The sequence below is a fragment of the Xenopus laevis genome, chromosome 2L, assembly GCF_017654675.1.
Source record: "Xenopus laevis strain J_2021 chromosome 2L, Xenopus_laevis_v10.1, whole genome shotgun sequence".
Taxonomy (NCBI): Eukaryota; Metazoa; Chordata; class Amphibia; order Anura; family Pipidae; genus Xenopus; species Xenopus laevis.
The window spans coordinates 85,891,775-85,963,863 of NC_054373.1; the positions used below are offsets into that span (position 1 = coordinate 85,891,775).

General features: G+C 37.8%; 1 protein-coding gene across 1 annotated transcript; it reads left to right on the top strand.

Annotated features, from left to right (window-relative positions):
• The first annotated feature begins 9,434 nt into the window (after positions 1-9,434).
• sdc3.L (syndecan 3 L homeolog) lies at positions 9,435-53,757 on the top strand. Its single transcript, NM_001085802.1, is given in 5 exon segments — positions 9,435-9,644; positions 45,998-46,118; positions 47,430-47,953; positions 48,848-49,142; positions 53,456-53,757. Coding segments are annotated over 5 exon segments (1,173 nt in total). The 5' UTR covers positions 9,435-9,578; the 3' UTR covers positions 53,623-53,757.
• Positions 53,758-72,089: the final 18,332 nt, after the last annotated feature.

Below are 72,089 nucleotides of genomic sequence, written 5' to 3' on the forward strand. Positions count from 1 at the left end.
GACGTAGGGGAGGATAGGAGAATACCTGAAAGAGAGATAAGCAATTAAAATTAAGAATACCAAACTGAATCCTCAAAGTCAATCTGTTTAGCAGTGTAATTTGTAGACAGACTGTACAGAATGGTATGCAGATCAAAAACATATAAAATATAAAATGAACTCTAAATGAAAACTTGGTTAGAATCAGTGGCATGCCTAGATGTTACTGGGCCCCACAGCTAATTTAATGTAGGGTCCCAAAATATTGGACTGTTTACTTTTGTACCATGTTTACATCTGTAAGTTATATTGAAATTGATCATTAGTGATGGCCTCACTGGGTCCTCTACACTTATGGCCCCCCTGCAACCAGGGTCTGCTTCTGTGTAGTATATAGAGGGGAAAAAAGCAGTAGAAAGCTTGGGAAAAATTGCTGAAGATAAAGGAGAAAGGAGATGGACAAAGCAGAAGAGAAGCACAAAAGACTAGAGCTACGTTAAGAAAATGGGCACAATAGAGAAATGAAAAACAAAACTCATACAAAAAATGAAAAATTGCATAAATAAAAAGAAAAAACAGATATGTAGAAAACAGATGCATAATTTACTTATAATAATAGGCTGCTCCAGTCTTATGTTCCCTGTATCTTAAAGGAGTGGTTCACCTTTAAGTTAACTTTCAATATGTCATAGAATGGTTATTCTAACCAACTTTTCAATTGGTCTATTTTATTTTATTTTTTAATTTTTTAAATGATTTGCCTTTTTTTTCCAGCTTTCAAATAGGGGTCACTGACCCCAACTAAAAAATAATTTTGGCAAAAAGTTTTAAATGTTATAAAGATAGTCACAGAAATAATGGTTAAAGAATTAGATTCACTTTTAGTTTTGCTGAATATTATACTAGAGAAGAAATAGTCTACATACTTACCTTACAATTGCTTATTGCAGCAAAAACTTTGATTCCAAGGAATTGGAAAAAAAAACACTGCCTCCAACACATAATGATTGGCTGACCCTGGTTGAGGAGAATAGGAAGTTAGACGAGATCCCTCATATAATGCATAATACAAGTGATAGATATCTGGGGACCATGGAAATCTTACTTAAATTGGGTTACCCACATTGAGAGGTGTTATAAAGTGTTTGGTTAACAAATAGTAGCTTTGGTAGCAGGTATCTATGTGATATGATATAAAACCTTCTTAATATATAGTATTAATGTTGGGGCTTGATACTTAAGATACGAAATTATTATCCTGATGTGCTATAACACTCTATATGTTGAAATAATAGAACCTGTGTACATTGTCATACCTACTGTATATACATATTTATATATGAGTATTTTTTTTGTTACAATTATCTAAGTAGATTCCCTAGCCCTAACCCTCTTGTCTTGTTGTTCTGTAATTAATTATCCTGAATAAAAAATAATGAAAAAAAATTACCTGTAAGGCTATACATTTAGGGGCCGATTCATCAAGAGTCGAATATCGAGGGTTAATTAACCCTCGATATTCGACTAGGAACTAAAATCGTTCGACTTCGAATATCGAAGTCGAACGATTTAGCGCAAATCCTACGATCGAACGATCGAAGGATTATTCGTTCGATCGAACGATTAAATCCTTCGAATCGAACGATTCGAAGGATTTTACTCCAACGATCAAAGGAATATCCTTCGATCAAAAAAACTCAGGCAAGCCTATGGGGACCTTCCCCATAGGCTAACATTGAGTTCGGTAGCTTTTAGCTGCCGAACTAGGGGGTCGAAGTTTTTCTTAAAGAGACAGTACTTCGACTATCGAATGGTCGAATAGTCGAACGATTTTTAGTTCGAATCGTTCGATTCGTAGTCGAAGTCGTAGTCGAAGGTCGAAGTAGCCCATTCGATGGTCGAAGTAGCCCAAAAAACACTTTGAAATTCGAAGTTTTTTTAATTCGAATCCTTCACTCGAGCTTTGTAAATGTGCCCCTTATTGTTATTGCTACTTTCTTTTACTCATATTTCTATTCAGGCCCTCTCCTATTTATAGTCCAGTTTTTTATTCAAATCAATGCCTGGTTGCTAGGGTCATTTGGGCCTTAGCAACTAGATTGCTGATGATTTTTGACAACCCCTAAGCTTAGCTTCTCAAAGCACACTGAGCATGTGCGTGTTGCAGGCACTCCTAACATAATAAAATATGGGAAACTCCTGTGACAAATTTAATGGCCTTGATCATTACTACTATAGAGATGCTAAACCTTTAGGCTGGTTCAATAAGTTCAGTACATAAAATATGGCATTTCTAGCCATATTCATTTTTAGAGTTTAGTTCTCCTTTAAAGGAATGGGACTTGAAACACAATGCTCTCAGTGCCACCAAGTGTTCCAATTTTATATTGCAGCAAGTTGAGAGTTAAGTCCAGAAGATCATAATAAGCAAAGAAGCAGAGGAAATTGCCACTGCTGAGAATATGTAGGAGGGGAAGGCAGATTATTAGCCCTGCTGCCAAATTGCACACAAAAATGCACTTTCTCTAGACACAGGTGAGCCAAAAAAAAATAACATGATTTTATAAAGAGAAGTTATGATACTTGAATTCCCACCTGCACCATATAGACTGCAGGGTGTTCCTGACAAACAGGATGCCTACATGAGACTCTACAACACCATAGTGCATTAAATATTTTCTACCACACGGTAACACTCAACTATCAGTTCCTTACACCCTTTATTTACTAGAGGGTTCTGAAGCAGGCTTCACATTCAGGTAGGGATGTCTCTTTAACTACACTTATATATGTGTTTTATTATAATGAAGTGTGCCCATTTTAATCTGTTTACAGAGAACCCCAAAAGATCTGGTATCTTATTAGAGGGCAAAACTGTAAGGGTTCTGCCACTAGGGCATCCAAGGAAGCACCCACTTATGGTGAGAGAGATGGTATCGGGATGGTTTCCAGGAACTGGGAAGTTGGTTTTAATGGTATAGTCTATAGAATTGCAGAGTGTTTATACAGATTGTGTGCACCTATATTTGTTGGTGAGGGCTGACTTCTTTTCACCTATAGAGTCTACTTTGACGTGGTGGCAGGTAAACTGCATTACCTCCAGTAAAAAACAGCAAAAATTTGGCAGAATGCAAAAAAGTCTATGGGGCAAATTCACTAAGCGACGAAACGCCGAACGCTAGCGTTAATTCGCTAGCGTTTGGCATTTTCGTTACTGCACAAATTCACTAACGAACGCTGGCGTAGTTTCGCTAGTGTTACTTCGCACCCTTACGCCTGGCGAATTTTCGCTAGCGACGTAACTACGCAAATTCACTAACTTGCGCAGTGTACTGAACGCTACCTTTTACGCTAGACTTCCTTCGCCACCTCAGTCCTGGCGAAGTGCAATAGAGTAGATAGGGATTGTTTGAAAAAAAGTCAAAATTTTTTCTAAGTCCCAAAAAACGCTGGCGTGTTTTCTACATTATGGGTGATAGGCTGAAAAAGATCGAAATTTTTTTTGGGGCTCCCCTCCTTCCCCCCTACATTTCCTGACTCATGGCAACTTACCTAGACAGTGGGCACATGTGAAATTTTTATTTGCTGATTTGAAGGTTTTCTAGGCATTTGTAGTGCTGATACATATTCCTCCATTGAAATTTGAATTTCGCGCCGTATGCAAATTAGCCTTCGCTAGCGTAACTTCACTTTACATAGCGAATCAACGCTAGCGCAACTTCACAACCTTACGCTACCCCTGAGTGCAACTTCGGATTTTAGTGAATTTGCGGAGCGCTGGCGAAACTACGCCTGGCGAAGTGCGGCGAAGCGCGGCGAAGCGCAGCGAAGTTGCGCCTGGCGAATCTACGAATGTTAGTGAATTTGCCCCTATGAGCGGCAACATTTTTTTTGACAAGCAACAATTAATTTTTATTGACGAGCGACAATTTTTTCACCCATTGGAGTCTATGGGCATAATTTTTGCACGAAACATGGCAAAATTAGAGTAAGTAATTAGAGAAGAGTTAGTGGTAAGACCACCCAACCCATGGTGATTATCAGGCCTGGACTGGTATTCAATATAGGCTTAGGCATTTCATGTACACAGAGGTCCAAACAGCCTCTCATCAGCCCACTAAATAGTGACTATCTGTGGCATTTGGCAGCAGCCCCTCTGGCATTTGCCAGAACCCATAGATTGCCAGCCTTGGCCTGGTCATTATAGTGCAAAAATATTTTGCCCAACAAGAGTCTCTTGCAGGATAAAAACAGTAGAGGTCTTCTCATAAGATTTGAATTAAATGTCCTCATATTACAGGAATGTATAGAAATAGCCCAGTTTGTAGCATGTAAGGCTGATTGTGAATGCTCATTCCATTTAGCAGAAAGAATGATATTTGTAGATATTCCTTATCTGCTCTCCTAGCTATCCCTGGTTGCTCAACCTGCAGTTGAGGTGAGCACTTCATTTTTGCTCTTTGGTTTTTGGTAATATAGTAGGATGGCTGATACAGCAATGTTTCCCTGTATGTGTAGCCTTGTTATTAGCAAATTAATCCACTTGATAAGCACATTTCAGACATGTAGCTAAAGTCTGAAGGGGTGCCCATCTTCTTCCCTGCCTGGCCAAAATTTCTACCTGCATGACCTACCCCTAAATCCCTCTATGTAGCAATGCCAAACTCTAGCTCCTTAGTACATTACAACTGTACCTGCTGTACTCTGCACAGTTACCTAACTGTCCTTTAGTCAAAACAATGTTACAGTAGGATCATTTTTAAGGTAGGGAACCAAGGAGACTGGTTCTGCATTACTGAATCTGGGATCACTAAGAAAGGGTTCTGACAGACTGCTCTGTACCACTTGCAGATTTGCTGCTATACACACAAATATACTTTCTTTAAATAGGCCTGTAAAATAACTTTTGTCTATAACTCTTCACGTGAAGATACATTGAATACTGTATAGCAGCTGATTAACTGACAGTTACAATATGTGAGTTTTATTCAATTCTTTACAGCAATTGTTATGCCATGGTAAATATATCCAAATTTTACAGGAAGAGGAGGAGAACTCTAGGCAATCAAATCCAGAAATAGGACATGTAAGCAAAAATACCACAGCTGAAATTGGGAAGGTTCAGAATTGCAATATTAAAAAAAGACAAAGAAAAGGAAACGGATATTTTCCTCTCAGGGGACTGGACATAATAGAAAACAGAAAGAAGCAACAGAAAATGTTTGAGAAAATGTCTATTAGGTTATCAGTTATGAAATTAAAATAATTATTACAGTGGAACTAGACTCCTGTACAAGCTCTTCTTTCTTGAAAATACTGTTACTGACATGACAGATTTTTTAAATTTCATAGTAATGGTTGTTGCTGTGGGATTATTATCCTTCATAGTCTGGGGATTACTTTAAAACCTATTTTCCAGAAAACTCCAGAATAAGGCAATGCCATTTCCTACTAAATCAAATTTGACTGATGTGATTTTTTTCTTTTCTCTGTCAATACCTTGTTTTCCACAATAACCAAAAATCATCAATCCATGTACAAAACAATGCCATTGATTTGTTTTTATTTTCAAATGTTGCAAATGTTTTTTTTAGTAGCCATAAGGCACAGTGCTCTAATTATAGACCCCTTATCCTGAAACTAAAACGGAAAAGGTCTCTCATTGTTTTTGCAAGTAAATTATGTTTCTTTGTCTTTAAGAACACACTTCATGGGCTGTAAAGAGACATTAATTCCCACAGGCATTATTTCACAGAGAAAGTACAATCTTACACTATGATGGATCAGTTAAATAGGCAGTATACTTCTTGTTCAACGTGAGGGCAATGAATAGGACTTCTGCCAAAGATACTTTTTTACTTACTGTTTTTTTCACAAAAAATCTCTTACTAGTGCACAGATACTGTAGTTCCTGCTCATACTTGTGCTAAGAAAGCAGTCACAATAAAGGATTTAGGGACAGGGTTGTATACTGAGAATTATTGCCTTCCAGGCATAGTGGAATATGGTACACACCATAAATTCCAACGTCTTGTAAACAAACCTACACCCGACTATGCACATCCTTAAAGGTCAAGTCAACCCCAAAATAAAAATTTGCCTAATAAAAGAAAACATAATTCTAAGCAACTTTCCTATATACATTTATTATAAATTGTCAGTGATTTTAAAGTTATTTGCAAAAACAATTGCTACTGAAAGCAGTATTTGTTTAACTCCTGGTTGTTACTTTTTAAACAATGTTGCAAAAGTCTTAGTTCCCCAGCAAAAACAGGTCTGTTAATCAGCTGCCTTGCCTTATACATTGCCTTGCCTTATATATTGTACCAACAGCCTGAGACACTGGGACAGGGAAGACAACCACTGCTTTTAATAGCAATACAAATAACAGCACCATAGACAATTTGTAATGAATGTACAGTATAATACACAAAAGCCATGAATATCTTGTAAATTATATCCTTATAAACGGTGAGTTCTGATGTCATCAGTTATAAACGGTGAGTTCTGATGTCATTTCTGTCACATGACTTACTGAAACTTGTGTATTATAATAAATAAAGTACCCCCAGTTGCAAAATATGAGGATATTAGAAGTTACCTCGGAGTTCCATGACCTGTATAAAAACACGAGGCCGAAGGCCGAGTGTTTTTATACAGGTCATGAAAACTCCTCGGTAACTTATAATATCCTTATATTTTACAAGAGGGGGTACTTTATTCACTATATATTGCAAAGTTGCTTTGACTTATATTTTCTTTTATAAGGCAAAACATTTTTTTTTGAGTTGACATTTCCTTTAACTACCAAACTGGCTTTTCCAGATAAAAGTTATTTATTGGTAGTCAAGTTTTAGCATTGCAGTTATTATTTTAGACTGGCCACCACACTTTCGAGAGCAGGAAATTGGACTGACAGTATTTTCTGTAGCAGGGGCCAGTGCACAACAGTACTTACTGTCCTGCCTTTCCCCAGCTTATTATGCTATTTTGAATGCTCAGTTAAGGAAGATACTGGGAGGAGATGAGCTGGACACGGGAACTGTGCATCCTCGGAGTGTGGTTTGGATACGCCACACAAAATATAGGAGAGATTAATGGATTAAGAGATTGATTCATTAAATATTCTACATAACAAACAAATAAATTGAGTTGACACCTCCATTTGTGATGTAATATTATAAAGGAAACCTTCCCCATTCCCTAGGCAAAAAACATGCATTCCCTTGCATTCTAATTGGCCTTCAGGTTGGCTTTTTCTTTTACCACTTTCCTAAAGGGACAGCCATCCCCAGGGTTCAGGTATTCCATCTCACCATCAATTGCTTCCACTAGTCTAACAGCATTGTGTATCACAGTGTTAACAATTACTGGGAATTGCAGGGGGATTACAGATACCATGTCCTTAAAGGGATTGTTCACCTTTACACTAACTTTCAGTATGATGCACATAGAGATATTCTGAGACAATTTGCAATTGGTTTTAAGTTTTTATTATTTGTGGGTTTTGAATTATTTAGCTTTGTATTCGGCAGCTCTGCAGTTTGCAAGCAATCTGGTTGCAAGGACCTAATTACCCTAGCACCCATGCACTGACTTGAATAAAAGACTGGAACATGAATAGGAAAGGGCCTAGATAGAAAGAAGAGTAATAAAAAGTAGCAATAACTATACATTTGTAGCCTTACAGTGAATTTGTTTTTAGGTGGGGTCAATGACCCCCATTTGAAAGGTCGAAAGAGTCAGAAGAAGAAGGCAAATAATTTAAATACTATAAAAAATATATAATGAAGACCAGTTGAAAAGTTGCCTAGAATTGACCATTCTATAACATACTAAAAGTTTACTTAAAGGCCCCTTAAGGGACCTAGGTTTTTTTGAATGGGTCACTGGTGTGGGGAGAATATCCAAAAATGGGGGATGTGGGTGGAAATGTGTATTTTTCCTAAACAGATAAGATAAAGAAAACGGGGACAGCACTCACTTTCAAAGCCCTCATACCACCAGGTCAAAGCATGCCCAGATTTATGGAAAGGCCCAGGCCTAGGGCAGCAGAATTTTAGTGGGCGGAATGGTGCCCAACCATACCCGCATTGGTTCAGAAGCACTGGTGATTCGCACGAGATACAATAGTTTTTAACATTTCCAGTGCACCAATCCCCATTACTCTGGACCCGTTGCTGAAAAGTTGTGCATGTGCACAAAGGAAGGGGTATAGTTATTGCTACTTTTTATTACTCTTCTTTCTATCTAGGCCCTCTCCTATTCATGTTCCAGTCTTTTATTCGAGTCAGTACATGGGTGCTTGGGTAATTAGGCCCTAGCAACCAGATTGCGGGCCTATGAGTGCCTGCTATGTAAATCCGGCCCTGGGTTAAAGTAATGTTTCATCAAGGATTTTAAGATATGACTCCAATGCAAACAACAAATTGGGTAGAACTTAGAAAGTAGTGCATACACACATAAATGGATACTGGCTAGGGAACCCACTGCTCTGTGCACACAGATTTTATAAAACTTGAACAAAAGGTTTCTTTTTTTAGTGGGAGGGAGCATTGCTTTTAAAGGAAATGTAAAGGGATGGAAGCATTTCTCTGCATATTTGTATTCTTTATATTGGAGTCACAGATAACATACTGGCCATGTGACCCTTGCATCATCACTGAAATAAAACTGGATAGGACGCAGGGCAAACTGTGCATGATTCATTTCAATGGCCAAGGGTTGGTGGGAAGATGTGGTACCTCTGAATGAAAGGAGAATGCAAAGAACTAAATATGCCAGTGCAGCTGCATGGATTTATATTGGCCTTTCAAATGGTCACATTATATTTGACTTTTCATTGTAGTATAATTGCAAAGGCAAATCCTCTTTTAAAATGTATTGACCGAAATATCTATTAATGTAGAAACTATATACATACTCAAAAGCTTGCTGTTTGTATATGCTCAGTTGTAAGTGAACTGAACTTCTCATGGCCCATTGAACATGAACTAGCTCATTATCTTGGTTACCCAGAGGGATAAAAATTCCTTTATAGCCAGAGGATGAGGTCAACCCGTATTGGACAGGTATTGTATCATGATGAATAATGGGCCAGTAGGCAGTACTGCAATAACAGAACATTCCACAAGATGGAGCCAATGTTAAACTCCCCCTCCCTTCTTTCCATTGATTGCTAGGGAAAGAGGGAGGGAAGGCATTTCCTGCAGAGAGGGATAGAGGGGAGAATATAGGGTGTAAAATGGGAGAAGAGGAGAAACGCTAGAAAGAGGAGGGGAGCAGAGAAATCGGGAGAGAGTAAGGCTGTAGTTTGGGAAGAGGCTGGAGGTTAGTCTCCTCGCTGAGAGCTGAGGGAGGGAGGGAGAGAGTGGTACAGGGTGACAGGGGAGAGATTACTTGGCAAGGGGTGGGAGAAGAGAGAGGAGGGATAGAGAGGAGGGAAGGTGGGAGGGGATGACAGGGAGAGAAAGGATTTGCCATAACAGGGAAGGCTGCCTGCCTCTATGGAGGAATAAGAAGGATTTGGGGTGAAGAGAAGCAGAAAGGAGGGACACACAATAGGATCGCTGCTAGGGACATCGGAAGCCAAAGGGAGGATGCATTTGGCCTTTGGGATTATACACGGGGCTGGGCTGCTCTTCATCATCACACAATCTGCCCTGGTGAGTGAGAACCTCTAAATCCCCATTTATCAGTAATATCCACTCCCCTGCCTTTACCATTAACCACTTCACTGCCGGGAGGGGCCCGAATCTAATGTAAAGGGCACAGGGCGGTGCTGCGCTACATACTTGATACTAATTGCCCTTACTCTGATTTTCATTGCCGTTATTTTATGCTATGCTGCTCTCATTGTTCTTCCCAAACGGGAGGGGGTGTATAGGCACGGATACTCATAGCTTGCTCCTTACCTTGTCACATCCCAAACTGCTCTGTATCATATTAGTAAGTATCTGGGAGCATTTCAGTACGTACATGTTAAAGGCATAGAATGATTTAAATAATTGCAATGATTTGCATTTCTTATGCCTAGGAAAAATCATTCTAAAATAATGATGTCATAGATGTTACTTTGAACTCTTAAAGTGTTGGCATGACATCACTCCCAGCAATAGAAGCCATGGCTCTTTTGAGAATTTTAAATAAAGTGATGGCATGGATTTCTGCCTGATGTCTCAGATCTGGTTTCTGAAGCTTTTTGACAGCAGCAGAATTCTATATATTGACAGAAGCTATTCCTCCATTCTATTGACTGACACCAGCTATGTTATCCCAGAATTCCATTTAGTCTCAGCAGCTCTATTATATCACGCCATTCTATCACACCATCACACTATCACACCATTCTATATATATGGGCAGCAAGTATACTAGCATTGTATGTAATTACTGACAACATATGCATTGTATGTACAGCTATCATCATACCAGCATTGTATTGCAGAAGCTACACCAGCACTGCATGTAATGTATAGCTATAGACATAGCAGCATTGTTTAGGGAGACAGAAGCTATAGCAGCATCCTGTATTCTATTTTGTCTAATAGGACTATAGCACTGGACCGATATCAAAGCACTTCTTATAGTAAACTGTTAAATTGGCTTAATGAAATTGACTAAAATGAATGACAAATATCATACAATTGCACAATATTGAATTACTTCAGTTATGCTTGTAACAAACTTATTTGCCATACGAATCTCTTGTCTACATTTATCATTAGAAGTTCCATTTATACCTTGTTGGTAATCCCTCCTCCTGTTCTTCTTAATCTTTGTTACTGTGCATTTACATTATCCAGAATGCTTGGGACCTGGGATATTTTGAATAAGGGATCATTCTGTAATTGGATCTCTATATCTTAAGTCTGCTAAAAATCAGTAGGATTATTTTGCCACCAGTATGGATTCATGCAGCTTAGTTTGGATGAAGCACAAGGTACTGTTTCATTTTTGACAGGAAAAAAATAAATCACTTTTAAAAATTAAAATGATTTGCTTAAAATGGAGGCTTATGGGAGATGGCTTTTGTGTAATTTGGAGCTTTCTAGGTAAAAGGTTTATGAATAGCAAATACTATACCTGTATTTCTATTTTTTGCAGTACAGCGTTCCCCCTGTTTGTACTATTATGGTATTGTAAATATGTACAGGTATAGGACCTGTTATCCAGAATGCTCATTTGAAGCCGTGGAAAGACCCGAAGTCACGAAAAGAGCCAAACTTGAAGTCGTGAAGCCACGAGTTCAGTTCTACTGAACACCAATGTGTGTTTTTTATTTTTTTTAAAGCCCTAGCCACCAAAGTATTATGTTTATACTCTACAGGCCCCTGCCACCAATGTTTTTTTTTTAAATATTCTCTGGGGCCACAATTTTTTTTAACTTGTAAGGGGGGCCCTGACCACCAATGATTTTAAAAAACTTTTATGGGTTGGCCCTGTCGCACAGTTTTTTTTCTTATAGGGGGGACCTGACCATCAATGGCTTTTTATAACGTGTGGTGTGGGGTGTGTCTGATCTGGGGTAGGTCTTGGGGGCTGGGGTGGGCGGCGTGATTTCTAATGGCGGCCCTGACTATGCATACTGTAGTGATTATAATAATAAACATGCAGATGAAACAGTAGGTTGTATGGCTCATTTACAAAGGTCTAGGTGCAAGTAATATTTTAGTATCTACCCCTAGCACAATCAACACCAAGCAAATTGCTCAGTAATGCAAGAAAGCCCTTGACTGAACACCTGCCTTGACTATGTATTAAATACAGGATTTCAGATGCACAGTGTCCCTGCAGGTGCTCCTACTTACATTACATTAATGATGCACAAGTAAGGATATTTCATGCGTATGACTTCTGATCATGTAAAGGTTCCAAAGGATCATTAGTGCTCCTCTTCACCAGTTTATTAGTATCTTTTATATAAAGTGGCAGCCACATCTGTGAAGCTGTCATGTGTAACAGACATGTGCTGCTATTTAGGCACCTTCAACTTTAGGTGTTCTTTACTATTGCTTTCTCTTAGTGGGGCTCATTTAATTACACACAATTTCCCCCATTCAAAAGACATTTGTCAGTACATACTTTTTTGTACTTACAGCTTGCACCAAAACACAGGGTTTGTTTGCTTTGCTGCATAAGGTACAAGGTGGACAATACAAGGTTTAACACATTGCTTTGGTTTTGCAAAATAGTCCAAATTTGCCTTAGGAGGAAACTTCTGGATACCTTGCAAAACTGAAGTGACACATGTTTTCCCACCAGTGATTAACTGCTGGTGTGAAAACATTTTTTAGGTGATTAGTTGCCTGTGGTAGAGCAGATTTATCACAGGGTTGACTAATCTCCACATGTGCCATAACCATAATAAAAGAAAACTTCTATCTAAAATAGAAATACCAAATAAAATGTGCTAATTTTAAACCATAGGCTGTGGACCCAGCCGAAACATTAGTCACCCAAATAATTGCACTTTTAAATATGTATACATGTATCTGGAATTCTAAGAAACAATGATTGTATTGAGGGTAAACAATATGCTAATCAGTTTGTATCAGTTTTTGCACATTGCCTTAGTACATGAGCTCCTGGATACCAATACATGAATCATATAGTGTAAACTTTTTTTTTCAGCATTTTTTTGTCTTGAGTTATTATATGGTGAAACGTCTGTTACATCATCAGAATAGTATGTAGGTTAAGGCCAATGCCTGGAGTGCTGGACTGATAAATATGGTAATGAATGGAAGGAAGGCTGTACTAAGGAATTCCGCAGGAGCCCACAGCACCACAAACATAAAAATGAAGAACTGTTCGCCAGTGAACTATGATGAGCTTTTCCAGAAGGAACACAAATGTCCAACTATTTATAAAGCATAATCTTTCTGTTCTATATGTGATGCCGTCAGCAACATGAGTCTCTCTAACTGCAATGGGGCATAAAAAATTTTATGTATTACTTTGACTCTGGAAACAGTCCTTATAAGAATCGACGATATTGCATAATTTTGATTTGCTTACATATCAATTCATGTTTTCAACTCAAAACAAGTTAATGATTACCATGCACTAGCACTATAATTATTTTATTAAAATTCTATGGGAGATGGCCTTCCCATAATTTGGAGCTTTCTGGATAATGGGTTTCCGGATATTGGATCACATAACTGTACTATGTTGTGTTGTACTTTGTTCACTGATGATTAACATGGTTCATAATTAAGGAAAAGTATCTCTGTAATGTAATAAAAAAGTCTTTTGTTGGCCTTCATGTAATAACCCAAAGCAACCATGTTTTTATACAGCTGACCAGTAAATGCTACCTGTTGGTTGGTTGTTATAGGTTACTAGGCAAGTAGTAAAATTAAGACCATTTATTACATTAGCCTCCCCTTGGTTTTTATGTATAAATGGAAAAAATGTTGATAGAGTTGTACCCAGTGGATGATTTTTATAGGCAATCTATGTGACCATTTAAGTCCATGGCTCCAGGAGAGTTGAAGCAAATTGACCAATCAGTGACTCCCAATAAAATTTTAAAATATTTTTACTGGGATTAATTTGCGATCACCTCACTTTGCATTGTGGCAGATGTCAGTGACAGGGGACATTTTTAATGCTCCACCATGATGCCACCATAGCACCCTGGTGACTGGGATGCCTCACAAATACAAGAATACACATGTGAGTTGTCAGCCTAGGAACCACAATCAAGGTTTCGAAACAGTGCAGGTTTCCCTGGTTGTACCCAAATCAGAAGACCCCAATGACCATAAATATCTCTTTCCAGAATGACTGGTTTATTTAGTAACATCTCAACATTTGCTAAGCAAGGCTTTACAAGGCTTTAACTGCTCTAGACTAGTCAAAGCTAACAGTGCTTCTGTTACTATGACTTGCAGGACCTTGATTTTTTTATTGTTAAACCCAATGAAATTTTATATTTTAAAACCTCGTCATCTACTATGTAACTATACTGTAAGCCATAGCTGCAATAAATTTCACCCCAAATCTCTCCCATATGATAATATATTGATGTATGCTAAATGCTGTGGATCTGGCTTGTGCCATGTATGGACCATACCTCCCAACATTTTAGAAATAGAAAGAGGGACAAAAAGATTTGCGGTGAAATTTTTTTGGCCATTTCCATTTTTGTGACCACACCCCTAATTACCATGTTCATTTTAAACAAATTTGGCAGGTTATGAAAGTTGGAACACATTTCTGTGTTTTTTTTGTGTTATTACAATTTTGCTCATGAAGGCGAATTGCTCTTCAAGCTTTCAAGTTTCCTCAAGAGACCTGCTTATCTTAAATAGTTATGTTTGTTTCTTTGCTTATCTTGAATTGTTACAAATGTATCTAAGTGCACCTGGCACATATTCTGAGCTCTCTGCCTAAAGCCAATTAGGTTTTAGAAACATTGTATCTTTTTCTGGCTGTTCAGTGCAGGAGATCAAAGAGGAATTCAGGACATTTCAGTAGTGGCTGCGGGTTGAGCTGTCAAAATCGGGACTGTCCCACGTAAAACGGGACAGTTGGGAGGTATGTGGATCATGCTGATGTGTTTGTGCCAACCGTGGCTGTCCCACTCCCCCCTTGGACAAGCTGCATCCTCATGTAGAGATTGGTGTAAGAGATGCAGTGTAAGGAGATTTAGAGGATTTGCATCTCACAGGGAGGATTCAGATGTGTGTAAATGTGAGAGTGAGTGACAGGGATAACCTGCAGTTTCTGTGCAGACAGTCGGGGCCTGCTGTGTGTGAGCAAGAAAGACTATTGTACTCAGTCAATTCGTTTATCCAATTAATACTGTATTATGTAAGCCACAAATACTGCCTTCACTGGGATTTGTTATTCACATTCCTGGACCATGTGGGACATCTACTGGTATACAGTATCAGTCTTGTTTCTTTTTAGATTTAGCTTACCTAGAATTACCCTGCTGTAATTTATTTCTGTATGTATGAATTATCCATATCTATTCTGAAGCATGGATGAAAAAGATGCCTAAAAAATATTTTACCAGTATTACAGACATTTCTCAATAATTTAAGGGCAGCTCTGTTTAAAGTTTGATACATGTAAATCATTCACAAATTATCCATGTCACTTTAAAGTGTTTAAAAATTAGTATTTGTTAGAGGTAGTGGCATTGATGACCTTTTGAGACCCTCAGCTGATTAATAAACCCAACAGGGAGGAACAAGGAGTCACAATATGGTTAGCATATTCATGACCAATAATCACCCAGATTTTGTTTCCTGTAGATTGATATGATATCTCAGCATTTTTTAATTGAGAATATGGTTTTTTCAAGAGCTAAGGGGCAGATTTACTCGAGGGTGAAGTGGCTAATCAATTCGCTAGCGTTATTGACAACAGGGACATTGCCAATTTACTAACGGGCGCAGGCGTTACTTCACTAGCGAAAGAGATAGACGCTAATGGTCATCGCCACGTGACAATTTGCTCTGGCGAATGGACGTTACTCCACAAATTCACTAAAATGCGGATTTTACTGAACGTTACCCCTTTCGCCAGACTTTCTTTTCGCCAGCTCAGACCAGGCGAAGTGCACTGGAGTGCATAGATCTTCCTCAATCTTCTGGTTCTTACATCATATTTTTTTAGTGAAAAAAGCTTCTTAGTCCAAAAAACGCTGGCGTCTTTTCCTTTTTTCAGAGTGATAGCCTGCAAAAGTCCTTACATTTATTTTTGGGTAACCGGGTTCCCCCATACATTTTCTAACATATGGAACATTAAGTATACAGAGGGCTCATGTGTAGGGCATTACAACAACTCTATTTTCTTTATTAAGGTTCCCTGGACTTGTGCAATGTAATGTATTTGCTGCAACATATATGTCCAATCAACCTTAAATTTTCCGCCCTATGCAAATTAACCTGTGCGCAAGACCTCTAGCGAATTTGCACTAGGAAGAAATGAACGATAGTACATCTTCGCTTTCAATTGCTCGCATTGCTGAAGTAACGCTAGCGAAATGTCACCTGCGGTAAGCGCCCAAGACGAAACTCTGCTTTCCAGTGAATTAGCGAGAGAATTTTTCGCCTGGCAAAGTGTAGCAATGGCTGGAAAGTCACTGGTGAATTTTCGACCCTCGCGTAAATCTGCCCCTATGCCTTCAAGAAAATCTCTCTGTGCTCCTAAACATTAAGCATGCTGAGAGCCATATATACAATGTAAAGCAATTCTTGAATGGTGGCACAATGGTTAGCATTGTGCCACCATGCAGGAATTTGTTTGGTGCTGGGGTCCCTGTGTCTTCCAGCGTCTACGTGGGTTTCCCCCAGGTCTTACATGTCCCCCAACACCCCCAAAAACACATTGAAAATTAGCTGTAATGTAGATGTATGTGCAGGATAGAGTGCAGGGGGAGAGAGAACAGAACAGGGCACCTGTCATCTGAATTTGTTTCCCTTATAGAGCCCGCACTCCAGTTGGGGGAAACAATTTTTAAAAAAGTTTTTTTTAAAATAGCCCCTGGCAGCTCTAGACAGCCCTCGCTGGGATGGAGCACCCAGTGCGGGCGGCCATGCTGTATAGTACGCATGTATATTATGCATGTGCATAATGAGTAGATTAGCCCGCACCTCTGGTGGGGGAAAAAAAACAAATTTAAATTGGGAGCTGCACTGGGTGGGGGGCTTTGAGGTTAATGATGGACCATCTCTTTAATCAGCTCTTTAATGTTAATAACAGTGTTGTCCATGTATCCTTACCTTTATAATAGCCCCCATTTATAATAAGAGAAGTTATATCTTTCTGCAATAAAAAACATGTGACAGTGGCACAATATTCAGCAGAAGGAAGTTCCTGGACATGAGCCTATCCATCCTACTACAGGATGATCAACAGGAAACAGCTAGAAGTTTCACTATTACATTTTGTTTGTGTCTGCACATTTTGTTTTGCTGTGTGATGCTACCCCCATTTTGGCAGGAAAGGGGAAGTCCAGCTGTGAGTTCACTGACTTATTGCTAAGAGCACCAATAACTACTGTGTTTTAATTACTTCTCCATGTAGCAATGGAGACTGAAATGCATACACTCCATACCAATACCCTGGAGCTTCTATGCATGTTTTGATGGCAGTAGTTGCTATTTATACACCTGTGACTAAGCAGGTTGAGAGGCAATATATCACAATGGAGGGTAGGCACAGAAAAACTTGGAATTATTTAGAATATTCCCAACAGAGAATTATGCTATTATGGTGAAGGTCACATAGCAATAATTAAAGGGAACATTCAACTTCATATAAACTATTGCTATGTTATAGATGTACCTTTTCAAATAAATTTTTCATCTGATCTCCATTGTTCATTTTATAAGGGGTTTACAGTACTAGCATTTCTATTCTGCCAACTTCCAGCCTACAATTCATAATTCTCTCTGGTTGTCAGGGATCACTAACTAAAAAACAGATTGACTAGGAGGGTTTAGTTTTATTGTTATTTTTTTTTTTACTTTACATAATGTATTTTTCTTTCAGGCCCTTTTGTATTGATCTTTTTTATCAATGAATATTTAAGGCCTAGTAACCAGACAGGCTTGTCAAAGTCCAAGCCTGAACATGGCAGAACAATGACTGTGAATATTTGAACAGCCACAAAAAATAAAGACAAACTGAAAGTTATCTTAGAACACTGACATCCACACTATATCCTGTCATAATTCAAGGGGACATAAAACACACAAGGAGTCATTTACTCCGCTATGGAATGCAAGTAAATTTTTTGCCTTAGGGTCAGGCCACACAGGGCGTTTTGGGGAGATTTGGTCGCCTGGTGACTAATCGCCTTGTTTTTGTGGAAACCAAACTCCCCAAACGCCTTCCCTGAATATGCGCTGGCTAAAATGAAAAAACGCCGGCGCTAATCACACACGGTGGTTCGTTTTCCGAAGTTGCCCGAAGTTGAGGAAACTTCGGGCGGCTTCGGAAAACGACCAGTGTGACTGTGGTCAGGCTCTGAATCATATGTACCTAATAAGTCAATTGTGAACCTTAATGGAGAGTGTCAATATGTGCTCTCCATTGCATCCATCTAAGAGTTCATAAATAGGTTGTTCTTAAATGGCCCCTTCCACTACTTTTTCTGAGCTTGTGTAACTCAGTAGTGCCATCAGGGTATAAAAATGGACAGTTTGGTATTCTTATCAAGACATGATGAGAAGGCACTACTTTTTCATATGTGCTATAACAACTTATTGGAATTTTTACCTCCCTGGTTTATGTGTAAAATTTTCAAATTCCAGCCTGCTGTATTCCGTTTATGGGGCTCCATTTGATCTCTCCCTCACCTGCTCCTCTCCTACAGTGCATTAGGAAATTTATTGACATAAACAGATAAATGTATTCTCCTTGCCACTTAGAAAATGCCTATCTTGCCTACACTAATCACGTACCTTTGGCTGGATATTTGTTGAAATGCACATGATACCATGTAAGGATCGATCAAGTCAAGCTTCTTATAAGCAGCACATGAAGATGTAGATCATGACCCTGTTAGTTAACGACTGCATTATTAGTAGCAGCAGGGTTCAAAACAGTACACAGCAGGCTACAAAGTAATACACAATCATTGCAAAAGGGCAAATAAGCTGGGGGGAACAATCAGGCTGCAAATAACACCAGAGAGCAGTAACAGCAGAGCTGTCAGCCTTTTGGAGCCAAGTCTCTGGAATGATTCCAAGGACATGCCTTTCCCATTTTATTTGGGAAAAAATGGGCAAGGTCCAAATTGCTCAAATCTGGCTCTAATATTAAGGTAACAAAAAAAACTAAAAAAAAAAACCCACTGTAAGTTCATAGAATAGTGCAATGTTGTGGGTGGTTGCCTGGATCATTTTTCTTCTCTACAAAAAGATAATTGGCATATATTAATTCATTTCTATAAGCAAATATACCGTATTAGGTAAAGAGGAAAATTATCTGTCCTGCATCCTACTCAAATTACACAAGTGACAGCAGCTTAAGTAGCCTGCTTACATTTAAAGGAGAAATATAACCTGTATGAACCAATTATTAAAGGTGGCGGAGCTGCTCTATTGTAGAAATGACTTGCCATTTGGCAAAATAGGTAAGAAGTGGTACTGCAAATACTTAAGCGATCAGCAATGCATTTCAATAGACATGAGATTAAAAAGCATGGACGAACTCTAGTTTTAATAAGATGTGAAATTGTGTTAAAATATCCCATGAAAACAGGAAGCATTTTCCTTTAAGTAGCATCTACCACCCTGGTTGTCTTTGTAGAGAGTACCAGAGGATATCAAATAACTCCGTTGTGGACATTTGATACTGTACCTCACAGAAAAGGAATTCAGAAAGTGCACTATCCTGGACTGACTCGATATGGCGTGGGTTAAAGGTTGACGTAAATCCAAAAATATAAATTTGCCTAATTAAAGAAAATGTCATTCGAAGCAACTTTCCAATAAACATTTATTACTAGTGAACTAGTTTACAGTTATTTTTTTCAGTTTTAACTGCAACTAAAAGCAGTATTTATCTGTGCCTTGCATCAGTTTAGCCGTAGTCGGCTCCCGTCAGCCAAGACCTTGCAGACTTCTTGACAGGCCTGTTTAGCATCTGACTTTTACTACATTGTTTAAAATTCAGAACAATTAGGACAGGGAATAGAAAGGAGAGACATACAGCTTTCAATAGCAGGAATACCCACTGAAACATGTAACGAATGTATATTGGAAACTTGCTTAGAATTACATTTTATTAGTTGTAGTTGACCCTAACCTTAGGGGCAGATTTATCAGAGATTGAGGTGAATTTTCAAATGAAAAAAATTAGAATTTCGAACTACATGGGAATAGTCCAAATTCGATTCTAATTTGAAATAATTTAAAAATTTGACTATCGAAATTTGTCATGTACTGTCTCTTTAAAAATTCGACTTCGACCATTCGCCATCTGAAACCTGCCGAATTGCTGTTTTAGTCTATGGGGGACCTCCTAGAACCTATTTGGAGTCAATTGGTGGACTTCGAATCAAATTGGAACGAATGCGCTATTCCTTCGATTCATATGATTCAAATTCTGCCGAATAAGGACCTATTCGATCGATAGCGGACCTATTCGACCAAATAAAAGCTTCGACTTAATTTCGGTTGGTCTTTTTGAATTCGAATTTCGAAGTTTTTTCAATTCAACCCTCGATAAATATGCCCCTTAGTGTCTGAGCCAGTCCATGTTAGTAACAATTCTATTGGGATGAAAGCATCTGAGTTTATTTTGCAGGACATTATAATATATCTACACTTATAGGATGTGGATTATGTAATAAAAGACACTAACTAACCCATAGCAAGGAGGGATTTGCTGTTCACCTGTTTAAAAGAAAATATCTTATTGGTTGCTATTAGTTACCCAGGGCAAATTTAGTGCCTTTATTACATATGGGGGGTAGAGTCTTGCTAAAAAGTGATACTTCACTGTATTTTGTAGTGTGAAATCTAAGATAATTTTACAGTTTACTTAGCTGCCAAGTTGTTAGAATGATACTGACACTTCTAAGCTACACCATTAGTTTCATGGCATAATGAAGGAATATTTAGAAACCTGAGTAAGTAAATAATGTAAGAACCTAATTAAGCACCTTTTAACTGCAGTGAATTTATGGGTAAGGAGGTCAATATCATGGTCTGGATCAGGGCATCGACTCTCGACCAGAACCTAGTACTCTAAGACAGTACCACCATATATGTAGTGCTGTGCGTTCCTCTCTACAAACGCAGTGAGCTTACTCAAAATTATATTAAAAAAAAGGCAGGAACCATGTAGAACCTACACCACTTCAAAAAAGTATTTATTGTAGGAATGCACCGAATCCACAATTTTAGGATTCGGCCAAATCCCAATTCCTTTGTTAAAGATTTGGTCGACCAAACCTGCACTCTAATTTGCATAAGTAAATGAGGGAAACAAGGGTGAAAGAAAACTGCACACACAGAACGTAGTTCAAAAATTGTTGACTTCCTTGTTTGTGTGATGAAAAGTCACATGATATTTTTGTATTTTGATGTAATTCAGCCGTGAACTTGGATTCTGACAAATCTGAATCCTTCTGAAAAAGGTAGAATCTTCGAATCCCCAAACCGAATCCTGGAGGAATACAATATTGGGATCCATTATCTGGAAACCCATCGTCCAGAAAGCTCCATTTCCCATTCTAAGAAAATATTTCTAACTTTAAAAATGATTTCCTTTTTCTCTGCACAAATAAAACAATACCTTATACTTGATCCTAAGATATAATTAATCCTTATTGGAGGCAAAACAAACCTATTGGGTTTATTTCATGCTAATAATAATTTTTTTATTAGACAAAGTATGGAGATCCAAATTTTGCATAGATACCTTATCTGGAAAACCCCAGGATCCCATACCTGTAATCTCATATTCTATATTTTTCATGCTACACTACAAATATGCCAGAATCTGTTTTGCTCTCTTTATTTAGTATTTCAGATTTACAGTTCATGTGACGTCAAAGCTGACATTCACAACAAATACCAATATGAATAAAGGCTATTTGAATCAAAATACCTCTTCCTGTGAGATGCATTGCTTACTATGCTGTGGTTAAGCCATATCTCACATTGAGTCAAATCATTGTTAAATAGAAAATACATAAAACGGCACAGCAGAATGGTTGCCAAATTATAAGAATGAACTGAATCCAGCCCACTGAGATAGTGAAAGGCTTAGTCCATTGAAGTTTATTGAGGGCATCAGGAGTGAAGATCTTGGGTTTATGAGAAAAAAAATGTGATTGTCACAGTACATGTGTGAAACTTGATAAGGCTGATATTGCCACCTTACAAATCACATGTTAATATCCATCTTAAGCCTCCCTTTAAAATATTGTGTTTGGTTTGTGAAGGCACTTTGCCAACACATAGATTATTACTAAAATGGCACAGGATATATAATGGATTTTTTAGTGGAATGACTGAAATGTCTGATGTGTGAACTTGTGAGAGAGATAGGAGAGAAAGCAGAAACCTTCATACAAAAATTGAGACAGACAAAAAATAAAAGGCTGACAGTGTTAAGCAATGAACTGGATAGTGGGTGACATGGTAAAACCTTAGGGAGTACTATCATACTGAACAGGTGCTGGATGTCTGCCTGCAATAATTGACAAGGAAGGATGCTATATAGGGTCATTTTGAATATAACGCACGGCAGAATAATTAATAGTGGAATCCCTTTTAGACTATCCTACTTGCTGTCTGATAGTATGTATCTATAATTGGGTTCAGCTTTATCTAATGTGAAATTTGTACCAGGTAATCGCATTGCAGCAAATGAAAATCAGTGACTATAAAGATGCCCCCAGTAGTTCTCCATCTTTCCTGCAAATTCACATCACATGCCCTGTGTTGATGTCAGTTACCCAATCTTAAGCACTAGGCATGCTCTGAATCCAATTTTTTCAATTTGGCCAAACAATTTCTCTGTGATGGATTTGGCTAAATGCAGAATCCTAATTTGCATAGGCAAACCAGAAGAACCTGCATGGGAAAAAAAGGGATTGCAGCACATGAAAATATATTGGCATTTTCTGTTGCCATGTGGTTTGGATTTGGTTCGGCTCAGATGCATCCCCAACCTAATCTGTGATACGGTGCATCCCTATTAGGAACCAATATATACAATATAGCTAGGCATATAAGTGATTGTTTTAGTTTCACATTCATGTATGTATGTATATTCTTATTTATGTAACACTACTCAAGTATATAGAATGTATGGACCAGCACACCAAAATTGGTGTTATTTGGGCTTTCATTTATGTTTGATTTTTTAGACCACACATATAATAACATTGTTTTGTACATTAAAGTTGCTGGATTGCAGCTGTTGTTTACATTATCAGGGTAATGACCATCTCTAGCATAAGTTTTATGATTGCGATGCTTTCTTGTACACTGCAACATTGTGTTGGCCAAAACTATCAGTTTCTGTTTGTGTTTAACAAAACATTGATTGTTGCGTGTACAGGACATTACATCAGAGCATGTTTACATAAAATACATATGATCTGTATGTAAACTGAATAACTGTTTTTAAGGCACAAGACAAATAAAATACCAGTGCTAATTGGCCAAGAAAAAGACACATAGCACAGTAACATATATGGGGTAATTTTACTTCCATACCACAGTGTGCAAAGTGCAATTTTGGTTGCAATTTACCATAATTCAAGTTGAGCATTGAGCTAAGGGGGGCAGACTAATTTTTGGACTTCAATGGGGTAACTTGAACCAAAGAGTCTGGAAACTACTGATATGTATGGAAAGGTCTCTTTTTCCATTAATATGAATAGAAGGTGGCACAGGCTGATATATGCCAGCAGAGAAAATGCCCCATGTGCCACTGGCATATACATAACAGTTATTTTACTTTAAAGCCCTAAGGGGTATATTTATCAAAAAGTGAAGTTAGAGATCACCACAGTCCACTAGAGTGAAATACCGCTTCTCTCCATTAATTTCTATGGGATTTTTAAAGGCGTATTTATCAAAAGGTGAACTTTCACTTTCACCCTTTGATAAATATAACTTTAAAAACCCCACAGAAATAAATGGAGAGAGGCGGTATTTCACTCTAGCGGACTGTGGTTATCTCTAACTTCACTCTTTGATAAATATACCCTAAGAGAAAATTTTTGGTCTTTATTCTTGCTATATCACACATTTCCTCCCTGAACTTACAATTGTTAGTAAAAATAGAGATATCACTGATGTATAAGCAAGCTTCTCCCTTCTCTAAACTGCAGCCTGTTTTAGTATTACAGATAAGGAATAATTCATTTTGAAGGTGGGTTAACAGGGACTGGCAATTTGAAAATAAAACAATAGGCAAAACATATGTCCATCAAAAGCTTACTTCCATTTTGAACACAATTGCATATTGTCCCTTCAATAACTAAGTCTATGGCAGACGGATGTTTTGTCCCATGTGATTAATCTCCTGTAGCACAAGCAACAAAATATCTAATGTTACTTTCCTAACAGGATTAAGTTAAACTGCCAGTGTCAATAAAACAACAAAACATCCTGTCTGCCATTATGTCTCATAATCCCTGACTGTTTTAGATCTATTGATGGTGTGTTGAGTTTATACATGCAGCCAACACACATGTATCATAAAGTGCAGGGTCTGTTTAAGTAATGTTAAGAGCTAGATTGCAGCTGCAATACAAATGCCAAACCTATAGCTGTCATATTAAAAATTTCATGGGATGTTTTTTAAGTGTGGGAGCCACAGTTTCAGTATTTATTCTTGGGTTTGTGGCCCCTGAAACACATGGGTATATAGCCCGAAAAATGCATGGGTATATGGCCTAAGAAATGCATGGGTATATGGCCTTAGACAAGCATGGGTATATGGCCTAAGACATGCATGGGTATATGGTCTAAGACATGCATGGGTATATGGCCTAAGTTTCCAACCTTTTTTACCTGTGAGCCACATTCAAATGTAAAAATAGTTGGGGAGCAACACAAAAAGTTCCTGAGGGTGCCAAATAAGGCTTATGATTGGCTACTTGGTAGTCCCTATGTGGACTGGTAGCCTACAGGAAGGTTTTTTTGGCAACCAAAACTTGCCTCCGAGCCAGAAATTCAAAAATAAGCATCAGCTTGAAAGCCACTGAGAGCAACATCCAAGGGGTTGATGAGCAACATGTTGCTCTTGAGCCATTGGTTGGGGATCACTGTCCTAAGAAATGCATGGATGTATGGCCTAAGAAATGCATTGGTACATAGCCCAACAAATACATTGCTGCATAATGAGAAAACAAATGAAATACATCTGTGTCTGTCTGTCACAGGTATCAGGGACGATTTGGGTGCCTAAGCCAGCTCCTGTGATGTATCAGCAGTGCAGAGAGCACAAATGCACTCTCCTGCACTAATAGAGCTGAATTTCCATCTTAAAACCCAGAAATTTGACTCTTAAAGTTAACTTGAGGGCAATGCCTTCTGAGGCAAGGTTCTCACCTGAAAGGTATTCTGCTTTAGTTGTCATGTTGAGTTCAGCGATGCCAGTTTTCATAACTAGTTCTTTTATGTCCTAGAAAATGTTATGGCACAACACCTTTTGTTCAGATTAACACATTTGCTTTCCTGCTACTGTTACAGCTCTCATCATTTTAAACTTACCATTCCTCCATCTCAAAGCTCTCTTACAGCCCTGTTTGCTTTGTTTGGTATATCTCATTCTAGTTGTCTTTTACAAACAGACAACTGTTTTGTTGTCTGTTTGTAAAAAACAGGGGCAGCCATCCCAGGCCCTAAACTTTATTGGACACTTGTGGAGCAGCAGTGCTTAGTGGTTTGACAAGGGACAGCAATAGTGGGGTAGTTGGAATAGTATGATGAGATGATAATATTTATATCAGTGCTGTAACACTTTGAGCCTCCAGCTATGTTGACTACAACTCCCAGCATCTGTTAATAGCCAAAGGCTATCGGAAATGACTGCACATACTGCTCAATGTTATACGATATTATAAATAGTGGTACTCTATGCTGGGTCTCTTGGCTGGGCTTCACAACCCTATTTCCGTTCATCATCTTCTTTGATCGTTAATTTCTTGCCTTTTATCTTGTACTATTTCTACTAGAGCTTTCTCAGAAACTCTATCACCCTCCCTTTCCTCCTAATTACCACTGCTATAACTGCTTTACCCTTTTGACCAATATACTTCCTCTGTTTTCCTCTATCCCCCCTCTCTCCCCTACCTCCTGCAGTGCTTGCACAGTGCGCTAGTGTGAGGCCCGTTCTGCATTAGCACCAGTCTGTGTGTGGCTTAGGGAGCCTGCAACTCCCCTCTCTAGTTTCAGAGCTGGACTTCCATCTGGAAGTGATTCTGGCCTTTGAATAGAGAGTGGAGGGAGGTGAGGGGGATTTGCAGGGCAGTGGGAACTTTGGCTTCACAAGTCAATCATTTTTATGCTTTACATTTTCTCATTTCAGCCTGCGCTTACATCTTTTTTCCTGCCATCATTTTTTTCTCTCCTTTTTTTTGTCCTCTCCCCTTTTCAGATGTATACGTTTAATTTAACTCTATTTTCCCCTCTTTGTGCATTCTTTGCAGCAGACTCTCACTTTCCCTACCCCCAACCCTTAGTTCTCTGAATCGCTCATTTATTTTTATTCTGCTGTTCCTTTGGCCCCCACTGCCATCTGTCAGTCTTGTTTTATATACAATCGTTTATCTGTGGTTTCTGACAGATAATCCCTTTTAAAGAGTATATACTTGTGTAATATATCTGGGCTATAAAATCCTTTCTGGTTACATTACCCAGACACACACACACATTGTAGCCTTGGTACAAAACACATATTTCTGAAACTATGTGTTAGTCCTGTTCAGTCCCACTTGTACATATAATAAGCAAATGAATGTGAGACATTGGAAGTACATACTGTTGAATCTGAACTATTAAATCATAATAGTGATGATATGGCACTGTATATAATGGGCATGCATGCTCAGACACACACACTTGCCTATAAAATGTGCAGAATAATAACTTTACTAGCATACTATCCACAAATAATGTTCTTGTTGAGTCTTCTTTATTGAGTCCTCTTGAGTCTTATTTTATTCACAGCCTGTTTTATTAAGCTGTCTTGCAAATTACTGTTGACTGGAATATATTAGCCTATGTATCAGTCATTTTCATGTTATTTATTTTAGTCATATTTGTTTGTCAGGTTTATCTTCTGCATATTTTCATTCAAACAGGCAGTAAAATATAAAGGCACAAGAAGTGTGGGCAGAGAACATTCTTCTCACATTTGCATTTGTACATTTGAGTAGAAGCTTCTGTTTAGCTTTTCCCTTGGTAGCAGTAAATGCATCGATTCTCCATAGACAGCAATACTGTTGCAATTGCCTGTGACAAGTTCCTGTGCTTCCTCCTGATGCATGGCAGCTCCTACTTTATATATAGATATACAGAGAAACATTGTTCTGTTTACAGAACTTTATACATTATTGGTTAAGGGAAATTGATTATCCTCTACTTATAAATGGTAAACAAAAAAGAACCGACTGCAGAATTGCTTTTATCTGCAACATACATAAAAGTTGCGTTCCAGAGTATAGAACAGTATATGTAATTTTGGTTTTATTTATCCCTGCGTGTCTTTGTGAGCAGGAACAGGCAACAACTGCACAGAAAAAACGTTTTAGTCTTTACAGGCAAGAGCAGGTAGAATTCAGTTACAGTTTTAAATGCCCATGAAATATGCTGCAGTCTCTATACTGTGAGTCATTGGTTTTGAACTGTCAAGACCGCCGGGAGCGCGAGGAGTCGCGTCCGCTCCCGGCGGCGAAGAATCCAAGATGGCGGCACCCAGTCAACCCACGTGGGTTCCGACGCCGGCGGCGTGACGTCAGCGCGGCGCGACGGTCGCAGGCGCGCTGACGCTGGCGCAAGGGCGCCAAATTCAAATATAAAAGGACGCCTGAGACGCCAAGAGGGCGCCCGAAAATAGGATCTGTTCCTGTATTGATTCCTGGGTTCCCTGTTGCCTATTCCTGTTATCCCTGAGGATATTCCTGTTTGATCTCTTGTTGCTGACCCCCTGCCTGGACTTTGGACTTTGATTCTATTCTGCCTGCCTTGTGACCTGTTGCCTGAACTCGATTACCCTTTCTGCTTAATCCCTGGATACCACGATCCTGATCCCTCCTGAGGGGCTTCCTCCTAGATCCGGACTACTCCCCAGAGGGGGCTCCCGGCTCCCTGACATGAACCAAGCTAATAGGCCCATGCCATTATTATTTTCCTTTTTGCCAGTGGAGAATATCCATGGTTCTTGCTAAAGCATGACTGCTGACACCTCACTCAATACAATCATGTTTTTTGTCTCATTTTGTAAGCAATGAATGGTAGAGAGGTGCCATTTTTGAGCAAGTCATATGTGACACACTAGCGTAGCAGCAGTGTTCTGGATATATTTTCAGATGTTAGCAACTATGGATGAGCCATCCGACCATGTCAATTCAGCAGGGTTTGAGTAATCAAGACCTTTGGTGTCACGCAGAATTAAAGATTCTTATCTCTAATAATGTAGGGTTGAGACCCAAAATGGGTCCCAATGCTTTATAGAGTGGGACTTTATGAATCCACTGGTCTCTTAGAAGTTTATGAGCTATAATTATAGTCTATTGTGTATATATATATATATATATATATATATATATTATATATATATATATATATATATATATATAACAAACAAGGGAAAGTTGTGCTCACCACTATTTTTTAAAACCATTAGGCGGGGGTGCAATGAGGCTGTGACCACAAAATACATATAGTCAAATACAAAAGTCCTCTGCACTCAACCCATTATCAATATATTTAAGACAGCGACATTTTGTGCATACTGCTACTAAAAAATGCCTTACCCTTTGACGTAGTTGGCCAGCTTAAATATATTGCAATATATGGACAAACAATCCCTGTTTTGTTTAAAGGGTAAGGCATTTTTTAGTAGCAGTATGCACAAAATGTCGCTGTCTTAAATATATTGATAATGGGTTAAGTGCAGAGGACTTTTGTATTTGACTATATGTATTTTGTGGTCACAGCCTCATTGCACCCCCGCCTAATGGTTTTAAAAAATAGTGGTGAGCACAACTTTCCCTTGTTTGTTATAGTTTATACAGGAGCAGTGACCAGCTCCATGTTGTAGCTCCCACCCTTCCCAGCTATAGTCAGGTGATCCCACTGGTGTCTAATAAAAGGGCAGCCAAGTATGGAGGTTTACTTTGAAAGCAGCAAGTAAGTTGCAGGTAAAACCTAGTCCCTTTGTAAAATGTATAATGAAGCAATAGAATTCTTCATGAATCAGATAAAATTGAGCATAGGACTGGCCAGATATGGGATGACTTTGACGTAGTTGGCCAGCTTAAATATATTGCAATATATGGACAAACAATCCCTGTTTTGTTTAAAGGGTAAGGCATTTTTTAGTAGCAGTATGCACAAAATGTCGCTGTCTTATATATATATATATATATATATATATATATATATATATATATATATATATATATATATATATATATATATATATATATATATCTTCAAAGCCAAATGCTCTTTATGGCTCTCCATGGGTCTATAGGATGAAATCTTTCTCAAAAATACTAGGACATTTGCCAATAATTAGTTTATTTGTAGGTGCCTGATTAACCGTTATACTCTTCAAATCTATTTTTGACCGGCCCTTTAAATTAACAAGTCAAGCCATACAGAAGCAGGTTTTAAAACCCAATTCTGACCTTATGTGGTGGTGTAAGGAGTTTTCAATAAGTCGCTGTCTCACATTACATTAGCTGAAGTACCTATAGATTTTGGACAGACGCTAAAACCAGTTTTTGCTTAGTGTAGCTGGGTATTGTCAGGATTTCAGTGCTGCTTTGTGCCTAATTTTGAGACTGTGGCTAATGCTGCACATGGAACTTTCCACACTCTCCAGTCCAAGAGAAATATTGGATAAGGTTAGTGGGCCATGTGACTTTTGTATCTCAGTGTTCCAGGGGCACTTAAAGAGTAATTAGATTTATATCATCACATAGTGAGGTCAAACCCTCATTCTATAATATAAGAGACAGTAGGGCTCATTTACTAAATGGAAGTCATTGTCCAAATTTCCACAGGTCTTTGTGTTCTGTTTAAGTGCATGGAAACCTGTGGATGCCATGCTGAATAAAGTGTTGCTTCAGTAGCGCTGCATTCATATGATACAGGTGTCCCCCAACTTGCCAGTTATTCCATAAGAAATGAAGCAATCATTGTGCTGGTCTGTGTCTCCTGACTCTGCAGTTTCCACCTCACACTATGATTTTTTATCCGGCAAGAACTTCTGCCTGATGAGCACAAATTGTAATAAGTAAATATGTTTTGCAGACTTGCTTGTAGTATTAATAATTGTGTCACACACATGCCGCAATCCCTTACCCTTTTCAACATAACATAATCCTCTCTCTGCCACTTTTAGCTAGGCCAGATACAGTCTGAAAATGCCATAATTTGCACCTGTTTCTGAGCTACTCTTATATTAATGACCCCAGTGACCCTGTGTTGATTGATGATAATTGCTAGCTAAAGGGATCAGCTGCCTTAGTAGTGCACATTCCGTCCAATGTATGTCACACTTTGATTGGCTAAAGATCTTTAAAAAGGCCCAAACTGCTTGAAATGCAAGGATCACAGATGCAGAAGAGATGGAGATGAGCTGGGTCAATGGTCTTAGTCTCAATGGTGCCAGAGCCTCTGCAACCTAATATAACCAGGATCCAAAGAAATCACACATCTTTAACCATATTCATGCTTCATAAGATATACATTTAACACAATGTTTTGGACCCCCTGAGCTTTTCATTAGGTGAACCCTCCAGAGAATAGAAAAAAGCCTTAAAAAACACTAGCCATGCCATAAAAATATGACATATATGGACATTTGCTAAAAATGCAAGTAAATTATGTATGGAAGGATTGCATTTATAGAAGTACAGTTAAAATAAAAACTTCATCTGCCATTCTACACTATTAACCCTTTCTAAAAATAAAGGGTTTGCCTTTCTTATAAAACCACGCTACTAAAGGATAAAAAAAACGAATGGAAAACTTTTTAGGGCACTCTGAATTCCCTAAGAACCTTGCATCCTGCTTACACCATTTGCCAGTGCATGGTGGAAGGAGAAAGTATTGTCTGAATTTTTAGGTGACTGTGGACTCTAATCCCTTGGCCAACTTGTTGCAGGTGATTGCAAAGTTCTCCTTCTGGTTTGGCACAGGCTTAAAAAAGCCCATCACACTTCCAGTCATGACTCCTGATGTAGGGATAATTGTGTCACATTGTTGCACTCATTTCAGTGTATGTGAAAGTTTTCATATATCCAGGTCATGATATACAGTGTGTAGAAGTGATACGTCACCAAAGAAACTACTTGGACGAGCGGTGAAACATTTTCAAGATTGCTCAGTAAGTAGGGTTGCCACCTTTTCTGGAAAAAAATACCAACCTTCCTAAAATTTCATGGTTTTTCCCTATAAATACATTGACTTCAAGCAATATTTTTTATGCAGGCCGGTAAAATAACGGGCAGGTGGCAACCCTATCAGTAAATCCAGTTGCTTTAGATTTTTCACTGCTTGTTACTCATATTTCAGGGTACATATTACACGGTGGACGTTGGCATCCACTTCTAATCTAGAGTTTCTTTACTGGAATGACTGGAAACATGTATGGTGTTATCCAAATACAATTATACATGGCCCCTTGGCAGTGAGACCAGCAGCTTGCACCCAACGCTGTGGCAAGCGATTGGTATAGTAGAGCATTGCTTCAATTTCATGTGCATGTATGGTGTTATCAGCTCAGAGAAATTTGGGTCATTTCTTAACACAAAGTCTGCTGAGAATTGGTTCAGAGGACTTCTTTGGCGTGGCTCAATTTGTCGTTTAGATTTTCAGGATTTAATGAGCTTTTTGCACAGCTTTATTTTTTTGTCAGTGTTGCCCTCCAGTAAGATAGAATGAAAGTGCCTTAGTTTCAATATGTCTGTTTCATTTAACAGCCCAGTTTCCCATGCCTTTTCACCCCCTCATTTTTTCCACCATCTTCAAACAAGTAGCTTCAATGGCCCCTTTGTCCCGTGCCATTGTTCCCAAGAATGACAGTCACTTGAGACTACAAAGCTTAACTGTGTCGTCTCTTCCTCCATGAGTCAAACTGAGTGCTGATGTCCTCTCTTATTAACACATGTCCTTCCGCAGAACTGTTATGAACATGAGTAAAGGTAGAGATATACAGATTACCCCTATGGTTTCCTGATAACCGTGACTTTATGTTTAGGACATGGTTAGCATCCTAGACGTGGCAGGAAGCAAAATTATGCAAACCAGGTATGTCCAAAGTGCGGCCCGGGGCCAATTGCAGCCCTTTTTCAAATTTACACCGGCCCTCAGCCTCCATCATGAAATTAATAATAATGAGGCCCCCCAGCACAGTGCGATCAGGAATCCAATATCAGTAATATTAGGGCACATTAGTGAAATTATCTGCCACTTGGTCTATACTGCGGCCTGTGTGCTGAAGGTGTTCGCAATAGACACGTACTGGCACGTAGTGACGCTCTCACATACTTCTTTAGGGCTGAAGGTGTCAATAGACGTACTGACGTGCCAGTACAGTTAACTAAAGAAGTAAGGCGTCACTACCTTCTAGTACGTGTCTATTACTAACAACTTCAGCACACAGGCAGCAGTATAGACCAAGTGGCAGATAACTTCACTAATGTGCCCAAATATAACTGCTACAGCTACTTGATTCCTGTAATTTAATGTTAATGGTTCAAAGAATGTCGGGCGGAATGGTCGGCCCCCACACATTTTCACCTCACCAAATTAGGCCCTCGTTGCAAAAAGTTTTGGCACTCCTGATGCAGACGCTATTAGTGAAGGTGTAGCGAGTCAAAGAGATTTCTGTTTATCACATCTCTGCTCTTTAATGTGTCATTGGCCCCCTTCGCCCTCCCTGCTGTGCCGTTTCCTGACTCCTTGCTGTGTCCTGGCTTCTCTCAAAATCAGCCCTTGTCCTTGTGGTTAATTCACAAGTGTTTTATATTTCTATGAAGGCAGAATTTGGGAAAAAAGCCAAACCATTTAACCACTTATTTACTGGCCTTCTGCTTTCAATACGCAGTATGACTTCAGTTTCCTTTTTTGTCTCTCTAACACCCTGCAGAGGTAGTAAAACATTGGATATTCCATGGCTTTCTTTTAACTGCCAGCCTTCTGCAGAAAGAAAACACTTTATGTCCTTCAGTTTCCTTCTTTTGCACAAACAAGAGCTTATTAAGCATACTTAGTAGCCTGCATTTAAATTAATCAACCATTCCTTTGTTATCCTAATTGTAGAGAGCAATGTAACCTTGGCCAACGAGGTCAACAAATGGCAAGAGTGGACAAGGACTATACATTTCATCTTCAGTCATTTACATGCATCCCTTTTGTTACAAGGTTAGATATGAATTCTGAAAAGGACAGTACCAGTCAATAATTTATTTAAAAGAATTATGAATAGCAGCTCCTTAAAAGCTTACCTGAACTGTTCTAATCATGTTGAACTTCTTTAGCAAGCATGGCTTTCTTACTTTATATCAGACTGAAATCAGTCTTAATTAGTTTAGCTCATTGCATGTGGTTGGAATGGAGGACAGTTAGGTAAATACTTTCAAATTACTTAATTTGAAGATAAAAAAAGATGTATTTTGAGAACACATCCCCTAGATCAGGGATCCCCAACCTTTTGAACCCGTGAGCAACATTCATAAGTAAAAGGAATTGGGGAGCAACACTAGCATGAAAAATGTTCTTGGGGTGCCAAATAAGTGCTGTGATTGGCCATTTGGCAGCCCTTATGTGGATTGTCAACCTACATTGAGGCTCTGTTTGGCACTACACTGGTTTTTATACAACCAAAACTTGCCTCCAAGCCTGGAATTCAAAAATAAGCACCTGCTTTGAGGCCAATGGGAGCAACATCAAAGGGGTTGGAGAGCAACATGTTGCTCACGAGCTACTGGTTGGGGATCACTGCCCTAGATGCTACCTAGCTGTAGCCTTCAACCAAGAAATTGCCAAGTTGTGTTTGACCAATAAATATAACCTCATTACCCTCATTATGTAAAAAAAGGAACATTGTTTGTCCAGATGTAATAACATATAGCAACCCATTTTCACGTTAGCTCCCCTTTAAACAGAGGACCAGTAAATGCTACCTGTCGAGTGGCTGGTGTAGGTGATCAAACCTATAGCAAACATGGCACTGATTGGTTGCTGTGGTTTACTAGACCTGAGTGAACTATGTAATTTTACCCTATTAGGGTGATGGCACATGGGGCTCTTTGTTGCTTGCAGAAAATCACATTCCCCATAGCAATTCCTGTTTTGCACAATGAAGAGTTATTGTCTGCTTTGCTATTGATCAGTTACAAATGAATGTGTCTCCTGCTTACATTTCATCTATAATCTTACATGCATCTGTATAATGTATGCATTGACATGGTTTTTAATGTAGCTAAACAATCCTCTTTCTTCTTGGAAAATCCATAATCAATACACTTGATATGATAATGCAGAAATACATAGAGGAAATCCATTTGTATGCAAGAGTTACAGGGTGTACTGAGCTTTAAAAGTGAATTAAGATGGATGATGTTGGATAAGGGAATTGTTTGTGTTGCAGGCATTTAAAGGAGACCTAAACCCCCTTGCTAATAGAAAACCTACCCCCTACCCTCCATAGTCCCCCCTCACATGTGTTAACACAAGTAAATGCCCCTAAACCGGTAATTACCCCTTGTTGCAGAGTCAGCGGAGCTCATGAGGGCCATCTTTAGCGCTTTGGTAATCTTCAGTAAGTAAGCGCCGTATCAGCGCATGCACTGTTGGAGCATTTTCCCGGTTCATTACAACTGTGCACGCCCAGAAAGTGACAAAAAATACTGAAGTGCCAGAAGAAGACCCGGAGATAACCGAAGCGCCAGAAGACAGCGTCCCTGAGCTCCGCTGCGCTGACTCTGCAACGAGGGGTAATTACCGGCTTAGGGGCATTTACTTGTGTTAACACCTATGCGTGGGGGAGCAGGGAGGGCGGACTGTGGAGGGTAGCCTAAAGCTCATGGCTAGGGTTGCCACCTGGCTGGTATTTTAAATTTTTAAAAATGATGGTTGATCCCAATGTTATTAATAGGGAAAAAAGATAAATATATAGGAAGGCGGGTATTTTTGTCCATAAAAGGTGGCAACCCTGCTCATGGCTAGAGGGTTGATGACGTTAAAAGTGCATGTTGTAGGGAGGTCATCTGTGTTTCAAACCTCTGTTTAGGACTTAAAAATTTTAAATTTCTACCATTCTTATTCCTGAAGTAAAAAAGAGGAGCAGTCCCAGTTTGCAGACTCGCCTTACACCTCTGCCAAAATTTACAAAATCCTGCTCCGCCTGCCTAGGAGATTTTGTGATGGCCAGGCCATAACTGCAGCCAAATAGGTATATGTTGTAATGTTAAAACTAAAATTGCTAGAAACCGTGTTTCTAATTTATATAACAGGGAAAGAAACTGTCAAAAGCCTTTTCACTCTGTTCAGCATAAATGAGTACTAGACAGGAAGGTCTGCTTTCAATTTTCATTCCTTTTCTCCTAGGATCCTAACAAATATCCAACCCACATAAAAATAAAATGTAGGCAGAATGATATTTTTTACAAGGTGACCTAAATTTTTACATCAAATCCAAAGTCAAAAGAGATCGAAGGTGTTGGTAACACAAACAAAAAGCGAATTGTCTTATTATAGTTTAAGCAAAATGCATATAATCATTTTGGAATAATCCTGCCAGCTCAGTCATTGCACAAAGAAAAAAGATTTTTATAGAATATGTCAAAATCATAGTTAATGTTCTAATCTATTATTATATTACACAGAGCACTGCTGTAATGCCGATGTCCCATGAAATGCTTCCTTTGATGGTCCAGTATATTAGCAAAAGTATACTCCGCAAAAACATTAATCAAAGATTGCCCTACAGTACTGTGCCAGGAATACATGCCACAAGTGTATAAGCGTAACAACATAATGTGCAGGAATGGTAGATCCATTGCAATGATTTTAGCCATTCATACAAGCTCCCTTTTTATTTAAAACATATATTACATATATTACCCTGATCCCTATATTACCTTAAATCTGGAGTTCACTGTAATTTGGACCAAAACCTCCATGCAACATTAATGAGTGAGCAGCTGTAGCCTAGTGCTCTTAAGTAAACTGATTGACAGTCATACCCCATCAAGTTACCTGTTTCCTGCAAAAATCAATTGCCTGTGTCATATGGACTCAGGAGTATTAGTAGATGAGACCAGTCATTGCATGTTTACCCAAGCCCTTATCAATCTCCTAGTAAAACATATAATTTAGGTACTTTCGGCATGAGATACTGTAACAGGGTTTAAGGCAGCACTCTCATTGATATTAATCTTTATAGTAAAATATTCAAATTCTAATCCAGATATATTTTTGCATAGGCAGTTCAAGATATAATTTAAATTCATTGTTTGAGGTTAACATGTAACAGGGAGAAATACATTTCAAGATTCCCCAAACGTTGGACATTTAAATTAGAATCAACCAATATTCTGTAACCCACATTAAAAATTCTTACTGTTTTAAATTGCAAATAGCTTTCATTATTATAACCGATTTTCTGGTGGACATCTACTTTAAAAACAAACAATATTAAACATGTAAGATTGAAATCAGTTTAGATAAAGTTAATGCCAATAACTCATATATAAGGGTTGAGTGGAGGAAGGTACAAGATCCTGATTGTAAATATGTGCCACAGGAAGGAAGAATTAACAAAATAAACAAAATCAAGGTCAACACCTTGCTCAAACTCAGTGTGAGTCACTCTGCTATGACCAACATTACTTTATTTTCTGAAGATAGACCTATGGTCGGACCTAAATTTGGATCCCCATGTGGGTTCATGACTAAATGTTGTGCAACTATAGCCAATTATAAATAAAATAAGGTGCATAATTAATTCAAAACCAGGGTTTTGGGTCACAAAATGCATTTGAAAAACTGAGTATGCATGTGTGTGCTTGTTTGGGTGCAAATACAGTCAAGTAAACGCATATATTAAATATAATATAGGTTTATATATAAATATATATTTATATAGACAGGTATGGGAAGGCCATCTCCCATAGACACCATTTTGCAAAACCAGAAATATTTAGTAATATGGAGAATACCATGATTAATGTTGTTTATAAAAAAAAAAAAAACCTGTGGGAAATGATTATGTATGCATGCAGTATGTTGTACTCCTTTTGGTTGCAATTACCTGCTTGCTCCTTTGGTTATAAACTTTTTATAATTATTTTGGTTGTGGGAGGAACATTGGGGCTAAAATATGCAGTCAAATTCCAGACCTCCGTGTAAGAGCAACTGTTGCATTTATAGATGATTTTCCTTTTATTTAATGGAAATGTTGACAAAAACTTGACTCATACTGAATGTGAAGAATTTAAGGTTTTTAGCAACAGGAGCAAAGTCTACCCTGTACTGTAACTAAGACTAGCCAGTAAGATGTTTACTTTATTCTAATTGCATAAAATATCTGTTTTATGTGGGGATCATGTTCATTTGTAGGGAGATTTCCTTTCATGCAAGGACTACATCTGACCTTGGATGTAGTCCTCTCATTTCTCTACAGGGGATTTCAGTTGTCCCTCACACACACTTGAGAAATCAATATATTTAATAAACACATGCACACCAAACTGTCCATCCAATTTTGCTAGCTTTTAAACCTAGAATATAGAACTGTTGATTCCTTGTACTATCCATTAAATGTATACTCCTGCCTAGCACATGAGGTCTGACATGTTTCTTTTTAGACACTAGGGGGCAAATTTACCTAGGGTCGAATATCGAGGGTTAATTAACCCTCGATATTCGACTGCCAAATTGAAATCCTTCGATATTCGAAGTCGAAGGATTCAGTGCAATTCGTTCAATCGAACGATCAAAGGAATAATCGTTTGAAGGATTATCCTTCGATCAGAAAATTGTTAGGAAGCCTATGGGGACATTGGGCAAAGTTTTTTTTAAAGAGACAGTACTTTGACTATCGAATGGTCGAATAGTCGAACGATTTTTAGTTTGAATCGTTCGATTCGAAGGTCGAAGTAGCCCATTCGATGGTCAAAGTAGCCAAAAAAAACATTCAAAATTCTTATTATTTTTCCTCTATTCCTTCATTCGAACTAAGTAAATGGCCCCTAGGTAATTATGATCTGTTAGTTCATACCTGACACTTGTGTAGGTGCAAGTGCTCTATGCATGGGATGTTAAGGGTGTAAATTTGTGCCCATCAGTGCTCCATTACTGATGTTTGTGCCAGTAGTAAATGAGCCCTCAGATCTTGCCACTGGTGCAATTGTGCCACCATCTATTTCCCTATTGCCTTTAGCATTTTACTCAACCAACCTTGCTGGCTGCAAACTTCCTTCACCTTGCAAGAAGTAATTTGTGGGTTTGGTCTAGGATATGAATGTAGGGTGCGGTCTGGTGAAAGTGACCACCCTAAACTGCAAATAATAACTTTATGCAAATATAGCACTAGTAAAGCAGCCCTTTCAAGTTACTCATGACTTTATAGAAATAGATTGTACAGCTGTGCTCAGTAGATTTAAATAAATACAATAGAGCCCCTATTTTACATTTTTCAGGGAACCAGAAAAAAGAAAGGTGTAAAATCTAGGAAAATGTAAAATCAGGGGAATATATAATGCATAATATATAGGTGGGATCACAAAAAACAATGTAAAATGAGGGAAAATTCAAAATTAGGGGATGTAAACTTTAACTATAAATAAATGAGGGGGCTGTGTTATCCTAACACACCATCATTTTAACAACATAATTATTGCTATTCTATGTTGTGTTCCGTAAAAGCAAGGGGTTTATTTTTGAAATGGTCTTTTCAGTGCAAACAAAAGATGGATTGGTTGATATCAAGGAAAATATATTGTTAATACTGAGCTTGCTTGGATAGATGTTAAAATGTGTTTTTTGCATTTAACTAATTGATGTTTATACAGCCAGCCACATCCTACTTTGTGTTATAATCTATTATTAGTGTGATTTATCCCTCATTTAAATCAATAGTTTCCTTCTGTCTCTGTCAACACGCTCCAAAGGATGAATGGCCTAATACCAATATTCTTGTCCTGAGGCGCTGCTGTCAGATTGCTAACATTAACATGCTTGGGTAGCAGGTTGCAAAGTCAGAGATGTGTCACGACCAGCCTTATTGCTGCAGGACTGATCTATATTATGGTGTGGGAAAGGGTAGCACTCTTGTCTTCTGGCATTATAAACATAGTAGGGCGTGCTATACACAATCTTTCCTGTTCATGTAGAGGAGGAAACTCGATGTTCTGCCATGGAAGACAGTGTTTCACAAATTATTATTATTACATTTTGACTATTGATCAGTTTTAAATATATGTATTTATAAATATAAATAACATTGTTTTTTTCTGCTTGATGGAGAGCCAATGGAACAATATAATTAATGAACAGCTATAGGACACTGTTGAACTACCGTAGAGTGTCTATGGAAGTTGAAGTTAAATCTGAACGGGGGATGAGCCCAGTTCTTTAGGCTTTCATCTAGAAATTCCTCAACATAGAGTGCAATCCTTCACTAACACAGATACTCATGAAGCTGTATGAGTAATTGACAATCATTAGTATTATTTATGATATGGCATTTGTATTAAGAAAGAAAATCAGGGTTTTAGAATGAGGGGTTGTCCAAAACCCCCGTTCATATTGCTGGGTTCTGACTGTGCTCATTAATGTAGCCTTAATGCTTTGGAGACTGGGAGTGAATTAATGGAAATTGATTAAAATAGATACTAAAATGCAAAAATGTCTCAAATAGCATTCTCTTCTGCATAAAAGACAATTTTAAAAGCCTATTCTCCAGACTTTAATTATCTTGTTAGAAAACCACATATTAAATTCATTTCACTTGTTAAACACAATCCTAGCTCATACTGACTAGCTATAATAAGGGAGATGCTGCTGCATTCTGTGGGTGGATTTTAACAAAGTTAATTGTAGGAAACATTCTGCTAGGATTTGGTTTGGTGCAGGAATCATTATAGTATTCAGACAAAATGTTTGTGTAAATGATCTGACATTGGTTGAGCTTTCATGTTATCCTGTGATAGTTGATGTATTCTGTACATGCAGAGAATGAGCTGACGTTGATACATAGTATAGTTTGTGTAGGGGTAAGGGGTCATTTAGCTTATACCAATATGCCACAGTGCTCATCATCCCCTAATGAACAGGATACAACATATTTAATATTCAGGGGAAGTGGTTATATTTGTAAACTTATTATCAGGTCTAACCTACAATTACTAACAAAAAGAGGACTAATGAGCAATTCTTGTAAATTTTCCTGCACCAAGAACAAATCCACTTTATTGAAGACTTGGACATAGACTCAGGCCTATTTGTTACCGGAGTTGTAAGCGACTTTGGATGTTTTCTCATTTCCCTAATTTGTTATATTGTTAATATACTTGTTGCCTGTTGACTTTCATTTATGCATCTTCATTTCTCTGTAACACCTGCTATTGCTTGATTTTATTCATTTGTGGGATCATGTGTTTTGTTAAAAAGTAGTTTGGTAAAGACTAAAATATATCACTCCTTGAAATGTCTCTTTTCAGCTTTAAAGGGGAAATTCACCCAAAAATGTGGGTACAGTAATTGTAAGCAACTTTCTAATAAAGAGTCATTCAACTAAACAATCCTACTGGGTTTATTTAATGTTTCAATTATTTTTCGTGGCATTCTAGACAACATGTTCCATACCCGTACCTGTAATATGCATAAACTCACCAGCTACACAAATCTGACACTCACTGATTGGTTAGGGTACTAAGTCTATCAATACATGCCTGTAACACATATAGACAGAAAAGCAAAATGCCTATCCAGGAGATTAGGACATGGGAAAGCTGAATTTTGTGGAATGGCAAATTACTGTTTTCTGAATAGAATTCAAGTATTCCAGCCCTTAACATAGTTGGTGGCTGGGTGTTTGTGCACCCAAATTATTATATTGTTCTTATATTGTACACAGTTATGTTCTGCTTCTTTGCTTCTTCAAATAGAGAATACAAAGAGAGAATAATTGTGTGTTTGCCTCTCAGCTAGTCATATTCCTACTCATATATTTTCACAATGCCGTTGCACTACTCAGGTGGTCACATATCATGCAGGATCACATTTAATATCCTCTCAATAATCTGCAAATGCCTCTGTTCCCTTTACATTCCAACCCAACCCCCTCCCCCTTTTCCACAGTCTCAATGGCTCCTTGTATTCCTTCCAAGACCTCCTTCTTCTTCATAACTTTCATGCATGTGCAAAGTCCAAATATGGTTTATATATTTGCTTTGCAGTCAGGCAAGGTCCAGTATAATTAGTGTAAGAAGGACACTACTGTGATTTACTCTCTAAAACATATTTTGTCTTTTTTTATTATACATTTTTAAATTTTAAGTCCTCTTCAAGAACAGATAATCATGTTCTATACACATGTATAAAATATAAAGTGATATGTATATATTTTCAGAGTATAAATTCTAAAGGTATATTTCACAAAACTACATATAAACAGAAATTTCTGTTAAATAAATACTTAAAAAAAAGTATGCAATTTGGGACCATGCCCTTTAGAATGGACAGAATAAAGCTGCCGATATTGATCCTTCAGACTGATTCAGCAGCTTATCTGCCCGTGTGTGCGGGCTCCCGACGGGTCCTCCCGATTGATATCAGGCCAAAGATTGCCCAGATATAGATTGGTCAAGTTTAAGATCCAGGACCATATCGGCTAGTTGATTCAGTCCTGCGACCCGTCGGCGCCCATTCGCAGCATTGTAATCCATTTCAGCTGGTGGAGAGGCACCCTAATTCGCCCAAAGAACTTGTCTTTAGTTATAATGGAAGTTGCCTGCAATTGGTAGCGAGCTGTTTTTTTTTATTAAAGCTAATAACAGAACCCTTGTCCAGATTTGGCCAATTCCCTACTGATGGTTTATACACAATAGTGGGTTTTGCAGGGATTTTACCTGCTAAACATCTTTTAAAAAATACATTGAAGCATAATACAGCAGCTATATAATCGATCTCTCTCTCTCTCTCTCTCTCTCTCTCTCTCTCTCTCTCTCTCTCTCTCTCTCTATACTGTATATATATATACAGTATATATGACCAGCAACACTGAGATATCTTGTCAATTATTGAAAGTGTATTGTAAAATCACATGTAAAAGCTGACGTGACGTTTCGGTCCACACAGGGACCTCTCTCTCTTTCTCTCTCTCTCTCTCTCTCTCTCTCTCTCTCTCTCTCTCTCTCTCTCTCTCTCTCTCTCTCTCTCTATAAAAGCCGACGTGACGTTTCGGTCCACACAGGGACCTCTCTCTCTTTCTTTCTCTCTCTCTCTCTCTCTCTCTCTCTCTCTCTCTCTCTCTCTCTCTCTCTCTCTCTATATCATCAAGGAGCACTCACAAAACAAAAACACAGCATGCCTGGGTGCAGGCAAAATGTATACAAAATAACAGAGAAATACCGCATTCAACGGGCTCAGTTGCAGTAACTGATTTTAATAAATTAGCAAATTAATTTTGCTTGTCTATTAAAATCAGTTGCTCCAACTGAGCCTGTTGATATATATATACATATATCTATATATATTATATATAATAGTCCAGAAAGTGTCTGTACTCTTTCCCTTGACATAATTGTGGGTGCTAACAAGTGCATACCATATAAAGCAACCTGGGTAATAAACATATATTTTGTGTGTGTGTGTAATTACCCTTTTCTTTTTGTGTGTTTGTGTAAGAATATAAATATATATGTGTGTTGTGTGTACCATTTGCCAGATATTTTCATAATTGTATCAGTCTACCTCTGTCTCCCTTTTTAATATGAGTACAAATATCATATACAGTGTATTAACAGGTGGAATAGCCCTGAGCATTTTTAATCAACTAGAAAAATATCACATTCATTTCTTCCTCCCTACAATCCAATTGTACTATTTAAGCTATTTTAAGGATTACTGTGAATCTCAAATATCATAGATGGGCAGGTCTACAGGTGGACAAACGGTTAATCGGCTCCTTTGCCTTGGCCCTTTCCACACTTAGGATATGGGAGGTGGTTGTCATGGTTACTGTCACCATGCCAACTGCTCTAGGGACCCTGGCCTAGAGAAAGATACTCAACTAGTGATTTAGATATAGAGATGACTCCTGAGAGACAGGGTGTGTATGTCGGGGAAAGGAACTGCAAAGAGGAAAGGATCCCCTGGCATGACCAAGGGACTTCCTTAAGCTTTGCTCACAAAACCTATTTAATGTAATATTTATAATCAATTTAATAAACAGGAACTGTTTCTGTTGGGTTGACATCTCTATTTTTCTGAAAGTAGGACACCTCTTCTAATAGTCTTATACAGTACATAAATATATACTGTACATATGTATAGACACTGTGCACATCTGCACATCGCTCATTTGTTATGCATCTATAAATAAAGAAATATCCACCTCCCCCATGCCTTCCAGACAGTGTCGCTGGTTTCAGCTTTTTTTCCTGTTTTCTGCAGCCGCAGCAGATTGCACATCACTGAGGAAATGACCCCTCTAGACTATCAGCATTAAGTGTAATTTGCAGAACATTGACCTCTCCGCTTATATTTTCTGCAGAGTGCAGAGTGCAGGTGCCAGCACCTAGACTCCTCTTCAGCAGAACATTGTGCTATATGTCTTGCCCAGAGGTACACTCGGAGAGTGGTGCATTAATCCAAGGAACATTATTTCTGCCAGATCATTTTATCTAGTGTTCCCCTGCTAAGCAACTCCTCATTTTATGCCTTAAATGTAATAGCTCTTTCTCAGTGCCATACTTTAAAGACTCTCCTCTTTCTCCTCATTCCCGCAGTCACTGTAACCCCTTGTCTCCTTGAGCTCTGCAAGGCTTAGTGGCTCGTATCTACTAACACAGTATACGATTTTGTTACCCACAGCAGCAAATCAAACATATCCTTTCTTTTCTTCAACTGCTAATTTGTTGCTATTGGATATAATTCTAAAGCAGAACTACAGCTATGCTATTCATTTGGGAGCATTGTATGTATTGGAAAGCGTGCCATATGAAATGTGTCTGTGCAAACCCTTTCTCTTCAGAGGAGGGACCTGCCGAACTATAGTGCAGCACTGTAGGATGGGTATCCAACCTGACACCCTTTAGCTGATTATGAACTGCAACTATCAGCATAACCTTTATTGTTATGTGGCATTACAGATTACTCACAGCTTCCATCAGGCAGAGGAATCAGAAACGTGCTTTGTTCAGTCAGTCCTGACATGTTAGTAAGCCATTTCTTCCCCATTTTCCAGTATACCCCTTGGCTATGTAGTCATGGTCATCCCATGGTTAACAGTACACACGCAGACAGTACTTCAATTGGTGATAAATGCAAGCCTTTGTTTGTAGCCTCCGATTCACTACCCGCTTCAGTCTGCCTTAACCTTTTAGCTAAGAATTTATTGTGGGTTTAGATAATATTGAACCTATAAATAATAACTCTGCTCATTCAGTATATTACATTCCCTAAAAGGTGTGATCCTTTCCATCCTATATCATTAATTGCTATGTTCTATTAACCGTAATACCGTTATACAGAAAGTGTTCTTTTTAAAAAATTGACATTTTTGGAAGATTTGCTTATTCAAAATAATTCACAGTAATAACAAGATCCTCCACCTCCTGAAGTCGACCCCCTTCATTGAGCATGGGACTTGACTTTGTTATTAAAATCTCTAAGGTGTAAGGGTGATATACTCCCAAACTCAAAATAATAAGTGTTTAGATGTTTAAATTCTTACTTACATCTGTTTGCAATTGGAAAATGGAAGAGATGTTTTTTTTTTCTTTTTCTGTGTGAATGGACAAAAAGGCCTGGAACTCATTAGAGGAGCTGTGGAACATCTCACAGAGCCTCGTGACCTTAGCAGTAAACCTGTCTGACCCGAATCAAAGAAATGTTCCATTATTCTAGATTGTGTGTATATATTCTTATAACCTCCAAATAAGGAGGAGGCAAATCTTTTTGTTCAGGCGATTTATGATTTTCCAACCAAACCATATGCTCATTTGTGCACATGTGCCTTTTAAAGTAATTAGTTTGGCATAATAGCCTAGGTGGCATTGCATCAAATACAATTGACCGAAATTAAAACCTGGGCAAAGGATATTCATGGGGTGAACTGGTAACCTGGCTTACATGGAAATGCACCGGTGGTACAAGTTTGACCAGTGGTACCTGTGTATTTTAACCATCCTTGTTTATGACTAACTTGTCCTTATATCTAGTTATGGATAGAACATATATTCCATCTTTTTACACAGTATTGTCAGCTTATCACTAGGTGTAATGATCTCATGCCGAAATAGAATTCTGAGCACTGTAACAGCAGCCATTTGTTTTTTCTGCAGTATGACTTGATGTTCAGAAACAGCTAGTTCAGTGTTTGAAGATCATCGTGGACTTATAGATTGATGAATTTTTACTCCTGCTCCCTTTGAGGCTGCAGTGGTACAGCTTTTTTTTAAGCGACATAGGTGTAAATAAATGAAGATTTGGGGGGATTATGAGACCAGCTGCTTTATATTGATATATCTCCAATGGAAAACCTTCTGTTTATAGGATGAACTGTCTTGGAAACCCTTAAAGGAAAACTATACCCCCCCAAACAATGTAGGTCTCTATTAAAAGATACTGAGTAAAACAACTCATGTGTAAAACCCTGCTTCATGTAAATGAACCATTATCATAATAATATACTTTTTTAGTAGTATGTGCCATTGGGTAATCATAAATAGAAAATTGCCATTTTAAAAAATAAGGGCCGCCCCCTGAGATCGTAAGATTCACTGTGCACACATACAAACCACATGTAAGGTCACATGAGCCAATTAACAGACAGAGTTCTGCCTTTTGCTTCAACACTTCTTCCTGTTACAATTAGTGTTGTAGTATTTCTGGTCAGGTGATCTCTGAGGCAGCACAGATAGAGTCACGAAATGGTGGTTCAAGGCAAGAGATGTAAAAGGGCAATATTTATGTAAATATATATTCCAGTTTGGTAAGATTCTTTAATATGTCATTCAATTTGATATAAACTATCTGTTGCTTAAGTGTTCATTTTGGGGGTATAGTTTTCCTTTAAAGTAAACTTTTCTTTGGTATCTCTATAGGCTGAAAGGTGGAGAAGCGAGTATGAAGATGAGCGACCTGTTGATCTGGAAAGCTCTGGGGATGATGACTTTTTTGAAGATGAAGATATGGATGATGTGTACTCTGGCTCAGGATCAGGCAGTAAGTATTAAGCATACAAAAAATCACACAGTTATCAAAATGTAAGATGTGTGCCCTTAATACTGGCACACATTTCTTCATTTTCTCTGCTTGTATCTAAATTCATTCTGAAGATGTAATTTCAAAACAAAAGAAAATTCCTCCAGACCTAATAATATTTAACAGCCAATCAGCAGGTAGGATTTGTCAGTTGTTTGAAAGAAAATATCCGATTGGGGTCTGAGGAATTCTAGACCTGTATGTCAGTGAAGAGCAACCCCTCAACAGTTGTGGTCACTTTTATTGCATCTACTTGAAGCAGTGATCAGATCTGACCATTGCCATTGCCCTAATCATAATAGAAATACTGAATTTTTCACACTTCCCACGCATACCAAAAAAGTGACTTTACCAAGTACTGTTTGTATTGTTGTTTCATCCATGCAACATTATACAGTGCTTTCAGGCACAAAATACAAGCATTGCTTTTTGATGGCCTCATTTACTTTTAGTAGGTACAAATGTGAATGCAGATTTGTTTTCACTGAAACACTGCATAAAGATGATGTGCCTAGCATCAGTGCATCCATGACAACTTTTACTGTGACTTAGGTGCACAGTACTCTGTATTTGAAACCTGCCAAGAACTAGGCTTCCTTGGCACATTGCATATGCCTGATGCCCCCCATGCCCCACCCACATGACTTCTTAAATGAAGCAGTGGCAACTTACAAAAAAGTCATTTGTGCCTATGTTTTAGCATAGCTGGTGCCTAGCAGTGTATACAAAATTGTGCTGAAGATTTGAAGGGCACAATTAAGCTGGAATCCTAGAGAAAAAATTCTCATTATGTAAAAAAACCAGGACACACTCATTTGTTTTATATGTAGCAATTTGGACCCATCCGTATATAAGACCCAGTGGTCCATTAAGTGTTAGCCAAAACCAAATCTAACATCTGTGATTCAGCTAAATATAATAGTGCCTTAAGGTTCTTACTGCTGTAACTGTACTTTATCTCTAGTATGCTAGGAGAATACAGTATATCTGATATATATTTCCCACTTTGTCTTACCATTTAGGCTCCTGATAGTATTTGCAATCTTCTGCCTTTGTCCTTATTATGCCTTCCAAGCTGTTTTGTGACATTTCCATCTTTCAGAGTATAAAATATCACTGATGTAGCTTTTATTCTTTCTAATGGCTTTCTGTGCTTCTCCTAAACATCCGTATGACATTCAGCATTTTAAGCTGCACATGGAGAGTATATATATTCTTTTTATTGTCTCATTTTGATTCAACTTTTTACTTCAGCATTTATTCTGCCCACAGATTTTGAGCTGGAATCTGGCTTGGATTTGGGGTTCAGATTCACAACAAAGGCTCCCATTCCTCCCCCAACAGTAACAGCATTAAAACCTGCTCCCACTGATCATTTTCTTCCTCCAATACAAAGCACCTGGGTCCCTCCAACAACCCAGGCCTCTGTAGTACACAGACATAATCCATGGGTTCCTCCTGAAGCTCCAGATACACCTTCTTTGCCAGCTGTCCCCACACCCACCATTCCTTCTGAACAGGCAACCACGGAAGCTACCACAACTGAAACAGTGAGGACAACTGAGGTACGTAGGTTGCAGCCTGTTGTGGTGGTTTCCACAGAGATAATGGCCACATCAAGCTCAACAGAAAAAGAGATGTTTACATGGGAGGCTACTGATGAACAGGAGGCAACACGTTTTAACACAGAAAGTGGCAGGGTCTGGCCTACAGAGGACTGGAGGACATCACTGACAAGTGAGGAGGACAGCAAGCTGGAAGGCACAGAAAAAATGACCCCCACTCTGCAACCACAGGTGAGAATTCAAGCATACTAAAATCCTCTGCCTTGCAGACAGTAAATTCTCCTTTGATATTCTTTCTCTATTCTTTCTCTATCTGCCAAAAAAGAATGCCTTCTACCAAGGCACAGAATGATTATTAGTTTCTGGCTATTGCTTCCATTTTACTGTATGCCCCACTGCACTGAAGACTAAAGCTGGCCATAGACGTGCAGATTATAGCCTAAAGTCTGACGAACGATCGTCCGTGCCAATCTTCAAACCCGCAACTAACCATTCAGATAATATGAAGCAGTAAAGAAGAAATCACACGATTATCTGGATAGACAGCAATCGCATGAAAGTTATGTCCAACGAAGAGTAGTGACGATCTCCCATTGATATCGTCAGATAGGCAATACATGCAGAGATCTTATCGTTTTAACCTGTCTGATCGACTTAACAACTGATTGCCAAGGTATGAAAAATGTTGTGACACTTCACACACAGCCTGAAAATCGTATGAATCTTTGTTTCGCACGATAGTATCTTTGTGTCTATGGCCATCTTAAGGGCTCCAATGTAGTGAGCTTGTTTTCTAGAGACATACAGTCCCCTACTTTTGTGGGATACCATCCCTCTGTCATTTTTTACTTTGAACTAGATTCTGAAGTCACCTGTTTTACCCTAGCATTATAATGCTTTATGAGCATTTGCTATACTTCTTCATTTTATTGTGGCCACCCATCATCATTTTTAGCTTTTGACCCATTTCTCTTTTTCTGTTCTTTATTATGCATGTCTCCTTACAGTATGGTAGAGTCTACAGCAACTATTTACATAGGCTTTCTTCTTACCTTCTCTTTCCTTACTGCTCTTTCCACCAAAATATCCTTACCACTTAACTGTCCCCCTCTCTTTTGGCTACAGACTGAAAGCTGGGAGGTGACAGCTGTTACTTCACGTGATAGTGACTTTGAGATACCAATCAGTGGTGGACCAAGTGGTGACTTTGAGATCCAAGAAGAAGATGTTATACCCCAGACAGAGCCCCCAACATCACCAGATTTAGGCAATGAGCTCTTGCCTCCCGGTACAGCACCACCTGACCTTGCCCGAGGAAGGAAGCCTGACACTGGCCTAATAGATAACACAATAGATTCTGGAAACACTTTGGCACAGATGCCTCAGAAAAACATTCTAGAGAGAAGAGAGGTATTAATAGGTAAGTGTCTAAATCTGGTACAACTGAACTGGATTAGTAAAAGGAATAATATCTGGAACTGTGTCTTAAATTACTACAAAATGAGTGAAAAAATGTTTTTGTTTTTTTGGATTTGAATTACAATAGCAGAATATACCACAATTTTGCTTTCCCTTACAAATTAGCGGCTAGTAAAGTCTCAAGGACAGATTTATTACATTGACACATTTATCACAGCAGATAAGTGCACCAGTTCATCTAACACACATCCAAAACTTTAATCCCTACCTGCAATTTTTATAGATTATTTAAACATTGGAAAAAATAGTTTTATCAGAAAAGTTTGCTATTTTTTTTTTTACCAGGCAGTGACTATTGCTGTATTGTAATGACAAGACTTCATAAGACAGTTTTACTGCTAACTGTTCATTATCCTGTAAACAGTACATATAGTCATTAGAAGACTTCATGGCTCATTTGGTAACATGAGTACTAAACTGCACAATTACTGTTGCCCATAGCAACCAATCAGCCATTTATTTGGTTCATTCTATTAGTTATAAAATGAAAGCAAAGATCTGATTGATTGCTAAGTAAATTAGCCCCTTTTTTGCTTATATTAAGTATAGTCAACCTGTGGATTATAAACGGCTGTCAAGTCTCACCTCCTTTTGCTGTCAGCCTGTCACCCTTTATTCATAGTTTGCAGTTGTCTTGGAGAAGCAATTTCCTTTTCATTATATGTGTGTTATATATATTTGTGATATATGATGGCAAAATGCAGTGAGTTTGGAATAACAGCAAACCTAGAAGTTTTGTTCCTGATTCTGTTTAATGAATCAGACAGGCCACACTGCCTTGGTTGCAAGAATTATCAGACTCACAGAAGGGCTATGGAAAAAAAAGGTCCATGACACAGAACAAATATGCTGTTTCATTTTTTCTTATTTGCACATTGCAAAACAGGGTTATTTTTGGTTTTGATGGATTTCAGAATACATATCCAGAGTCATCTAGGGGCCCATTCACTTAGCTCGAGTGAAGAAATAGAGGAAAAATAGTTTGAATATCGAATGGTCGAATATGGCTACTTCGACCATCGAATGGGCTACTTCGACCTTCGACTACGACTGACCTTCGACTTCGAATCGAACGGTTCGAACTAAAAATCGTTCGACTGTTCGACCATTCGATAGTCGAAGTACTGTCTCTTTAAAAATTTCTTCGACCCCCTAGTTCGCCACCTAAAACCTACCGAGGCCAATGTTAGCCTATGGGGAAGGTCCCCATAGGCTTCCTAACAATTTCCTGATCGAAGGAATATCCTTTGATCGATGGATTAAAATCCTTTGAATCGTTCGATTCCTTCGATCGTAGGAATAGCGCTAAATCCTTCGACTTCGATATTCGAAGTCGAAGGATTTAACTTCGATATTCGAAGTCGAAGGATTTAACTTCGACGGCCGAATATCGAGGGTTAATTAACCCTCGATATTCGACCCTAGGTAAATGTGCCCCCTAGTGTATCTAAAGGATATTTATTTTAAAGGAAAACTATACCCCCAAAATGAATACTTAAGCAACAGATAGTTTATATCAAATTGAATGACATATTAAAGAATCTTACCAAACTGGAATATATATTTACATAAATATTGCCCTTTTACATCTCTTGCCTTGAACCACCATTTCGTGACTCTATCTGTGCTGCCTCAGAGATCACCTGACCAGAAATACTACAACACTAACTGTAACAGGAAGAAGTGAGGAAGCAAAAGGCAGAACTCTGTCTGTTAATTGGCTCATGTGACCTTACATGTGGTTTGTATGTGTGCACAGTGAATCTTACGATCTCAGGGGGCGGCCCTTATTTTTTAAAATGGCAATTTTCTATTTATGATTACCCAATGGCACATACTAAAAAAGTATATTATTATGATAATGGTTCATTTACATGAAGCAGGGTTTTACACATGAGCTGTTTTACTCAGTATCTTTTAATAGAGACCTACATTGTTTGGGGGGTATAGTTTTCCTTTAAGGTAGTTTGATTATTGTGAAAATTCATTAAATATACGAGTAGTTACCCGTAAAGGTGGGAGGGAAAGAATGTTTCCATGTTGGGGTTTTTTCCATCAGAAAATGACTATAATGACAGGTTTTCTTATGTTTACACCAAGTGATATACTCTTTACTCATTATTTTTTATTTTCCAGAGTAAAGGATGTTTGGAGATCTGAGGGCTCATTTACAAATGCAAATGCAAGGGGAAAATGCAATTTCCGGATGCAAATTAGCATGTTTTCTACCCACAGTATTTTTTTCCTTACAATTCCAGTGTAATTATAGGCAAGACTGCTGCAACTTGTACGCAGTGCACCAATAGAGAAACAAACTGTCAATAGCTATTGACGCAACCCCACAAAAGAAACTTAGGAATTACTGCCAGGTCCAGGATTGCAGTAATACCAGGGTTCCATTACACAGAGGTGGCTGAAGAGGCTTACCAAAAATATCAGAACAGCATGTATCTGTCAAATACTAAATAGCATCTATGCAATCTCAATTTTGTGTCCAAAATGGCTCTATGTGCTTGTAAATGTGCCCTTTGATTCTCTAACTGAGCATTATTTTAGTTGCTCAGTAGCAGAAGATCTTAATACAGAATTGAAATACACCCTGAATATTTAAAGGGGTGATTTACATTTGTTCTTAAAGATACATCACCTTTACATTCAAAGTACTGCTGTGCATTCACAGCAGATATAGTCATATTTGTCCCTCCATGGTTACTTTCTGTGCACCCATTTTTTTTGTTCTTGGCCCTTTTTGTGAACTTCATGCCTACAAGCAATGAATGCTTTCTAGGGCCAGATTTCTCTGTGCTTGTGTTTTGTCACAGCCAGATTGAGAGGGGCTGGAGAAGACATGTAGGATAGAGTAAGAATAAGAAGATTAGAATAAGACCACTGTACCTGGGGGCTAGTACAGCACCCTTTTAATATGTCAAAAGTTAGTCTGGGGCTTTATTTGCCCTTTTTAAACTATATATATATATATATAACAACACTGAGATATCTTGTGCGTCAAAGTTGCATGGTCTGTTTTTGTGATACATCTAAGCCTATATTGACTTTATATTAACACAATGGGCCAGATTCAATTCAGTTAGAAAAAGGTTTATCATATGAAAACTCATAGAGGAGATTTAATCTGAGGTGCAACTCAATTCAGAAAACCTTATCTCATTGTTTATCACGTGAAAACTCTATTGAAGAGGGAAAAAACTGGATTAAGAGAAAAGTTATTTCACCTTAAATTGAATCTCATCAGTGATATTTTTTTCTCACTGAATTGAATCTAGCCCAATGTTCGTTAATATTCAGGGTTTAACAGCTTGGTAAGGTGTTAGGGTGGTTGCAGATGGGGAGATTAGTCGCCCAGCCACAAATCTTCTCTACTTTGGGCTAGGCATGCACCGAATCCACTATTTTGGATTCGGCCAAATCCCTGAATCCTTCTTGGAAGATTCGGCCGAATACCGAACCAAATCCGAATCCTAATTTGCATAAACAAATTAGGGGCGGGAAAGGAAAAAGTGGAAAAAAATGGCTTGCTTTCTTGTTTTGTAACAAAAATTTGTGTGAAATCCCACCCTCCCCACAATTTGCATATGCAAATTAGGATTCGGTTCTGCCAGGCAGAAGGATTCGGCCGAATCCTGCTGAAAAAGGCCGAATCTTGGCCGAATCCCGAACCGAATCCTGGATTCGGTGCATCCCTACTTTGGGCCAACTAATATCCCCGGATTTGCCTTCCTGCCAGCAAGAATATGAATCTCCAGCGGGATGGCATACAAATCACTTTGGATTTCCGAAGTTTCCTCGTAAGGCAACTTTGGAAATCTGAAGCGATTCATATGCCATCCCGCTGGCGATTCGTATTTTTTTCGCCGGGAAGGCATTTCGGGCCGATTAGTTGCCCGAAGTAGAGAAGATTTGTCTAGGGGCGATTAATCTCCCTGGCTGCCACCACCCTTAGAGCTGTGCTGTTGCTGCACTTTAACAACCTATATCACAGACTGTAGTTGGACTTCTAAAGGAGTGTTACTTGAGCCAGAGAGCGCACTATTAAATTCCATTAGGGTGACCAGCAGACAGGAGCATTTTGTATTGGGCTTGAGGGCTGTTTTTTGCTGGATGTTGTGATTTCTAATTATTTTATTGGTGTTCTAAAGATTTAGAATGGCTCTATTTACTGTTTTCAGAAATTTGAAACAAATACCTTAAAAAAACATTCATAATAATTAACAATGGCTGTCCATCTCTTTGCAGCGGTGATAGTCGGGGGTGTCGTTGGAGCTCTGTTTGCTGCCTTCTTGGTGATGCTGCTGATTTATCGGATGAAAAAGAAAGATGAAGGAAGTTACGCTCTGGAGGAACCCAAACCGGCCAGTGTCTCCTACCAGAAACCAGAAACTCATGAAGAATTTTACGCATAGTAGTTGAGAATAGGCTTTCTACCTTCAATCCTAATTGTTTATGAGCCTGCGGCTGAACTATTTGAAATTATTTTAATTTTTTTTCCTCACACTTTCCAGAGATTACTTAATTCATTTTTATTAACAGCTGTTCTGGACAGATTGGGACACCCCAGTTTTCCTTTCAAGTACATTCTGATTGGAGAGAGGATCTTTTCATCCCTCTGCTCAACACTTTAACCAGGTTTGAAATATGGTTGTTTGTGTGAGCAGTTTTGTCATACTCGCTTCCAACTTGACTGCTCTTTAAACAACAAATGCAGAGAAAAATTGGAACTTACAAAAGCACAAGAAATGTACCACACATTTACCAACGATGCAGTATTGCTTTGAAAGCTAAAATATGGAGCTACAAGTGAGAAAGGGAAAAAAGATTGCAACCCCACTGAAAGCTGTCTCCTTTTTTTTCCTTGAAATTAGAAGAACTGATGCCAGATGAAAGGAAATTGTTGGACAATTACATAAATAAAACTATTTAAGTCTTTAATGGTTCATAAATAGATTGATTTTTGGCCACAGGCTCCAGACTCAATCTGTAAATAGGATCTTGTGTAAGATAATTAAACAATATGGGGACTGTATTAGTATAAAGGGCAGGTTATTTTATTTTCTATTTAACATTTAAACATCTCAAGGTAAAACACCATCAATACAGAAAAGGAGAAACAGGATATTGCCTCTTTTACCATAACAGGGGCCTTAAATGGAGACAAGGGTCCACTGGGATTCACTGACTTGTAGTGCCATAATATGGACTTCTGTTTTACCCCTTTACTTCTAGAGCTTTACTCACATAGATTGGTGAGTAAAAGAGGATATGTATAATGGCAATTTTTTATATCTCAGACATGTTGTTTTTGGATGGCTGGTTCTTAATAGCCGCTTTTTAGCAATGCACTTACCGCTGCTATTATACACAGTCAGGGGCGAGACAGAGGGGTTTACCCAGAAATTGATGTGTAAAAAAAGTAATATAAATACAGAGTACCTTAAGCTTTCAGAAATGCATGTATATATAAATTTAATAGTATTTAAAAAAACTCTTTTACTGTCAATTTTAATTGTGGACAAATCCCTAGAATTGCTTAAAATGACAAAAGAGGGATATACTGTATTTGGAAATATTGGTTTAATTTAAAATCATACTGACTCAAATTAAGGGCTGAAATGCCCATAAAATTATCTATTGATGGTGCAAAAAACCCCAAGATTTTTTCTATTATTTTTGCTTAGATCTCTGTTTTACCTTGTATCGTAGTTGGCACTTTGATTTGTGCATGACTTCCGAGCCCTGAGAGACAGGAATAACTGCGAATATAAACATAGTAAAAGTGACGCTGCTCTGTCTGATTGGTCTCGGACTGATCAGGCTGTGGACTGAACAGAAGGCTAATATAAAATGGCCACTTACGGTGTGGTCGCCTTTCTACAGTATGTTCATTCAGGCCAACAGGAGGTGGTTCAAGGACAGATGGTACCTTCCAACATGTCTGACTGACTAACTGCCCGATATCAATAGCTCAAACATAATTGTTGGGATGCCACAAGATACACATACTGAAAATATTTCAAAACAATTTTATTAGTACAGGTATGGTCAGCTTAAAGGGGAAGTATACTCCTAAATACAACTTTGCTAAAAATTAGCACAATAAATAAGACTTGTGTTGAAAATTTGTTCTGCCTATTTTTTTTTTATAAAGCTAATAAACAATTGGGTTTTTTTTCTCATTCCTCCCTCTCCCCCTTATAAACAGGGTAATTTCTTCAAAGGGAAATAATGAGCTCTGTGTAAACAAACCCCTCTCTAAGCTCTTGCCTTTTTAAATGAGTGGCTCATTATATAGATGGCTGATCTGTAAGCTGGTTATTTGCCCAGTTCTCGTTGCAGAATATGATAAAGTAAAAGTGGTTTCATTTTCTTGTATAGTGCAAGCAATAAAAATATGCCTAGATATTTCCTAAAACAATATACAGAAAGTATGTTCAACACAAGCCATATTCATTGAGCTCATGTTGAAAAAGAGTGTATGCTATCCCTTTCATGCTAGCTATCTGTTAATCCTAAGAACTGCAAAAAAAAGCTCCACCCCTGACTTCCAGAAGAAAAACTTTCATGTAAACATGTCCAGCCTATGCAGAACTGAATAAAAGTTCTATAAATATTACCTGTGCAACGTAGGGATAGTTTTACCTTGGGAATTCAGTGCTATCTTTAGTTCTTAAATATAAGTACATTTTTAATGTGGGTTTTTAGTTCAACTTGTAAGTACAACTGTTTAGATGGTACCTTGCTGGCATATGAAGAGAAACAAATATTAAGATAATTGTAGCCTTTTCTATACTGGTAAACAGTTGAAATGTGAACATGTGATTGAACTGCTCCCAGGCTTCTTCATTTAGTGAAAATCCAGTAATAAAAAGTAAACATTACTTCTTCTCCACTTCTATTGCTGGATAATAAACAACAAAGAGAGGCCTGTGCTTTCACACAAAATCATCTTTTAAAGATGAAATAGATCAATGCTGTCCTTTGGTGCTCCTCCCGTGTAGTGGGCCAATTATCCAACATATAAAACAATGCTCAAATATAAAATACAACTATGTAGCAAGCTAGAGGACTATAAAAATAACTTGGAGGGACCCATGTTTTCTGTGGGGCTTCAGGGGAAGAGTCCTGGCCTACAATTGCAACATAGGATCATTTCAAACCTAAAATCAGTTCTATGTCATAATTTGTAGGGAAGTGGATGGGTAATTGGGTTATACTGTAATAGAGCATTTTTGTATGTATGTAATTCACTAGGATTTTAGAATTACAGGAATATGCCTCTTAAAGTCTGTGCTGAATGTTTTTTTCTGAATCTTATAATACAGACTTTAAAGCCAAAAGCTATAGCAAAATGTGAAAAAAGTAAAAAAAACAACAAAAAAGTGTAATAATTCACATTAAAAATAAAACTGTATCGATTGTATCTTTGCCAATGATTCTTACACAATGTTGCAGTAATGTATCTTCCTAATTTTATAATTATTTCTGTGCTGTACCCATTAAGGACAATTAATATAAAATAAACTCTCTGAAATTTGTTTCTTAATGGTCATTTGTTCTCGGTATGAGCTGTAATGGAATCAGAATGTAACGATTAAGTAGAAATAATATGGCTGTATACAATGATCTGTTCATACAATAAGCACCTGTTTCTTGGATGATTATCTCCTATCTTTATTATGAACTCTTATGTTTTAATCGTGTATTTCTATAAAAGCTATGGGAAATCAGAGTGAATTGTCCCTGCTGCAGCTATGCCTATGAAAAACTTAAAAAAGCTCAATGACCTAATGTACAACATTTCTAGCATACTTCTTTAGGTAGGCTTTGGTTCTCCTTTAAATGCTACAAATACACTTCTTAAGTTAGGCTTTAGTTCTCCTTTAAATGCTAAAAATACGCTTCTTTAGTTAGGCTTTGGTTCTCCTTTAAATGCTAAAAATACTCAGTCTATAATTAAAAATGGTCCAGGAACACAGCTCAACAAAGTGCTAATATATGGAGTATTTTACATATACAAACAAAATAAAATCTAGCATCTTCTCAGTGGTGGGTGCCAGAGTCTATTCTCAGACTGAGCTGAAAATAACCTGAAGGTCATTCTACTGTCTTTTTTTTTTGTAGCCAGTCAAGCCTGATTTCTAAAGTAACATTCAGTAATTAAGTATTGCCTTATTAAAGGGATGGGTGTGTAAGTTACTGCATAGAGATAATAACTTAAAAAAAAGTGTCGCTCATATATAACCACATTTTCTCATATCTTAAACACTGACACATACAAGAACTTATTTCAATTAGCCTTGAATAAAATATATATCACAAGTGTATTCTCTGAGATTCCCTAGCAACTCGGGTTTGTACATTTTTAAATATATTTCTGTTATGTGCCATCATACCCTTTTTTTTTTTATCACAGTTGCATAACTGTTTGTTTGTGCAATGCACAATTAAAATTCGCAATGTAATAACAGTTTAAGGAAGAGTATTTTACATTGCAAAATTAGACTTTTTATTCTTATTTGTGCTAATTGTTTTACTTTTTTCAACTTTTATTACATTCACCCAACAGTGTTCATTTACAGCTGCCAGTTTTGTGCGCAAAGTTCAATTTCAGGCACAAGTTAACATGTTTTTACCTACAAAAAAATGTTTGCCATAATTCCAGCTTCATTGCATCTGGCACAATCGTGTATGATGCATTTTGATATAATCATGCTAAAAATCTTTGTTGTTGTGAAGGTGTTGACATTGAGCACTACAAATGCCTTAATTTCATTTGCTAACTGATCCCCAGTCACATTTAAGGTGTCAATGTTTCTGTTAAACATTTGCAGATATAAATAAAGGCTAATAATAATGAGAAAAATATATAGCATTTTGTAAATTAACAATGGCATGAAATGCTTATATTTTTGTTCAAAGAGTGTATTCATGCAAAGTAATTACATGTATCTTGCACAGTATCTGCCCTCCCTACACTCTTCATCTCTACTTGCAGCCATACGCAATATTTTATGTTCTAAAAACATCTCTTTTAAATTCTGCCCACAATTTTTTCTTTTTGTCAGTATAAAAAAATCAAAAAGCTATATTTATATATTTTAAAGAAGAATTTCAAGTGTAAGTGTCAAGTTCTTAGGCAAGTATTGCCAAGAAGATAAACATTTCTCTGGGACTTTAATCATCTTTTTTTATTGGCTTATTACAATCAGTCATGTTCCAGGAGAGGCTTAAACATACTGCATCTTGTTGCTGCAGTATCATTGATGATTTTAAAACAATCCAGGATTTAACTTCAAGTGTAGGAAACTGATCTTCTCTTATACATACATACAGATCCATAAAAAGAAACAAGGTTGATCCTCATTATGATCATAATAATAAATACAGGAAAGTAGACTTTTCTGAACAAATATTTTTTTAAAAATGTGTGATAATTGCGTAGATTGGTGTACACAAGCTGTGTGACACAGGAAACTGGAGATGCATGTATTGTAGTCTGGAACACAGGGTAATCTTGTTGGAATACTGAGATGCTTTTATAATGGACCATTAAGGAACCAACTAATGTATATGGAATCCAATCCTATAACAATGGGGAAAGCTATAGACAAAGGGTGCTCACTATCTCTAATTATGTTTGCACAGATAAAGGGTATAACGACTAGTAGTAATAATTAGAAGAACAACCCACATACATCTTATAATTCAAAAAGATTGTTTCCAAACATTCAAAAGAAACTTCAGTATCTCCTCGAATTAGTATACTAAAAACTTATATATAGAGATAAATATAAATCAGAGAGTATTTTCTATAGCTGATGCAAAATACTGTATTGGGAGTATATATATATATATATATATATATATATATATATATATATATATAAATATATTTGCAAGAAGAGCGACACTCACAGGGTAGTTTTCATTGCAGGCAAAATGTGTTTATTCCACACAACGTTTCGATCCCCCACAGGGGATTACAAACTCCTGATGAAGATCCCTGTGGGGGATCGAAACGTTGAGTGTTGCTCTTCTTGCAAATATCTACTACTTTTTGGCTGGCACCCAGGTTGTTCCGGAGTTAACGGAGTGCACCTTTGGACTTGGTGTAAATATATATATATATATATGTATATATGTATATATATATATATATGTATTTTTTTTTTTTTAAAGTTTGAATTATTAATTGTAAAACCCTTATCGCTCCTGCAAACTGACTTACTGGAGTCTCGGTCTTAAGGTATGATATCTAACCGTGCTTGTACAGAAATGTCATTTCGTTGATTAAACTGTTCTGATATTGATGGCAATCATTAGCAACCTCCTTTTAAAAATTGCAGTATGATTCCAGCAGTGACCTCCCACTGTGAATGGTGAAAGAGTTTTGAATTTGTATCTAAGAGATGCTGATTGTTCTCTAGGCAGCAGTTGCTCTGTATGAATAAAAAGAACTGGAAATATGGCTTTTATCGGTGCCATGTTTAATTTATAAGCGACTAAAATTTATTCTTAAAGTACAAACAGTGGCATAAAAATGCAAACTGGTTCAAACAGAAATTATTCTAAAATCAGGAGTGTCGTACAATCAGCAGCCATTTTCTATAAACATTCCGAATACGTCCGTCTTGCAAGCTTGGCATTAGAAGACTTGAAAGAAAGGCATGCCTTTTAGTCTGTAATACCATATACTAATCATCTCCGCACAAGTTATAAATGCAGAAAACAAGACTAAGGCCATTATGGTTTTATTCAGAAGACAAGTCATTACTGTCAAACAGTATGAAAGAATTCACATTGCGAAAAAGCAAAGAGAGAGATCATTAAAATGTTCTTGTGATCCGCTGTGCATTCTGTAAATCTTTTGGACAAAATGAAGCACAGATTGTACATTACATGCAATAAGGTTACATCGGTCTTCACACAAATCTCCGATAATGAGATAAAATAATGAAAATCAATATTGATGCTGCAAGAAAAAAAGGTGTGATTGTGGCTGTGTCGAAATACATAGAAAATCATGCAATTCTCTCATTACATGTAGAAAGGTAAAATTATGTCATTCCAAAAGTACTCTTATGTGACATAAAAGGCTACTTAAGTAATAGGCACGAAACGCATGAGGCTTATATATATGCCTTATATATATGTGCCCACAGATTGGGGTGAACTGTTAGTATTCAGTAACGTAACTAGAGGGGGGCGGGCCCAGGCGCGGAAAGTGCAGCCGGGCCCCCGCCCCCCTCTGTACGCCATTTTATACCGCCGGAGTCAGTGGAGCGTGAGCTGCCGGGGGGCCCTGAGGGGGGGTGCAGGCCCTGGTCCAATCGCACCCCCTGATCCCCTGGTAGTTACGCCACTGTTAGTATTCTCTCCCTCATTATTATTGTTTACTTTTGTTTTGGTAGTGCTTTTCATGTTTTTCATTGGCATTTGCCACCATTTTCTTTGAATGCTGTGTTCAGTTTCACAATTTAGACATACTATTTACAACACTAGTATTAGACTGCTGATTGCGTATCTATGTGCAAGTGTGCCATTTGTGCGGGGTGAAAAGTATTGGGATAAAAACAAAGATTTATTTTATTCATTGATGTATGGTATTACTAGAACTTTGATCATACAGGCCATGAAAATATAGATAGGTCCAAGAGATGTGTAGAACAGTAGAAATTCTAGAAATAAGTAATGGAAACACTCTAAAAAATTGATACTTGCTCATAGCCGTAGCCGCCCGCAGGGACATTGCACAGACGCCATTTCGGATTTTACTGAATGTTACCTTACCAGAGTTGCCTTAGCCACCTCAGTTTAGGCGAAGTGCTATAATGCTGCTAGATCTTCCTCAATCTTCTGTCACTTTTGTACCTGGACCTGGATAGAGAACTGGCTAAAAGATAGACTACAAAGAGTGGTGGTAAATGGAACATTTTCTAATTGGACCAGTGTTGTTAGTGGAGTACCACAGGGCTCTGTACTAGGTCCCTTGCTTTTCAACTTGTTTATTAATGACCTGGAGGTGGGCATTGGAAGTACTGTCTCTATTTTTGCAGATGATACTTAATTGTGCAGAACTATAGGTTCCATGCAGGATGCTGCCACTTTGCAGAGTGATTTGTCTAAACTGGAAAACTGGGCAGCAAACTGGAAAATGAGGTTCAATGTTGATAAATGCAAGGTTATGCACTTTGGCAAAAATAATATAAATGCAAGTTATACACTAAATGGCAGTGTGTTGGGAGTTTCCTTAAATGAAGAGGATCTAGGGTTTTTTGTAGATAACAAGTTGTCTAATTCTGGGCAGTGTCATTCTGTGGCTACTAAAGCAAATAAAGTTCTGTCTTGCATAAAAAAGGGCATTAACTCAAGGGATGAAAACATAATTATGCCTCTTTATAGGTCCCTGGTAAGGCCTCATCTGAAGTATGAAGTGCAGTTTTGGACTCCAGTCCTTAAGAGGGATATAAATGAGCTGGAGAGAGTGCAGAGACGTGCAACTAAACTGGTTAGAGGGATGGAAGACTTAAATTATGAGGGTAGACTGTCAAGGTTGGGGTTGTTTTCTCTGGAACAAAGGCGCATGCGAGGGGACATGATTACACTTTACAAGTACATTAGAGGACATTATAGACAAATAGCAGGGGACCTTTTTACCCATAAAGTGGATCACCATACCAGAGGCCACCCCTTCAGACTAGAAGAAAAGAACTTTCATTTAAAGCAACGTAGGGGGTTCTTCACAGTCAGGACAGTGAGGTTGGGGAATGCACTGCCGGGTGATATGATGGCTGATTCAGTTAATGCCTTTAAGAATGGCTTGGATGATTTTTTGGACAGACATAATATCAAAGGTTATTGTGATACTAAGCTCTATAGTTAGTATAAGTATGGGTATATAGAATTTATGTGAAAGTAGGGAGGGGTCTGTGTATGGATGCTGGGTTTTCATTTGGAGGGGTTGAACTTGATGGACTTTGTCTTTTTTCAACCCAATTTAACTATGTAACTATGTAACTTACATCATATTCTGTGAGCCGAAAATGAATCAAAGTTCAACAAATTGCTGGCGTTGCGTCTTTTCCTTTTTTCAGCAGGACTGCCTGCAAAAGTCCTAACAAACTTTTTTTTGGAGGACAGTTTTTTTTCAGACATTTCATAACATATGAAACATTCATTTTACAATGGGCTCAAGTGTAGGGCATTATATTAACTCTCTTGTCTTTATTAAGGTTCCCTGAACATGTGTAATATAAACAGCAAACTTAAATCATTTGCAGCAATGTTTAAAATAAAGACCTTCATTGACCTGAGCTCAAGATCACTAGCGAATTTTCACTAGGCAGAAATGAATGCTAGCTTATCTTTGCTTTGAAATGCTCGCACTGTCAAAGTAACGCTAGCAAAAAGGCGTCAGCATTCAACGCCCAGGATGAAACTCCGCATATTAGTGAATTGGGGTAGTCTGAGCGAATTTGCACCTGGCGAAGTGTTGCGATGGATGCGAAATGGACGTTGGCGAAAATTCACTGGTTAGTGAATCTGCCCCTATGAGAGATGGTCTTCCCATACTTCAGAGCTTTCTGGATAATGGGTTTCTGGATAACAGATCCTATACCTGTAATATGTGTAGATTATTTCTACTTTTATTAGGGAATACATTTTACAAATTGCATTATCTGCGAATAATATACATAAAGAGTATTACTGTACTTAGACTTATGTTTCCATATGGAAATCTGTCATACCTTACTGCCTGGCAAATTTTACAATGTAGAATAAATAAATTATGTTTAACAGAGTATCTTTATGTCATTTATAAATACTTTATGAAGACATGGGAGTCCAACATGGATTTGGAATACCCACTCACTATACATGGCTGAATGTTTAGTAGAGCGTGAGAAAACTCAGCACAGTGGACACTGAAATCACTTAAAAAATATTGCAAATTGATCCCTCCGAGTATATTTACAGGTATGGCATTAGGAAAGTGCAGAAGGGGTATCTGATCTAATGAATAAGGTAGCAGAATGTAATCCAGGTTTGGAAAAGAATGCACTTGTGACTCCATGGAGCAATATGACAAATTGATGGATCGAGTATAAATGGACCCTGACAATTTTTTTTTTGTAAATTCCTGTTCCGGAGGAGCCAAAAGAAATATAATAAAAAAAAAAGTCTTAAATCTGCCCATTTAGTAACAAAGAGGCCAACCAATAACCCCAGCTGCACATGTATTTGGTTATCTGATGACCTGAAGCTAAACTTCTGCATAATGATCTGACTGCACAGCCTGATAGGTCATCAATGTGCTGGATCAAATTGCCAATATCTGACCAGATGTGCAGAAAATGACCCCTTGTTATTTTTGAGATAAGCTTAGCCTGTGTTGATATTGCAGGATGTGCTAACAGCCAACTGGAGTTAGCCAGATGTATTGCCCATACTCAGAAACTCTTTAACCTAGATCAGTGTACTCATGTAAACAGGAGATCTCACAGCACAGAAAGGTAGCCTCTAGGCCTAAAAAGGTTGCACCTTGAAAACCTGGATTATCAATTCAAATAATTAAAGCCATAATTATAAATCTACTTGTATTCTTTGATGTGGAGTAGATCCATGAGTCCTATGGTCTGTAAAGCCATAACCTTCTAGAAATACATAATTTTGAGTGAAACCTTTTCAGAAAACCCCCAGTAATGCCTGGCAGCTGCACTGTGCAGTCACAGAGGGTATTTAATATTTTTTAAGATTGTCATAAATCTATATTTGACTGTAATGATTTACCAAGTTTATCTATTTCATTTAAGATTGTCATAAATCTATATTTGACTATTATGAATTACCAAGTGTATCTATTTCATTCCCAATTTTGCTGGTATTAGTATTTCTCTTATGCTTTCCACAAATATTATATACCAAACTACCAGCAGCTTAGTCTCAGCAAATGACAGGCTGAACCCCTGTATAGATATATTTTGCTGATCCAGGGCCCTGGATAAAGCCTGTATGCGAAGGATAATGGCACGCATTATGCTGGCGAATTGCAAAAGCAAAAGTGACCAATATGCTTCCATGCCACCTTCCAATGAGTGATTTCAGGCATCAATCTTAATATGTCTTTTAACTGCATATAGGGATGCTCTGAATCCACTATTTTGGAATTTGACCGAATCCTAAATCCTTCATGAAAGATTCAACAAAATCCCGAACTGCATACAACCCCTTATTTGCATATGCAAATAAGGGCAAGGAAGGTTAAAGAGAACCACATACTGTGTGAATGGTAAAACCATTTTCAACGTCCTTGCTTGTTTTATGAACAGTCACGTGATTTTAAGCATTCAGATTCATCTTGGCCAGGCACTTGGATTTGGCCAAATCCAAATCCTGCTGAAAAAGGCTAAATCCCAACCTAAATTTGGTACACCCCTAATTGCATGTGACTTTATATAATCTTTGAATATTATGTATCAGTGGCAACTTCAATTGTACAAGCTCTCAACAGCCTTTACATATGATTTTTACCTTATAAAAAAATTCAGCTCTGCACCCATGTTTTACTTTGGAGGGGCAGTGGGGCCCTTACACTATTTCTGCACTATATTAGGACCAATTCATGCCTCTGCTTTAGCAAGACACTACAATTGATTTGTACTTTTCTATGAATAATGGAGAACAGCAGCAGTATTTTTATAGTTTTCTTCTGCAGGTGTATTTGCAGGTGTTGAGCAATATGTCTTCTGGTGTCATGTAGTAAGAAAGATGAAAGCATATTGCCGTTCTTAGTTTATAAAGAATAAGAGCAATTTATCTATGCCAATGTACATCTAATGAGACAGTTAAATCCATATCAGAGACTGATATGTTTGTATTAGAAAGAGCTGAGAGGCGTGAGTCCTGATGTGTGGGTGCATTTCAAGGCAGCAAATGTTATATGTCCCGCGTCTCCAGAACTCATAAAGCAAGCAGAAAACATTTCCCAAGGAATGAGGCTGAGAGCTAATTAGCAGCTCATACAATTAGTGGCGTGTCAGCCTGCCAGGGCCTAATTAACTGGTTTGGAAAATTACCATACGATACATCAGAGAGAAAATAAACCTTATTCGTTATCAGTGTAGAGCTATTGTAGTTTATAATGTAACAACATGCTATTAAGTTCTAAAGTGAAGCATATTTATATACTTAGAGTTGTAAATACAGTTGTACATGAGCATGTGTGTACTTGCAGAAATAAAGTTGTACAAGATTAGATGTTGTCCGGTCACGTGCACATGCATATACACAAGCAAGCATATGTGAACACATACACATACAGCACACATACACAAATATACAGTACATTTTATTAAAAGATACAACAGAAAACTGCATTGGTCAAAATAATAGAATTGTCTTTTTCATATAAAGCAAGGTGTTTATGATCAGAACACAACATTGTGAACTGTAAGCAAGTTAGTTGGTTCTGCATGAATGATCTGTTACTTCATACATAAATCGTCATATTATTAATGTTCTGCATAATTAAGTCAGGCCCTTAGAGGAAAGATGTGATGTTTATAAAGAATGAAATAGCACTATTTCTCCAGTAACCAGCATTGAAAAATTGGCTTCCAGAGCTGATAAATGAATTTTGCAGACAAACATACAGCACAAATTTCATCTATATAATTTAAAACTAATTAGCAAAATAATTACTCAATTAGGAACTTTCCCAGCATCAGTTGCACCACAACACGTCTTTTAGTTACCGTAAGTATGATCTTGTATAGTACCCATAGAGATACCTGTTTTTCTTCAGTGCCGTCATTTTACTTGAAAACATGCACTATTTATTAACATTTTCTTCCATTTATTCAGTATGAACAGAACATTCCTTCTATGCATATTTGCATTTTTACATATTAGCAGGTGCTTCAATATTGGCACCTTTAACTTTTTAGCGCCTATACAGCTTATAGATTGTTGCAGACCGCAGTTTATTTACGAAAAAATAAATCGAAACAGGCCCTACTTTAATCCATGTAGCAACTGCATGCTATTTGCATTTAAAGAGATATTATAGGCAGTTTTTGGCAGAAAAAAAATTTGTAGAGCTGCATAAGTCTATAATTTACGCAAGATACACAGGTTAAATTAATTTAAGGTCAGTTATTTTGTTTCTTACCACAACATGCTCTGCAGCTTATAGAATATACTGGCTTCCCAGCAAAACTGGCAATCAACTTTTATGAATAAAGTTACTAGATCTTAAAGCTTGCAGCTTATCTGTTTCCACCATGATGATGATTTTTTGCAGCTTTACTTTCATGTTGTAGGAATTATACACATGGCAGATTTTGGGGGCTATTAACTAAAATCCAAATGTATCTCATTATTTAGATAAAAAAAACATTACCAAACTGCCATAACCGATTTTATCTTATTTATTATTAAAAAAAAACGGTTCATCGGTTCGGGTAAAACCCCAATAAAATCAAGCGAAAATCATAGAATTTTTTGGGGGGGTTTGCCTGAAAAACCTGAAATGGTTGGACCACAGAAACTTCAAAATAGGATAGGGACCTCTGCCATTGACTTATACACATTCTCAGCAGGTCTGAGATGGTGGATTTGGGCTTTTTGCAGCATCAGAATTTAATAAATAAAAATTTGAGTTAAAAAAAAACAAAACATTCCATTTTTGCCCCAAAAAGCCCGACCATATAAATTCGGAGTTTAGTAAATAACTCCCTTTTAAGTGTAGTGTGGGCTGGAGAGAGATAAAATACCCTTTGAAGAATTTTTAAGAGGGATGGATGTTTACTGTATCCATTGGACTGTCAGTTATGTATGTATAGGCAGAACATGTATTTCCAATGACACAGAAATAGGCAAACTGAGCTAGATGGATGCCAATAAAGGTCCCTTCATATATTCAACATTCAATAAGTGGGGTTAGCCACTTTTCCTGGGGTTTGTGAATATAACCTATGGTCAAGAACTCTATCTGTACTGCAAATGCTTTGGTTGGTTATTTATGTAAATGAGAACTCAATCACCTTTGAGCAAGGCTATTATAAAGGACAAATGGCAACTCTAGGATTACTAAACCACACTTATAGAGTAAAAGGAGAAAAGGGCTATTATGCCTTAATGATCATGTAGCACAAAATGCATTTACATTGCTGTTCCTTCCTAATTGCTTTCTCAGGCTTGAGTAGTGATTTACTGCAACTATGGCTGACATAACATGTACCACAACAATAAAGGCAAGGTTTAAATCATTATATAGGTAACAAATCTTTTATTATCCTCATTGTTGACCTTACAGTGTGTCTTATGAGACTAATGCTTTAATTCCCTAGTCTTTTTTTCTAGAAAGGAAGCAAAGACAAGGAAAGTTACCCTGCTAATAGCTTACACCTGTAACCTGCGATTCAGAGCCTGGGAAGGCGAAAGTCACAATTTGCTGAAAATTTTCCATTCTTGTTCACACTTATTTATAGTGTAAATTGGCATGTGCTTAGAAACACTGCTTGGGGTGAACTGTTCAGCACCAACACCAGGGTACAATGCTTCATTTTCTTTACACATTGTGCTGCAGTTGTGTTGCTCTTTCTGCAGGCTCAGTCTTTACTAGGTCTACATATTTTTCAAAACCAGTTTGATGTCTATATTTCGGCTTTGGGGGATCTCTTCACCCTTTTGTCCTTTTGATGTCTCTTTTGGCAGCATACGAAAGGCTGCATTTGAGAGACAAACCTTTGAGAGGTACTGTTTGGCATATTGTAACATCCTGCCTGCAGTTGAAGTGAGGGCCTGATGTTTCTATGTTATGGCCCTTGTTCACTCCTATTACTATCCTTGTAATTGAAAGTAGGCATGGCTTCTTTCACCTGTTGCAAATCTGGCAATCTGGTAATCCATTAGTCTGGCTAGAAAACCCCCTACATTGCACTGAATCATTGCCCAATGTAGGTCCATTTCCTGATAGTTCCTGGGTGTGATTCATATCTGTTCCTAACCCTTGCCTGTTTTTGACCTTTGCTGTATTGCTGCCTGTTGATGACACTCTACTGGATCCCGACTCAGTACCATGTTCGTGATTGGTTTTGACCTGGCCTATTTATCCTGACTACGCTCCTGGTTTCTGATCCTGTACTGCACTGTACTGACCTGGCCCATTCCATGACTATGCTTTCTGTTCCCCATCCTTCCTGTATACATTACAGTTCCCTTGCCTGCCCAGAACTTCACCCTTGGTCCTTTCACTTTAAGACCTGACTGTATCTGAGTAGCAGTGGGCTCCTCCCAAAGTGAAAGGCAGTTGCAAGAGGTTGAAGCATGAGCCAAGACAGGGACCTTGGTGTTTGTTCTGGGTTTTGGGATACCATATGTTACACATATATAAAAAAAAGTAGCTTTTCCTATATAAGGTTCCATTCTAAGAATGAAAATAATTTGTAATTGTTTGTAATTGTGTTCAGTGCCAATGTTTTCACATTTCCTGCTGATGTTATTTTGAACGTGTTCAAGACTGTGGTAAGATTATTATTCACCTTACATGTGCTCCACTGTTTGCAAGTCGTGTTCAAGGACAGAAGAGGAGAGAAACAGAAGTCTAACCAGATTTGGAAAACATACTGCCCACTATAAAACGTTAGTCCTAAGCTGTTTCAACAATAAAACTTTTACATAGTTTTAAGACCTGAGAGTGCTGATCTTTATTGGAAGGATATATATATCACAGTCCAGTGAGTATCCGCACTCCAAGGCACACTGTTGAGGCTTGTAGTGGTGCAAGGTTTAAAATATATATAAATTAATATTCAAGATAACCAGCACTCCCATATATAAAAAAATTCTCTTTTATTTTCGTTGCATCAGTATCCAACGTTTCAGTCCTTGCTGGGACCTTTCTCAAGGATGAAAACGTTGGATACTGATGCAACGAAAATAAAAGAGAATTTTTTTATATATGGTTATCTTGAATATTAATTTATATATTTATATATATATATATATATATATATATATATATATATATATATATATATAGTTTAAGTTTTATATGGGAGTGCTGGTATAAATATATATATATATATATATATATAATTCAATGAATGGACCCGCACTCGTTCATATTCCGTGAAATAAATGTGTCTTTATTCACAGGGTCATTTCCAACGTTTCGGTCCTCTCTGGGACCTTTTTCAAGGAAGGAAAAAGGTCCCAGAGAGGACCGAAACGTTGGAAATGACCCTGTGAATAAAGACACATTTATTTCACTGAATATGAACGAGTGCGGGTCCATTCATTGAATTGTACTATCAAACATTGACCAACGCACCACCATCGATTGAATTATATCCGGGAGGAGTGCGTTCACTGTACTGATTGAATATATATATATATATATATATATATATATATATATATATATATATATATATACACACATGCATAAATATATATATATTATACAGTACATATATACATGTATATCATAAAAAAAGCTTTAAACTGGTAGTACTTTACTATCCTACACATCTATGAGCAAGAACTTAGAATGTCACGAAACTACATTCAAATACAGATGTCCAGTGAAGAATGTGGCAACAGATGGTGAACTGTTGTGCAGATACTCTTGTTTGAAACTGTTGCTAAGATACATTATGGTACATAGACAAAACACTGAAAAGCGCCATCATTACTTAAGTAAACTGTGACATTATTCCAAATACACCTACCAACAAAATCTGTTGCAGGGCACATATTCCTATAAGTGGGCACTTAAGTATGAGAGCAAAAAAAAAATGCATGAAACTGCATTTCTGTAATTAGCTGTCATGTTGCTTAAATTAGTATTAGTATTCTTCAAAGGCATCAACAAAACAGCTTCATATAGTGGTAAGGGGTATCAGTTAGGATACTATTTTTGTATGTCAAAAAAGAATCAACATACTGTACATCCATACATTGTCTAATTAAAAATTAAAATGAGCAATATTCATAAATAGACGAGATGAGTTAGTTGTGCATAAAACACCATTCATTAAAGGTACTTTGTCAAAATGCGCTCTTCTGTATAGTTGCGCTCGGTTTGCGTTCAGCCCTTTCTGCCTCCCATTCCGAATCAAGTGCACCTATTGATGCAGGCTCCTCAATGAAGAATCAGGCACATGAGTTACTCTTACTCTGAACACTGTAAATAAAGTTAAAAGGGTGCCCCTTTGCAACCACAACAGAACTGGAATTCTGTGGAAAATGCTGCATTCTGGGGGAAAAAACATGGTGGCTGTGCCTGAAATTGCATTTTGCTCACTTGTGGTCCAAATAAACCCTTGTGTATTATGTATACTGTAAAGGCTGGTCATATATGTTATTACCACAGTTACAATATACCACTAGGTTTAGGAAATGATTATACAGGTATGGAAATCCTTATCCAGACAACTCTTAATTACAGGAAGGCAATTTTTAAAAAGGATTAGGGATGGGCGAATGTTTTCGTCTTGTTTCACCACGAAAATGAAGCCCATAGAGTTGTATGGCGTTGTGCGTCAAAAAAATAAAGAAATAAGTTCGCTGCGTGTCAAAAAAATTTCGACGCCCATAGACTCTAATGGGCGTCTGCAACATCTCGCTGGCGGCGAATTTTTGACGAAGCAAACGAGTCACATTCGCCCAAGCCTTAAAAGGATAAATTTTTCTCTGTAATGATAAAAAAGTACCATGTGCTTGATCCTAAATAAGCTGCTTGCACCCCACCCATATTGGTGACAAAACAATCATATTTCATGTATTTAAAGTTACATCTGCAGAGATAGTGGCTGATTGGATATCAGTGCACTGTTTCCCCACTTGTCCATCCTATGTGTTTTTAAGTTATATGTATTTTTATGGACATTTTATGGACATTGTCCAGCTTCATTGAGGAGGATCCCCAATGATGTGTTTTGTGTGATGTGATGTGATCTTTTAAGTGAGAGTAATAAAAGTTGAGTTTTAATTAAGAAATTACCTCAGCACCTGAACTAGTTAACTGGAGGATTGCAGGAGGGATACAGAAGCAACTATGTGTTCCACCTTGTATTTCCTCAATAGATATATATGATTGTTACAATTGTTTCAATTTAACTTGCGGGTGCACTGCTACTTTGTTTCACTTTTTGTTACTCTGATAGTTAGTGTCTATAAATGTAGACTGCCTGAACAATGGAAAATGTTCAAATACCAGCCAAATAAATGGTTGATATTTCAGTTTCAATAATTAGTTTCTGTTTATAAGACAGAAGTCAATAAAACAATTTTTTTTTAAAGTGATACTGACACGTTCCTACAAAAATCATAGGAACATGTCACTATCAAGTAGGTGCTGCACCCAGAATAGATCCCCTCAAAGCACCCCTCAAGCACCCCCACTTACAGATGGGGGCTGTTACAGTAACACACTATGGTTTGCTTGGCTGGTTTGCTTGGCCTTTATTAGCATTTAGGTTTAATAAACCACCTGCCCCAACCCCCTCTGGTATGTGTTGTCTACTGCAGAGCATAGAAAGTAAAAATAAATATGCACAGAAAAGTAAAAAATAATTACTATGTTAAGACAGACATCTGTCTACGTTGCATTGAATAAGTAAATGTACATGTTTCATCTCACATACAAATTCAACTAAAAAACAAACCTACAGACCCTATCTTGTACATAATCCAAGAATCACATGTTATTATTACAGTTCTTGCACATTTTTTATTCTGTTCAGTTTAAATAAGGCATGTGCCAAAAGCCAATTCCTTGCAAGGCAGGGTTGAACAGTGTCAGGTTTAAAAGGCCTTCGTGGGGTTTTAGGAATATCCCTTACTAAGCACAAGTCAATAAATGTTA